Below are 72,089 nucleotides of genomic sequence, written 5' to 3' on the forward strand. Positions count from 1 at the left end.
CGGTGTCAGCTAAACAGTGCGTGCATGCGTGGTATCCCTTGTTTGTCTATCCTGAAAGGTTACTGAGAGCGGGCCAATCGTTGATGGTTACAAACAACAACACGTGCAGGTTAAATTCCCCCTATTTGTGCTCATCCCACACACGTACATTGTTTCCATTCCACAGTTGTAAAAGTTTTTCAACTAATGGCCTTAGGTACACATCAATGTTGTTGCCGGGTTGCTTAGGCCCTTGGACGAGAATTGGCATCATAATGAACTTCTGCTTCATGCACATCCAAGGAGGAAGGTTATACGTACATAGAGTCACGGGCAGGTGTTGTGATTGCTGCTCTGCTTCTCGAAAGGATTAATGCCATCCGCACTTAAACCAAGCCATACGTTCATTGGGTCACCTACAAACTAATCCCAATACTTTCTCTCGATTTTTCTCGGAGTTGGAATACATGCTTTGATAAGTTGATCAAAGCATATAGTTTTATACAGACTTGCGGTGAAGCCTGTATTTACAAGAAAGTGAGTGGGAGCACTACAACATTTCTGATAAGTATATGTGAATGACATATTGTTGATCGGAAATAATGTAGAATTATCCTGCAAAGCATAAAGGAGTGTTTGAAAGGAGTTTTTCAAAGAAAGACCTCGATGAAGCTGCTTACATATTGAGTATCAAGATCGATAGAGATAGATCAAGACGCTTGATAAGTTTTTTTAATGAGTACATACCTTGACAAGATTTTGAAGTAGTTCAAAATGGAACAGTCAAAGAAAAAGTTTCTTGCCTGTGTTACAAGGTGTGAAGTTGAGTAAGACTCAAAGCCCGACCACGGCAGAAGATAGAAAGAGAATGAAAGTCATTCCCTATGCCTCAGTCATAGGTTCTATAAAGTATGCCATGCTGTGTACCAGATCTATTGTATACCATACACTGTGTTAAGAAAGGGAGTACAATAGTGATCTAGGAGTAGATCACTGGACAGCGGTCAAAATTATCCTTAGTGGAATAAGGATATGTTTCTCGATTATGGAGGTGACAAAAGGTTCGTCGTAAAGGGTTACGTCGATGCAAGTTTTGACACTAATCTAGATGACTCTAAGTCTCGGTCTAGATACATATTGAAAGTGGGAGCAATTAGCTAGAGTAGCTCCATGTAGAGTATTGTTGACACAGAAATTTGCAAAATACTTACGGATCTGAATATGACAGACCAGTTGACTAAAATTATCTCACAAGCAAACATGATCACACCTTAGTACTCTTTGGGTGTTAATCACATAGCGATGTGAACTAGATTACTGACTCTAGTAAACCCTTTTGCTGTTGGTCACATATCGATGTGAACTATGGGTGTTAATCACATGGTGATGTGAACTATTGCTGTTAAATCACATGGCGATGTGAACTAGATTATTGACTCTAGTGCAAGTGGGAGACTGAAGGAAATATGCCCTAGAGGCAATAATAAAGTTATTATTTATTTCCTTATTTCATGATAAATGTTTATTATTCATGCTAGAATTGTATTAACCGGAAACATAATACATGTGTGAATACATAGACAAACAGAGTGTCACTAGTATGCATCTACTTGACTAGCTCGTTAATCAAAGATGGTTATGTTTCCTAACCATGGACAAAGAGTTTTTATTTGATTAACGGGATCACATCATTAGTTGAATGATCTGATTGACATGACCCATTCCATTAGCTTAGCACCCGATCGTTTAGTATGTTGCTATTGCTTTCTTCATGACTTATACATGTTCCTATGACTATGAGATTATGCAACTCCCGTTTGCCGGAGGAACACTTTGTGTGCTACCAAATGTCACAACGTAACTGGGTGATTATAAAGGAGCTCTACAGGTGTCTCCAAAGGTACATGTTGGGTTGGCGTATTTCGAGATTAGGATTTCTCACTCCGAATGTCGGAGAGGTATCTCTGGGCCCTCTCGGTAATGCACATCACATAAGCATTGCAAGCATTGCAACTAATGTGTTAGTTGTGAGATGATGTATTACGGAACGAGTAAAGAGACTTGCCGGTAACGAGATTGAACTAGGTATTGGATACCGACGATCGAATCTCGGGCAAGTAACATACCGATGACAAAGGGAACAACGTATGTAGTTATGCGGTCTGACCGATAAAGATCTTCGTAGAATATGTAGGAGCCAATATGGGCATCCAGGTCCCGCTATTGGTTATTGACCGGAGACGTGTATCGGTCATGTCTACATTGTTCTCGAACCGTAGGGTCCGCACGCTTAAAGTTACGATGACAGTTTCATTATGAGTTTATGTATTTTGATGTACCGAAGGTTGTTCGGAGTCCCGGATGTGATCACGGACATGACGAGGAGTCTCGAAATGGTCGATACATAAAGATCGATATATTTGACGACTATATTCGGACATCGGAAAGGTTCCCAGTGATTCAGGTATTTTTCGGAGTACCGGGGAGTTACGGGAATACGGGGGGAGAAGTATTGGGCCTTATTGGGCCATACGGGGAAGAGAGAGGGGCTGCCTAGGGCAGGCCGCGCGCCCCCCCAAGGCCTAGTCCGAATTGGACTAGGGGGAGGGGTTGCGCCCCCTCCTTCCTTCCCTTCTCCCTTCCCCTTCCTTGTCTCCTACTCCTACTACATGGAAGGACTCCTAGTTGGACTAGGAAAGGGGGAATCCTACTCCCGGTGGGAGTAGGACTCCCCTAGGGCACGCCATAGAGAGGGCCGGCCCTCCCCTCCTCCACTCCTTTATATACGGGGGCAGGGGGCACCCCATAGACACACAAGTTGATCATCGTGATCGTTCTTTAGCCGTGTGCGGTGCCCTCCTCCACCATATTCCACCTCGGTCATATTGTAGCAGGGCTTAGGCGAAGCCCTGCGACGGTAGAACATTAAGATCGTCACCACGCCGTCGTGTTGACAGAACTCATCCCCGAAGCTTTGCTGGATCGGAGCCCGGGGAGCGTCATCGAGCTGAACGTGTGCCAAGAACTCGGAGGTGCCGGAGTAACGGTGCTTGGATCGGTTGGACCGGGAAGACGTACGACTACTTCCTCTATGTTGCGTCAACGCTTCCGCTTCGGTCTACGAGGGTACGTAGACAACACTCTCCCCTCTCGTTGCTATGCATCACCATGATCTTGCGTGTGCGTAGGAATTTTTTTTTGAAATTACTATGTTCCCCAACACTTTGGAAGCTTCTTCTTCAATATTTTCAGTAGCTTCTCAAATCCTTTATCAGGCACAGCATTCTCTGCCTTCCACTGCAGCAATTCTAGTACGGTGCCGAGCTTTGTGTTGCCATCTTTGCAATTGGAGTACAACCCTTTTTTGTGATCCTCTAACATGCGATCGAACTTCAGCTTCTCCTTTTGACTTTCGCACTTTGTCCTTGCATCGACAATGACCCAGCGGAGATCATCATCATCTGGCACATTGTCTGGTTCCTCTTGATTTTCAGCAGCTTCCCCCGTTGCAGCATCACGATATTCAGGGGGCACATAGTTTTCATCGTCCTCTTCTTCTTTGTTGTCTTCCATCATAACCCCTATTTCTCCATGCTTCGTCCAAACATTATAGTGTGGCATGAAACCCTTATAAAGCAGGTGGGTGTGAAGGATTTTCCTATCAGAGTAAGACTTCGAATGCCCACATATAGGGCATGGACAACACATAAAACCATTCTGCTTGTTTGCCTCAGCCACTTCGAGAAAATTATGCAGGCCCTTAATGTACTCGGAGGTGTGTCTGTCACCGTACATCCATTGCATATAATTATGTGTGTCAAAAGTAAGAAAATTAGAAAAGTATCTATCTAAAGTAAGAATTGTTTTTGTTTCAGAAAGAAGATAAGAAAAAGAGGCTCACCACGGCGGTGTCGGTGACGAGATCAGCGCGGGCGATCGACGGCGGTGAAGACGGGAACGGGATGTGACGGACCGCTAAATCTATGCAAATCTTGGGGAAAATGGAGCTTGGAGGTTGAGCCTCGAGAGGAGAAAACTTAACTAGCGTTGCTCGGGCATTTCATCGAATACCTCATGTGCATAGGAGGTGAGCTAGAGCACCCAAATGCCCTTCCCTCGTCGGCCAAAAAAAACAGAGCAGTGTGGACTGCTCTGCTCGCCGGCGAGGCGGTATATATAGGCAACTCATTTGTCTCGGTTCGTGGCTGGAACCAGGACTAAAGGCCGCCCTTCTGTCCCAGTTCTAGGCACGAACCGGGACCAATGGCTGTGAGCCAGGAGTGAGGCCCATTGTTCCCGGTTCGTGCCTAGAACTGGGACAAATGGGTCCACATAAACCGGGACAAATGCCTCCCGAGGCACGTCCGGGCCCCTAGGCGCACGAATCGGGACGTATGCCCCCATGGTGAAGGAAATATGCCCTAGAGGCAATAATAAAGTTATTATTTATTTCCTTATATCATGATAAATGTTTATTATTCATGCTAGAATTGTATTAACCGGAAACATAATACATGTGTGAATACATAGACAAACTTAGTGTCACTAGTATGCCTCTACTTGACTAGCTCGTTAATCAAAGATGGTTATGTTTCCTGACCATGAACAAAGTGTTGTTATTTGATTAACGAGGTCACATCATTAGTTGAATGATCTGATTGACATGACTCATTCCATTAGCTTAGCACCCGATCGTTTAGTATGTTGCTATTGCTTTCTTCATGACTTATACATGTTCCTATAACTATGAGATTATGCAACCCCCGTTTACCGGAGGAACACTTTGGGTACTACCAAACGTCACAACGTAACTGGGTGATTATAAAGGAGTACTACAGGTGTCTCCAAAGGTACATGTTGGGTTGGCGTATTTCGAGATTAGGATTTGTCACTCCGATTGTCGGAGAGGTATCTCTAGGCCCTCTCGGTAATGCACATCACATAAGCCTTGCAAGCATTACAAATAATATGTTAGTTGTGAGATGATGTATTACGGAACGAGTAAAGAGACTTCCCGGTAACGAGATTGAACTAGGTATTGGATACCGACGATCGAATCTCGGGCAAGTAACATACCGATGACAAAGGGAACAACGTATGTTGTTATGCGGTCTCACCGATAAAGATCTTCGTAGAATATGTAGGAGCCAATATGGGCATCCAGGTCCCGCTATAGGTTATTGACCGGAGACGTGTCTCGGTCATGTCTACATTGTTCTCGAACCCGTAGGGTCCGCACGCTTAATGTTACGATGACAGTTATATTATGAGTTTATGCATTTTGATGTACCGAAGGTTGTTCGGAGTCCCGGATGTGATCACGGACATGATGAGGAGTCTCGAAATGGTCGAGACGTAAATATATATATATTGGAAGCCTATGTTTGGATATCGGAAGTGTTCCGGGTGAAATCGGGATTTTACTGGAGTACTGGGAGGTTACCGGAACCCCCCGGGAGCTATATGGGCCTTAGTGGGCTTTAGTGGAAAGGAGAAAGGGGCAGCCCAAGGTGGCTGTGTGCCTCCCCCCCCCTTCGCCTAGTCCTATTAGGACTAGGAGAGGTGGCCGGCCCCCTCTCTCTCTTTCCCCCCTCAAGGAATCCTATTCCAACTAGGATTGAGGGGGGAATCCTACTCCCAGAGGGAGTAGGACTCTCCTGGCGCGCCCTCCCTTGGCCGGCCAGCCTCCCCCCCTCTAGTCCTTTATATACAGAGGCAGGGCACCCCAAAGGACACACAAGTTGATCCACGTGATCTATTCCTTAGCCGTGTGCGGCGCCCCCAGCCACCATAGTCCTCGATAATACTGTAGCGGGGTTTAGGCGAAGCCCTGCTGCTGTAGTACATCAAGATTGTCACCACGCCGTCGTGCTGGCGGAACTCTTCCCCGACACTTTGCTGGATCGGAGTCCGTGGATCGTCATCGAGCTGAACGTGTGCTCGAACTCGGAGGTGCCGTAGTTTCGGTGCTTGATCGGTTGGATCGTGAAGACGTACGACTACTTCCTCTACGTTGTGTCAACGCTTCCGCAGTCGGTCTGCGTGGGTACGTAGACAACACTCTCCCCTCTCGTTGCTATGCATCACCATGATCTTGCGTGTGCGTAGGAATTTTTTTGAAATTACTACGAAACCCAACAGTGGCATCCGAGCCTAGGTTATTTATGTTGATGTTATATGCACGAGTAGAACACAAGTGAGTTGTGGGCGATATAAGTCATACTGCCTACCAGCATGTCATACTTTGGTTCGGCGGCATTGTTGGACGAGACGACCCGGACCAACATTACGCGTACGCTTACGCGAGACCGGTTCCCCCGACGTGCTTTGCACATAGGTGGCTTGCGGGCGACTGTCTCTCCAACTTTAGTTGAACCAAGTGTGGCTACGCCCGGTCCTTGCGAAGGTTAAAACAGAGTCTATTTGACAAACTATCGTTGTGGTTTTGATGCGTAGGTGAGATTGGTTCTTGCTTAAGCCCGTAGCAGCCACGTAAAACTTGCAACAACAAAGTAGAGGACGTCTAACTTGTTTTTGCAGGGCATGTTGTGATGTGATATGGTCAAGGCATGATGCTGAATTTTATTGTATGAGATGATCATGTTTTGTAACCGAGTTATCGGCAACTGGCAGGAGCCATATGGTTGTCGCTTTATTGTATGCAATGCAATCGCGATGTAATGCTTTACTTTATTACTAAACGGTAGTGATAGTCGTGGAAGCATAAGATTGGCGAGACGACAACGATGCTATGATGGAGATCAAGGTGTCGCGCCGGTGACGATGGTGATCATGACGGTGCTTCGGAGATGGAGATCACAAGCACAAGATGATGATGGCCATATCATATCACTTATATTGATTGCATGTGATGTTTATCTTTTTATGCATCTTATCTTGCTTTGATTGACGGTAGCATTATAAGATGATCTCTCACTAAATTATCAAGAAGTGTTCTCCCTGAGTATGCACCGTTGCCAAAGTTCGTCGTGCCCAGACACCACGTGATGATCGGGTGTGATAAGCTCTACGTCCATCTACAACGGGTGCAAGACAGTTTTGCACACGCAGAATACTCAGGTTAAACTTGACGAGCCTAGCATATGCAGATATGGCCTCGGAACACGGAGACCGAAAGGTCGAGCGTGAATCATATAGTAGATATGATCAACATAACGATGTTCACCATTGAAAACTACTCCATCTCACGTGATGATCGGTTATGGTTTAGTTGATTTGGATCACGTGATCACTTAGAGGATTAGAGGGATGTCTATCTAAGTGGGAGTTCTTAAGTAATTTGATTAATTGAACTTAAACTTATCATGAACTTAGTACCTGATAGTATCTTGCTTGTATATGTTGATTGTAGATAGATGGCTCGTGTTGTTGTTCCGTTGGATTTTAATGCGTTCCTTGAGAAAGCAAAGTTGAAAGATGATGGTAGCAATTATACGGACTGGGTCCGTAACTTGAGGATTATCCTCATTGCTGCTCAGAAGAATTACGTCCTGGAAGCACCGCTAGGTGCCAGGCCTGCTGCTGGAGCAACATCAGATGTTATGAACGTCTGGCAGAGCAAAGCTGATGACTACTCGATAGTTCAGTGTGCCATGCTTTACGGCTTAGAATCGGGACTTCAACGATGTTTTGAACATCATGGAGCATATGAGATGTTTCAGGAGTTGAAGTTAATATTTCAAGCAAATGCCCGGATTGAGAGATATGAAGTCTCCAATAAGTTCTATAGCTGCAAGATGGAGGAGAACAGTTCTATCAGTGAGCATATACTCAAAATGTCTGGGTATAATAATCACTTGATTCAATTGGGAGTTAATCTTCCGGATGATTGCGTCATTGATAGAATTCTCCAATCACTGCCACCAAGCTACAAGAGCTTTGTGATGAACTATAATATGCAAGGGATGAACAAGACTATTCCCGAGCTCTTCGCAATGCTGAAAACTGCGGAGGTAGAAATCAAGAAGGAGCATCAAGTGTTGATGGTTAACAAGACCACTAGTTTCAAGAAAAAGGGCAAACGGAAGAAGAAGGGGAACTTCAAGAAGAACAGCAAGAAAGTTGCTGCTCAGGAGAAGAAACCCAAGTCTGGACCTAAGCCTGAAACTGAGTGCTTCTACTGCAAGCAGACTGGTCACTGGAAACGGAACTGCCCCAAGTATTTGGCGGATAAGAAGGATGGCAAGGTGAACAAAGGTATATGTGATATACATGTTATTGATGTGTACCTTACTAGAGCTCGCAGTAGCACCTGGGTATTTGATACTGGTTCTGTTGCTAATATTTGCAACTCGAAACAGGGACTACGGATTAAGCGAACACTGGCAAAGGACGAGGTGACGATGCGCGTGGGAAACGGTTCCAAAGTCGATGTGATCGCGGTCGGCACGCTACCTCTACATCTACCTTCAGGATTAGTATTAGACCTAAATAATTGTTATTTGGTGCCAGCGTTGAGCATGAACATTATATCTGGATCTTGTTTAATGCGAGACGGTTATTCATTTAAATCGGAGAATAATGGTTGTTCTATTTATATGAGTAATATCTTTTATGGTCATGCACCCTTGAAGAGTGGTCTATTCTTATTGAATCTCGATAGTAGTAATACACATATTCATAATGTTGAAGCCAAAAGATGCAGAGTTGATAATGAAAGTGCAACTTAATTGTGGCACTGTCGTTTAGGTCATATCGGTGTAAAGCGCATGAAGAAACTCCATACTGATGGACTTTTGGAACCACTTGATTATGAATCACTTGGTACTTGCGAACCGTGCCTCATGGGCAAGATGACTAAAACACCGTTCTCCGGTACTATGGAGAGAGCAACAGATTTGTTGGAAATCATACACACCGATGTATGTGGTCCGATGAATATTGAGGCTCGTGGCGGATATCATTATTTTCTCACCTTCACAGATGATTTAAGCAGATATGGGTATATCTACTTAATGAAACATAAGTCTGAAACATTTGAAAAGTTCAAAGAATTTCAGAGTGAAGTTGAAAATCATCGTAACAAGAAAATAAAGTTTCTACGATCTGATCGTGGAGGAGAATATTTGAGTTACGAGTTTTGTGTACATTTGAAAAACTATGGAATAGTTTCGCAACTCACGCCACCCGGAACACCACAGCGTAATGGTGTGTCCGAACGTCATAATTGTACTTTACTAGATATGGTGCGATCTATGATGTCTCTTACAGATTTATCGCTATCGTTTTGGGGTTATGCTTTAGAGACGGCCGCATTCACGTTAAATAGGGCACCATCAAAATCCGTTGAGACGACACCTTATGAACTATGGTTTGGCAAGAAACCAAAGTTGTCGTTTCTTAAAGTTTGGGGATGCGATGCTTATGTGAAAAAGCTTCAACCTGATAAGCTCGAACCCAAATCGGAGAAATGTGTCTTCATAGGATACCCAAAGGAGACTGTTGGGTACACCTTCTATCACAGATCCGAAGGCAAGACATTCGTTGCTAAGAATGGATCCTTTCTAGAGAAGGAGTTTCTCTCGAAATAAGTGAGCGGGAGGAAAGTAGAACTTGACGAGGTAACTGTACCTGCTCCCTTACTGGAAAGTAGTACATCACAGAAAACTGTTTCAGTGACACCTACACCAGTTAGTGAGGAAGCTAATGATAATGATCATGAAACTTCAGATCAAGACACTACTAAACCTCGTAGATCAACCAGAGTAAGATCCGCACCAGAGTGGTACGGTAATCCTGTTCTGGAAGTCATGCTACTAGATCATGATGAACCTACGAACTATGAAGAAGCGATGGTGAGCCCAGATTCCGCAAAGTGGCTTGAAGCCATGAAATCTGAGATGGGATCCATGTATGAGAACAAAGTATGGACTTTGGTTGACTTGCCCGATGATCGGCAAGCAATTGAGAATAAATGGATCTTCAAGAAGAAGACTGACGCTGATGGTAATGTTACTGTCTACAAAGCTCGACTTGTCGCGAAAGGTTTTCGACAAGTTCAAGGGGTTGACTACGATGAGACTTTCTCACCTGTAGCGATGCTTAAGTCTGTCCGAATCATGTTAGCGATTGCCGCATTTTATGATTATGAAATTTGGCAGATGGATGTCAAAACTGCATTCCTGAATGGATTTCTGGAAGAAGAGTTGTATATGATGCAACCGGAAGGTTTTGTCGATCCAAAGGGAGCTAACAAAGTGTGCAAGCTCCAGCGATCCATTTATGGACTGGTGCAAGCCTCTCGGAGTTGGAATAAACGCTTTGATAGTGTGATCAAAGCATTTGGTTTTATACAGACTTTCGGAGAAGCCTGTATTTACAAGAAAGTGAGTGGGAGCTCTGTAGCATTTCTGATATTATATGTGGATGACATATTACTAATTGGAAATGATATAGAATTTCTGGATAGCATAAAGGGATACTTGAATAAGAGTTTTTCAATGAAAGACCTCGGTGAAGCTGCTTACATATTAGGCATTAAGATCTATAGAGATAGATCAAGACGCTTAATTGGACTTTCACAAAGCACATACCTTGACAAAGTTTTTGAAGAAGTTCAAAATGGATCAAGCAAAGAAAGGGTTCTTGCCTGTGTTACAAGGTGTGAAGTTGAGTAAGACTCAATGCCCGACCAGTGCAGAAGATAGAGAGAAAATGAAAGATGTTCCCTATGCTTCATTCATAGGCTCTATCATGTATGCAATGCTGCGTACCAGACCTGATGTGTGCCTTGCTATAAGTTTAGCAGGGAGGTACCAAAGTAATCCAGGAGTGGATCACTGGACAGCGGTCAAGAACATCCTAAAATACCTGAAAAGGACTAAGGATATGTTTCTCGTATATGGAGGTGACAAAGAGCTCACCATAAAAGGTTACGTTGATGCAAGCTTTGACACTGATCCGGACGATTCTAAATCGCAAACCGGATACGTGTTTACATTAAACGGTGGAGCTGTCAGTTGGTGCAATTCTAAACAAAGCGTCGTAGCGGGATCTACATGTGAAGCGGAGTACATAGCTGCTTCGGAAGCAGCGAACGAAGGAGTCTGGATGAAGGAGTTCATATCCGATCTAGGTGTCATACCTAGTGCATCGGGTCCAATGAAAATCTTTTGTGACAATACTGGTGCAATTGCCTTGGCAAAGGAATCCAGATTTCACAAAAGGACCAAGCACATCAAGAGATGCTTCAACTCCATCCGGGATCTAGTCCAGGTGGGAGACATAGAGATTTGCAAGATACATATGGATCTGAATGTTGCAGACCCGTTGACTAAGCCTTTTCCACGAGCAAAACATGATCAGCACCAAGGCTCCATGGGTTTTAGAATCATTACAGTGTAATCTAGATTATTGACTCTAGTGCAAGTGGGAGACTAAAGGAAATATGCCCTAGATGCAATAATAAAGTTATTATTTATTTCCTTATATCATGATAAATGTTTATTATTCATGCTAGAATTGTATTAACCGGAAACATAATACATGTGTGAATACATAGACAAACTTAGTGTCACTAGTATGCCTCTACTTGACTAGCTCGTTAATCAAAGATGGTTATGTTTCCTGACCATGAACAAAGTGTTGTTATTTGATTAACAAGGTCACATCATTAGTTGAATGATCTGATTGACATGACCCATTCCATTAGCTTAGCACCCGATCGTTTAGTATGTTGCTATTGCTTTCTTCATGACTTATACATGTTCCTATAACTATGAGATTATGCAACTCCCGTTTACCGGAGGAACACTTTGGGTACTACCAAACGTCACAACGTAACTGGGTGATTATAAAGGAGTACTACAGGTGTCTCCAAAGGTACATGTTGGGTTGGCGTATTTCGAGATTAGGATTTGTCACTCCGATTGTCGGAGAGGTATCTCTGGGCCCTCTCGGTAATGCACATCACATAAGCCTTGCAAGCATTACAACTAATATGTTAGTTGTGAGATGATGTATTACGGAACGAGTAAAGAGACTTGCCGGTAACGAGATTGAACTAGGTATTGGATACCGACGATCGAATCTCGGGCAAGTAACATACCGATGACAAAGGGAACAACGTATGTTGTTATGCGGTCTGACCGATAAAGATCTTCTTAGAATATGTAGGAGCCAATATGGGCATCCAGGTCCCGCTATTGGTTATTGACCGGAGACGTGTCTCGGTCATGTCTACATTGTTCTCGAACCCGTAGGGTCCGCACGCTTAAGGTTACGATGATAGTTATATTATGAGTTTATGCATTTTGATGTACCGAAGGTTGTTCGGAGTCCCGGATGTGATCACGGACATGACGAGGAGTCTTGAAATGGTCGAGACGTAAAGATTGATATATTGGAAGCCTATATTTGGATATCGGAAGTGTTCCGGGTGAAATCGGGATTTTACCGGAGTACCGGGAGGTTACCGGAACCCCCCCCCCCCGGGAGCTATATGGGCCTTAGTGGGCTTTAGTGGAAAGGAGAAAGGGGCAGCCCAAGGTGGCTGTGCGCCTCCCCCCCCTTCCCCTAGTCCTATTAGGACTAGGAGAGGTGGCCGGCCCCCTCTCTCTCTTTCCCCCCTCAAGGAATCCTATTCCAACTAGGATTGAGGGGGGAATCCTACTCCCAGAGGGAGTAGGACTCTCCTGGCGCGCCCTCCCTTGGCCGGCCAGCCTCCCCCCTCTAGTCCTTTATATACAGAGGCAGGGCACCCCAAAGGACACACAAGTTGATCCACGTGATCTATTCCTTAGCCGTGTGCGGCGCCCCCAGCCACCATAGTCCTCGATAATACTGTAGCAGAGTTTAGGCGAAGCCCTGCTGCTGTAGTACATCAAGATCGTCACCACGCCGTCGTGCTGACGGAACTCTTCCCCGACACTTTGCTGGATCGGAGTCCGGGGATCGTCATCGAGCTGAACGTGTGCTCGAACTCGGAGGTGCCGTAGTTTCGGTGCTTGATCGGTTGGATCGTGAAGACGTACGACTACTTCCTCTACGTTGTGTCAACGCTTCCGCAGTCGGTCTGCGTGGGCACGTAGACAACACTCTCCCCTCTCGTTGCTATGCATCACCATGATCTTGCGTGTGCGTAGGAAATTTTTTGAAATTACTACGAAACCCAACACATGGGTCCCGGTTCTTGACAGAACCGGGACTAATGGGCTTGGCAGGCTCCAACCAAAGCCCTGTTTTCTACTAGTGCGTGTGTGCGTACTTATAGATAGAATTCGAAATCTGGCGTAGCATTGTGGTGTAGCCCTAGATGACCATATGGCGTGTAACCCTCATCAAACAAGCATAAACATGGAGGTCAAATGCTGGCTCTAAGATCCAACGCTTATTGCAGGAGACGACACGAGATGCTAGGAGGGAAGGAAAACAACTATCTTGGTAGACTCCCTGAGCGCATCATTTCTAAGCCCTTTTGATCTGAAGTGATTAGTGTGAAGAAATCAAATCACCTTCCTCCAATTAGCGTCAAGACAAGATCATTATACACATGGATTGGTTTATAATGAAACTACGACTTATGAATCATTTGATAGCAACCAATAATAAGGTTGCAAATGTGTAAGTAAGGGTTCTCTTTGCTGGACTTACTCAAACGCTCATTATCGTTTTGTGTCGCACAGCCGGACCACCTTGAAGGGGAGAAGCGGAAAAAAAGACATGAAAAGGTGTTGTCCTCGGCAAAGAAAGTGTGGTGTTTTCTTTCTGCAAATTTAAGATTTGAATGTAAATTATCATATAATCTGCAAGATCTTATTGAGTTGCGCTTTTGATAAATTCAATACTAGTATTTTGTATTTTTGTTACTTTTTATGCTAAATGGACCACCCTGACTTAAAATCCTTGTTCCACTGCACCTCACCCTTCTCGGAGGAGGATATCACAACCACTGGAGTAGAGGAGGCAGACGCGTCGCGCGAGTTGGATCCGCCCAACAAGATGGACGTCGAACTCTGGGCTGCTTGACCCATAGCCTTAGACGAGCTCAACCTGCCACCGTTGTTCCACTTGCACGCGGCAGCTAGAGGAGCTTGAAATGTGCCTAAACAGAGATGGCGGGAAATGTGTGAGCAGCCAATGTCGGGCTCTTACCCGTGATGTGGGGCGGAGGGGGTGTTGGGGATATAACTCCTAGGTATGACCCGCCCAGGAGGGGCCAGGTCATGCCTCCGACGGTTCATTATGAAGAAGCCCGTGAAAGCCCAGGGTGTGAAGGTGGCGACTCATGGAGGGGGGCCTCGATAAGGCCCAGGCCAGGGGCTCGTAAACCGTCATGTGGTAACTTGTATCGTAAGATAATTATTATTAGTTGTAAACCGAGCCGGTCATGATGTATGAACCGGCCAGGACTCTGTAAGCCGCCGCCTCAACCTGTGTATATAAAGGTGAGACCCTGCGGCAGGAAAGATTAAGAAGCAACTCATCCATAACTAGGTCAAACGTATTTGCTCCCTAGCAATCGAAACCCAAGCAATACAATCCAAAGCAGGAGTAGGCTTTTACCTTGTTGAAAGGGGCCGAACCTGGATAAACTCTCTGTGTCCTTTGTCTTGTTTAACCCCTTCAAGCTAACCTAGTTGCGATGGCTCCACATCTAAGTCCTTTCGCTAGGACATATGCCGTGTTAAGTCCACGGCACTTAGGGCTCGTTCTGGATGGAGGAAAAGTACAGTAAAATCATCGTAAAGCTATCCCTAAGGAACGATTTTGTTTTCTGCCATTCAGAACGAAGAAATCTCCCGTAGCCGATCCTCTGGAAAGTTTTCTATGCCTTCGTTTTCACAGGAAACCAAACATCTGGTCATAGCCCATTTTTTCACGGAGGAAAGAGGCAGGCAGGGGAAAAGGCAGGACCATGGCACATTAGGACCCACATCCACTGTGAAAAAGGTTGATCTATACGCATGGTGGCCCACTTACATAGTATTAGTATCATTTAAACCTCAATTCATGGGACCCACATGTGTTGATTTCATGGGTTACCTTATTCTGCATTCCGAACAGGCCTCTGTAGCTTCCTACAAAGTTTTTTGTTCTTACGTTTTGCATCTACCTTCCTTTTCATTTCCCCTCTTTCATTCCAAACCTGTGTTTTCAATCCCTTTGACCCGAACAGGCCCTCAGCTGCTCTAGCCATTGTAGGTGGTGGGGATGGTGGGTGACATGGATCTACATCTATGTTTATGAAAAAATACATGAATAACATGGGAATAAATGATTGTGGTGCATGTGAATATAATCATAATAACTGGGGAAATTCCATGATAGATATATATGTATGGTAGATTTTTTAGGAGATATTTTTGCTTATGTGCAAGAAATTTTTAGGAAATTCTCCCAAGGGATTTTATGTAGTCGTGAAGTATGCTCCACGTCTCAATGTGAAAGTGAGCAACGCCGAGCACTTAAGAGACCAACAATTATAAGATGAAATGGAAGTGTTGACTTTGAGCTTGCATTAATCATAAATAACTCACCTACTACACTTAAAATATATGGGTGAAGGGGTAAGTAGGAGAGAGAGGTACAAGGACCGGAGATCGGAGATCCTAAATTTGTGTGCAGGCAAAGCCTTGGAATCTGTAAGTGTTTTAGCCTGGAGACTCTGGTTTGTTGGTTCAGGCTCTTGTTAGTGTGGCACCGGCGGTCGTCGTCGGGGTTGCCGCTCCTACTTCCAGGCTCGAAGTGTTTGACTAGATTGGGTTGGAGGATCCGCTATTACGAGGGACTAAGTGGAAGTGCACGGCTCGAAGACTATATCTATTCCTTATAGTTCTTTAGCTTGGGGTCAGTTTTCTGCGGGTTTCCTTGGTTCGGACCCGAAGGTTCCAGGCAATCTGGGTGGAGGCTTAGGAGACCTTGCATATGCACTTCCTTACCCTCTTCATATCGTCACTCTGTGTTCGTGACTTGGTCTAGTTTCCTCACTTTCCATAGTTCATGCCTTCGCACCTAAGTTTACATAAATGAAAGTGCATCTCTTAGATCCCCCTATTGGGTTTTGGTGCAAATGTGCTTTGTATTATTTTGGTGAACCCAAGATTCACATTGAGTATAGGAAAACTGTATTATGAAGAAGGGCACAAACAATGTAATTTGGTTTGAACTACAAGAATAGATCCTAAAGCAAGGTTTTCCACAAACCACTGAAGCCGCCAAAATTTTGAGTATTTATAAGCTTCAGTACCTTCAAAGATTATTCTTTCAATATTACCGAGCCACTTAGACTTATTCCTCCACTTTAAAGAAACCCAGTTTTCCACTTGATGGAATCGCTGCCATTTTTTCTTCTAGAACCATCGAGCCTAATCTCATTAAAGCATTCTTTGTTAGCTCCGACACTTTTGTTTTGATTGAGGTATAAGGACTAGAGGTGGTGAATAGTCATATGAGAGATTACAATTCCAATTTAATGGTTTACAAATTTTAGACAAACATGGCAAGGACAAACTTCCTAAACCACTTACCAAGCAAGCTATCAAGAGTATTGAGAGGCGGAAAGTAACAACCTGCAAGTAAGTAGAAGGTAGGGTAAACATGCGAATACCCATGACAAGAGGATGTTTTTTTCATTGTTTCTAATAGAGCCGGCGCTATATTTCATCCACATTCATGGATGCTTCGAACCAACGATTCTAGGATCATAATGATCTTGTTTGCGACACCGAACAAGTGATCATGGTTTGCACCCAGAAGCCTCGCTGAGGGGTAGATCTTCACCAAGTAGTGATCCCTAATCCCATAGAGACTCTTGAGCCCTTCACATACATAAGATTATAGGCTCCCAAATGCCTCCTAACCGTCCTAGAGTAGCAAGCAAAGCAAAGTCACTTGACAAGAACTTATATGATCTTCAATCAAGCTCCTTCTTAAATCCAAGAGAACATTCTCTCACAAGAATAGAATTGTGGTGAAATAGATGAAGTTAGGAGTAGGAATAATCCAATAAAGGGAAGTTATTTGCCTTCAAGGAATAAAAAAGTGATGATGGAATCTACCGACTCTTCTTTTCCTCACTTGTGGTGGTAGATGATTGGAGTGGAATGGAAGGAGTGCATGGAGTGGATTGCAAGGTGGAATCAGCGAGTGAGGTTGTTACGAAGATTTTAGTCATGAAAGGGAATGTGTGCGTACTTATAGATAGAATTCGAAATCTGGCGTAGCATTGTGGTGTAGCCCTAGATGACCATATGGCGTGTTAACTTTTCTAGCAACCCTCATCAAACATGCATAAACATGGATGTCAAATACTGGCTCCAAGATCCAACGCTTATTGTAGGAGAAGGCATGAGATGCTAGGAAGGAAGGAAAACAACTATCTTGGTGTTGGAAATATGAACAATTTACCAAATGATTTTATGAACAGAAATACTAGATAAAGCATGAATAATATTGTAGAGATAAAACAAGTCATGCGTTCTGACAGAGAGAAGGTAAATAGCTTCTGCATATATGAACCGAAGCCTATCATATCTATAGCAGACAGTAGAACTAGTTGCATATATGAGGTAGAACCTAACATATTTAGGGCAAGTACTAGTACGAGAAACTATGGCAGGATATCTAACAGAAAGAAGAACACATACGAGACAACAGCAGCAGTAGCACTGGACTTGGGGTCGGTGTCCTCGCCAGCCATGTCGTCAAGGAGGTTGTCGACGTCGGGGAAGAAGTCGTCGTCGGGGAAGTAGTCGTCGGAGTCCGGGGCGTCCGTGACGAAGGAGTCAGTCAGTAGTCGCGCAGAGCACTCCCCAAAAACCTTATCACCCTTCTCCCGTACAGGACTCAAAGAGGTGCGGTTTCGGAGGCCTACTGTCCCGACCTGCGGTGCACGCCGCAAGCCGGGATGAGGAAGACAGCAGCAACTCAGAGATTGGAACCGGTGGCGAGAGGAAGGAGAAGTTCTGGTGCGTCTCTCTGAGAGGAGCGACCTCCCTTTTATAGGCGCAAGAGAAGGAGGCGAGAGGCTGCGCCGGGAGCTGAAGGGAACGCGGGAGATGAAACGAACAGACAACAGCCGAAGGGTGCATCGTTTGTATTCAATATCCACTACAGCAAAAACTTTGCAGCTCCCAAGTGACTTTTCATATACCCGTAGTGCGTGGCAAAAATTTAGAGCGTCGTGGGGAGGCGTGGCGGGCGGCGGAGGAGGAGCGCGCATGGATGTCCCTCTTGTTTTCATGCTCATACAAGTGGGGAAAGAACCTCCCTTATAAGGAGGTCCAACTCCCATTAAACTAGCAATGTGGGACTAAACTTTAGTAGTATCCCTTGCTTTGCACAAATGGGCTAAGTGGGCCTCTAGAATTTATTAGAAATTTCTGAAATAGTTATTGGGCTGTCCCCAATATAGATTAAATTCCAGCACTTGGTAGACTCCCAGAGCGCATCATTTCTAAGCTCTTTTGATATGAAGTGATTAGTGTGAAGAAATCAAATCACCTTCCTCAAATTAGCGTCAAGACAGGATCATTATACACATGGATTGGTTTATGATGAAACTACGACTTATGAATCATTTGATAGCAACCAATAATAAGTTCGCAAATGTGTAAGTAAGGGTTTTCTTTGCTGGACTTACTCAAACGCTTATTATCATTTTGCGTCGCACAGCCGGACCACCTTGAAGGGGAGAAGCGGAAAAAGGACATGTTACTCCATACTTATGTCCATGAAAGTTGGTTGTTTTATTTTTTTTCTTCTTCTAATCTATAGGGAAAAGACCTGGCTGTGCGTATTTTTCAGATTGAAATAATAGAAAAAGACTTGTGATGCAAGAGCTACGGAAGAAAAATAAGCAATCCTAACGGATTTGTTTTCCCCAAAACTAGAGGCTCCCAATCAACGTAACACTTAGTAGGGAGGGGTGGAGAGAAGCAATTCAAGCGGACGCGCTTCTTTTTGATCGAAATCATTGAAAGAAATCTTGTTGATGCAGGAGTTACCGGAAAAATAAATCCTAGTTGGACGGATTCATTCTCCTGAAATTCAAATCATAGAAAAAAATAGCTCTCCGGATGGAGGGGTCGAGAGCACCAACACAATTGGATGTGCATTTTCTTTTCAAGATAAAAATCATTGAAAAAAATTCCGTTGCGTTTTACAGAAATTCAAATCATAGAAAAAACGTAATTCATCAAATAAAAAAGGACTTACGTCACTTTGTACGTCTGCCCCCCCTACACACTCGAAGTCACATTTGTGAGGCCAGCGAGCTAGGGTGACGGGCCGGCACGACCCGGCCCAGCCAGTATCAAATGGCCCCCTGCACACACGAAACCACATATGTGAAGCCAGCGAGCTAGGGTAACGGGCCGACACGAACCGGCCCGGACAGAAGTACATCGTGACTGCCTTTTTGCCTCGGCACGCCAGGCGTGCTTCCTCGGCGAACGATCGGTCAGGAGCACGCTACTTAAGCTGGAGTACGTAGAGCTGAGCTCTCCAGGTGGTATAAATCTTGGTCGGCTCACCAACTCAATTCGCCTACGTTGCAACTCGTGTTCTTTTGCTGTTGAGGCATTGCGACTTTTCTGTTCCGAGTCGTTCGTGTTGGCATCCGTGGTTTTGCTTTTTTTTTTTGCTTTTTCTTAGATAGCTTACCACATTTTTTTTGCGGGGTCTTTTCTCTATAAATTACAAAAAATGTGGTATTCGTGCTTTAGTAAAGCTTTTTTTAGATAGCTTACCACACATGACATGTGGTATTGGTGTTTTTGCTTCTCACAAGAAGATGTGCAATCCATAAATCAAAAAGAAAATGTACACATATTTCAAAAGGTGCGGTTACATCTCAGTCGACAGAGATTCAACCAAATCTCAGCAAGTGATTCAACATATGAAAAAGAAGATTTCTTTTCACGCATCGACTAAGACTTTATTAAGTCTCAATCCACTGAATTCTAAAACCAATGTCCCACGGGCGTCTTCTCAGAAACAAGAACACACCATATGCATGAGCAGAGTCCAAATGAACACTTGAAATAATGCCAATTTCCATCTCAAAATAATAAAAATAAAATGTCAGTTTTCATGGCCGCATGTCCTTTTTAAGGGAATTAGTTGCATTTTATTAAAAAATACTCAGACACACTCCAAAGCTACTACCGCGCTAACCCCCGCTGGCGATTACTAGAACCAAGTCCTCCATGCCTTATACAAGCAACCTTTCCTAGCTAACAAATGTGCGACTCGCAGTTCGTCGCGCTCAAGAGATCTTGATCTCCTTGAAAGACCGACGAATTTCCTTCACCTCTTCCACTCTGTGCTTATAAAAGCATCTACAGCCAGGTGCCCAAAACCCGCCTCAAATGTCTGGCCATCTCTCGATGCCAAATCCAGCTCGCCGCCCGATGCCAAATCCAGCTATTTAAGCCGGCCGACATCCTCCAACCGTAGCCACATCCATCTCCTCCCTCTCCGCGTCGCCAACCCGAGCCCATCCACCTCTGTCCCGCTCTGTCGCCCTTCCCACATCCGCTAGTAGCTATGACCCCTCGCAGCCAGGCAACTTATGTAACGCCAGAACGCTGGCTACAACTCCTTGAGCAGGTCCTGGCAGGGCGCGAAGTCCGGATGGCCGTGGGGCTTCCTCCTCCGCCCACGGTAGATCCAAAGGAGGAGGAGGAGGAACACGAGGACGGGGAGGAGGAGGAGCCGGAGGCGGAGGCGAATGGTCTGGAGGAGGAGGACGATGGGCCGCGTATCTGCAGGCGATGCAACATGCGATTCTCGAGTCTCTCGGGTTGGAATCGGTGGCGGAGCCCAAGCGGCACCGTTTGTAGGAGGCGAAGCACGCCGCGGATGGTCTGCAAGAGGCGGAGGCCGAGCACCCCATGAACATTTCCAACGACGAAACTCTGATTTTCATGGGTATGGGCCTAACAAATTATCTTGGCCCCCCGATTTTCATGGGTGTGGGCCTCTCCCACCCCCTTTGATCCAATCTTAAATCTCCACATTTGCTGTTAAGTAAAAATCTTACGTTACTTTACCAAGGTCTAGCATTACTCGTACTACTATAGCACATCCGATCAATGGCAATTGGCAAATGAGCAGTGCTAGGTGTACGATGAATATTTGTACGACTTTCTACGACACTGCTCAGTCACCCTGCGATCAAATCTCTGCATCAGCGGCAATCGTGGGATCACTGGGTCGGACTGAATCGTACATTTAAAGTCGTACGCAGAGCTATTTCGTTTGCCGTGCATGCAGCCGCCAATCGCATGGCCTGCCCAAGATACCGCGAAGCGCGCGTGTGATCTCGTCTCTTGGGGTTTCGAGGACGAAGCGGCTGCTGCTTGCTGGGCTTCCGCTCTCCTTTGATGCCACGTGAAGATACTTTGGCCAATTGCCATTTTTTTTGCGGGATTTGCCAACGAAATTGCTCTGCGTACGACTTTAAATGTACGGCAAACCATGCATGATCAATCAATACTAGTGTTGCAATGTGAATGTAGTCTTGGCTCTGCCATGCTCTAGAGTCGTTCTGATTTTTCATATGAAGTTAGCGGATTGTGCTCCACATTCGATCACCTCATTCCCGTACGACAGCTCACCGTCCGCCGGGTGTTGTTGGGTGACGACCAGACGACAATATTTAAGGCGCTTCCCCTTGCTTGGTTAGATGAAGATGTAAGCTGAAGACCTCTTCCGTGTTGGTTGTGCTAATGAGGTTTGTGACCGCGGTTGTTGGTAGTGGTGCGACCTACTTGGGGCCAACGGTGGTATGTATTTTCATTTATGGCGACCTTTGGAAATTTGACCAGAAAACAAGTACTAATATATAGTACGTATAAGGAAACAATAGCAGTTGATTATTGGCAGCTCCCTCATGCAGGATGACCGTAAAATTTGGGGGAAGTTGCATGTGGTCTATTTTTGTCGGGTTCCATAAACTTCTTTCCCTAAATTCATTTTTATTTATTTTTAGTTAAACAAAAATACATAATAACCTAGGATCTGACAATCAGTGACACGCGTGACAGCTGAGCACCGCGGGGCATTGCGTGGGGGTACGGGATGGTCACCGGCGAGGGGCATTGCGGCACGTTGGAAGGGCGGGTGTGGCAACGGGCGGCCTACACCACATACGGCCGTGTTTATTAAGGGCGCGGACGTTCCAAAAAAAAACATATGGCCGTGTGAAGCAGGGGATATATAGGGCAGTACTACACAATATGTACATGTGAATTTCACTAATTAAAACTTGTGTGTGTATGAATTTCCCTCTATGTGTTGAAATACACTTTGCATACGTGCGTGCTTCATAATTATAATCAATTAACATACGCACAGTTGCCATTCTTGATCGTGTACGTGCATGCTTAAGACAAAATTTATATGCAATTTGGCTAAAGTATTGTGGATGACTGGATGTACATGTGAAACGGAGGGATTAGTACTTAACTGGTAGAGTTGGTGGCTGATCATCGGGTGTGCTACTCCTACCACTACAGCACATCAGATCAATGGCAGTTGGCTAAAGTATCTTCACGTGGCATCAAACAAGAGCGGAAGCCCAGCAGCCTCTTGGTCCTCGAAACCCCAAGAGACGAGATCACACGCGTGCTGCGCAGTATCTTGGGCAGGCCATGCGATTGGTGGCTGCATGCACGGCAAACCATGCATGATCAATCAATATACTAGTTGGCGTACCGAGAACCAGCTCATATTCATTCAGATTCACAGTGAAGAAAATGATTACACCTCACTCGGCAGATCTGGGTCGCCAAGAAAAGATGGAGAAGAAAGGTGGGGAGAGGCAGGGGCAGGAGCAGGACGATGAGGACCTCGCCAACCTCATCCTCTCTTGGTCCATCCAGGACGTCGTCAACCAGGACCTCTTCAGGGACAAGGTAATTCCAAGTCGAATCCTTCTTCCCAGAGAGCAAGCAGCAGAGTATGTACTTGACCAGCATGCGTTGCATGGTGATGGTGCGTGATTTCTTCCACAGGTGAGCCGGATACCAGACAGGTTCTTGGGCCTGAGGAGCTACCTGGATTCATTCAAGGCCCCGCTGCTGGAAGAAATCCGAGCAGAGATGAGGTCCAACCTGCTGGACGCACAGACCAACCGCCCCAAGCCCGTGCAGGAGATACAGCCGTTGTACTTCCGCATGCCAATGGGCGTGCCAAGGCCCCCACTGTATCGCGTGACCATCCGTGGAGCTTGCCCTCCATTCATGAGCGACATCGTCGTGCTCTCGGCGCTGCTTCGACCGTCCGACCTTGCCAGCAGCAAGGATGGCGCCTCCTACTGCCTTGCACAGGTCCTCAAAGTCCACGACGAGAGCAGCAGCTTCGTGGTCAGAGCTTCCCATATAGTAGACGGTTACGTCAACAGCTACGCGTTCGTTGTTAGCTTGCTCAGCTTCATACCCTACCAACGCATCTGGCGGTGCCTCCGCTACCGAGCCAACTCTTCCGTCAAGAGAGACGACTCCGTTCTCAAGGCTATCGCGGGGGAAGCGGAAGACTCCTCCATGCAGCTGGTAAGCTTCTTTGGTTCTCATATCCTTTCGTTCAATCGTTTCTACTTTCTAGTAGTAAGTAACAAAGTTCCGCGGGCTAGACCTTAAGTACTTATTTATATTTTTTAAATGTTTTATATATCAAAAAATAATAAGTGTAGTTGTCAATCATTGTAAACTTTGTGACAACTCAATCACATAATATCGTCAATAAATTTAATTTCATATTGAGCCTTTATTTTGTTGTCGAAATATGGGACATGTATTTTTTTAGTGCAACCGAATGATTTAATAAGTAGCAATACAATGCATTCACTTACTTAAAGGTGTTCATTCAGTATACCAGGTTTGGCTTGAAGACAGTTTGATTTAGAAGGAATTACAAACTTGTATGACTATACCACAAAAGTTTTCTAGCTTATCGAATACTTGATGCATGTTTGTCTGAAGTGAAAAATAAAGCTATGACCAAAAGTTGTACCTACTTGTACTTAAAGCCTACATGCCTCACATGCTTATAACTCAAGTACCACAACACATCAAATTATACGATCTTATATACTATATAGCTCAGTATCTGCAACATCTTCTCAGGAGATAATACATAACTGAAAGTTTAGAGAAACCCCGAAGTATCAAATCAGTATAAATACTTTTTCTAAAGGGACCGTAAAATTGAATTGCTGAAAGAAGGTACAGACAGTAATATGAACTGAATATTGTACTTATAGAAATATAAGTCGAGCTACTATCCTTTTCTTGTTCCATATTGGTTCCAATACATTTCTACTAAGTAAAGTGATTTCACATATCTTATTTACACTACTAGAGATATGAGTTTTAGCCACCAAGGTGATCGGTTGCTAAAAGTACAAAATTGGTCGCTGGTGGTCTACTGGTACCAACACTACTTGGTTGCTTCGCGGTGGCTATAGTCTAGTCGCTATAGATATTGAGCGACCAACATTGAGAACCCTGGTCACTAAATGTCATACCAATAGCTACCAACCAAATCTGATGACTAATGGCATCTAGCGACCAAGGGAGACTTGGTGACTAATGATATCTAGAGACCATGGACGACTTGGTTGCTAAAAATGTACAGCCACCATGTACATGGTTAGTGGCTAGAGATATCAAGTGACCAGCCAAGGCTTGGTGACTAAAAGAATGTAGAGACCAGCTACATGTTGGAGACTAGACATCTTTTGTAACCAAAAGATTGTAAACCTTGGTAACTACAGGCATGAGAAAGCAACTATATCATAGGTACAATATATTGTCACACGCTGACATTAACAGTATGCAAGAAATCTCAGAATTTTAGACATTTGACAATAAGAAGTTCATAATCAACATTTGTACACTTAAGATCCAAACATTACATGCTAATCTGAATTTTGTTTCGCAAGTAGGAAATACCACTCTAGCATTTGCAAAGTACAGTACCATCTTTAGTACTGATCTGAACATATGATCCAATCAGTAAACCCCAATATGATCCAAACATTACATTTAGCATTTGTACACTGAATTTTCTTTAGATCCAACATAGTCTACTAGATGTGCAAGAAATGCAGAGGCAATAGTTTTCTCTTCTCAGTCTTTAGCTCGAGTATTGCTTTCCGCTCCTCCTCCAAGGTCATCTCCTATATAATGGTGGCCAGAGCACATGTTATCTCATTAACAACATCAGACATGAGAAACATCAGAAAGACTGCAAGCATGCCAACAAACTAAGCTGGAGAAACCAAATTGCCAGTCACTTGATCAGCTTTGCCATAGCTCAGAAGCTCAACAACATCGACAGGAAGAAAAACTACACACATACACAGGAAAGTGCGCCACCTACCTACTTTTAATTTCTACTACCAGTCTCAGTTATGAAAGCTCATTTGTGGATGATAACAGGCATAGAAATATGTAGCTATTTTCTTCATGTTACAACGCCACCATTTCTGCAGCCAAAGTTTCATCTAGTGGCACAACCCTAAAAATATCAGCCAAATCGTCAGAGATGGCACCACTGAAGATCATTCGTTAGATATTTTCTGTTATCTACTCGTATTTGTTTCACTTTCCTACTGGACTCAAGTCTTAATCCAGTCAATCTAAAGGTTAACACATACACTGATTACTTGGGTAGAATCTGTTTGTTTCTACCCGCAAAAAGAAAGTATCCATTTTAACGCTAGACATAATGGCGTGGTGTCTCTAAACCACAATACCATCATGTCAGCAGCCAAAGTTTCACCACAAAAATCTACAATCAGCCACGACCGAGAACACAAGAAATCTATAAAGGATCCTTGAAAATCATCAACTTGCCGTTAGCTACTGGTTTTCCACCAAATCTATAATTTCTTTGTGTATGTCAGTAGAAAAATGAAAAGGATGGTAGACAAACGCAACTAACCAACATAACATGAAGGTAGCACTGATCATGAATACCTAGACCCTCCATCCGACACCAGAGAGCCTGTGATTCACAAATTTGGACCATCAAGATTAAGATCATGAAGAAATTTGCCAAATCACATAGTATTTTGATTGTTTGAAGCAGAGGCAAACTGATCATACCATTTCCATCAGAAGAAGAAGTTGGAGTAGGTCTATATCCTGGCCTCAAATGACTGTTGAAAATGTATACATGTATTACTAGCTATACATTGGAATTTGTAAGTCCATATATTCATGATGAGTATCTTCATTTTCCGTTACAGAATTATTAGCAAGAACTATCGTGATTAGAAGATCTTGATACCAAGTACACTGTTATATCTAAGCAAGCTGCAGGTGTAGGAGGCATCATCTAAAGTACCAGAGCATGGGAAAAATAACATTACCTTGCAAATGATCTTGGAAAACTTGACATCCTTTGTACAGTGTTAGACATCAGCGAACCTGTGTCAGAAATTGGAATGCTTTAACAAAAGCAATATGCTACATATATTTTCAGTGAATAAAAATGACAAAAATAGTTGAGATTGATGTGTTGCATACCTATTCCGTCAGATGGCATTGGCCGCTCAGTTGTGAAACCTAGCCCTGTTGCAGTAGTGCCGTCCATAGGAGGTGAAATGCCAACCAAGTTAGACACGACACTTTGTAGCCAATCGATCTTCTTCTGTTGAGCTTCAAGTTGAGATTGTTGAGCCTCAATTTGAGTTTGTTGTGTAGCAACAATCTCCTTTGTAGAGGCCAATTCTTCCACTACATGCTGAGTTGAGCTTGATGCGCTTGAGTAAGCCCTTCTATTTGGTTTTGGTCCATGACCCCGACCTCTGATGTAACCATATGCCTTACCAAGCACATGCTCGCAAATCTGTTGCTCTGTTAAAGGTACTTCACCCTCCTCTATGGGTTCCTTTTGCTTCTGCAACATTTCTTCCTGCATTAATAATACAAGAAATGAAAGGCATTTACATTCTTAATTGCAGCAACATAATGATGTATTTAAAAGTACCCAAATTCACTATTAGTATAATGCAACACTAACAACTTTGAACCTATAATACCTAAATCAGAGCACCTTGATCATGTTCCTTCTCTGCCAGGCAATTGAAATCATATATTCCCGGTCCGGCCATCAAGCCCAACAGCCTGTGGAGGAGAATCGGGCACCGGTTTTGGATGGGCAACATGTTTTTAGATGAGTTACCTCTTGAGTTGCACGATAAGTGCCTCTTTTTCTCTCTGGTGATTTACAATCCATCCTAGTATTATCATAATACCAGTAGATTCTATTGTTGTAATATGCTGTCACCTATCTGGCATCCTGATCTCTTTCTTTCTGACACAAAATATTGCAGTCCAGGGGATGTGAAAGATGTTATATCTATTTATTTTTTACGGGAAGATGTTATATCTGTTGGCGCAGCTTTGATCTTGACGACGCAGCACGCCCGGGAACAACGAGGATGAAGCGACCGAAATACGTCCGGAAGCTAATTTGTTTAGAAGCAAAACACACGACGGCCTACAGCTAAAACTAGCTCGAAATTTGCGACATTCACACACGCCAGATTGATCTTTTTTTCCCCTCCGCCACGGCTTCCCTGTAGCTTTTCTCCTTTATATAGCTGATTACAAAGACTCCACGACTCATACGCACTGGTCCGAGATGCTTGCACCAGCCCATAAATCGAGCGTTGGAGCTTGCACACCTTGTCAGCATTCTTAGGATCGACAAAACCTTCCGGCTGCATCATATACATTTCTTCCTTAAGGAAACCATTAAGGAATGCTGTTTTGACGTCCATTTGCCATATTTCATAATCGTAGAATGCGGCAATTGCTAACATGATTCGGACGGACTTTAGCTTCGCTACCGGTGAGAAAGTCTCATCGTAGTCAACCCCTTGAACTTGTCGATAACCCTTAGCGACAAGTCGAGCTTTATAGATGGTCACATTACCATCCGCATCTGTCTTCTTCTTAAAGATCCATTTATTTTCTATGGCTCGCCGTTCAACAGGCAAGTCAGTCAAAGTCCATACTTCATTTTCATACATGGATCCTATCTCGGATTTCATGGCTTCTAGCCATTTGTCGGAATTCGGGCCCGCCATCGCTTCTTCATAGTTCGAAGGTTCACCGTTGTCTAACAACATGATTTCCAAGACATGATTGCCATACCACTCTGGTGCGGAACGTGTCCTTGTGGACCTTCGAATTTCAGTAGGAGCTTGATCAGAAGTATCTGATCATTATCATTAACTTCCTCTCTAGTCGGTGCAGGCACCTCAGGAACATTTTCTTGAGTTGCGCTATTTTCCGGTTCAAGAGGTAATACTTCATCAAGCTCTACTTTCCTCCCACTTACTTCTTTCGAGAGAAACTCTTTCTCTAGAAAGGACCCATTCTTGGCAACAAAGATCTTGCCTTCGGATCTGAGGTAGAAGGTGTACCCAATAGTTTCTTTTGGGTATCCTATGAAGACGCATTTTTCCGACTTGGGTTCGAGCTTTTCAGGTTGAAGTTTCTTGACATAAGCATCGCATCCCCAAACTTTTAGAAACGACAGCTTAGGTTTCTTCCTAAACCATAATTCATACGGTGTCGTCTCAACGGATTTCGACGGAGCCCTATTTAAAGTGAATGCGGAAGTCTCTAAAGCATAGCCCCAAAAAGATAGCGGTAAATCGGTAAGAGACATCATAGATCGCACCATATCTAATAGAGTGCGATTATGACGTTCGTACACACCGTTACGCTGAGGTGTTCCAGGCGGCGTGAGTTGTGAAACTATTCCACTTTTTCTTAAGTGTGTGCCAAACTCGTGACTCAAGTATTCTCCTCCACAATCTGATCGTAGAAACTTGATTTTCCTGTCACGTTGATTTTCAACCTCACTCTGAAATTCCTTGAACTTTTCAAAGGTTTCGGACTTGTGTTTCATTAAGTAGATATACCCATATCTACTTAAATCATCAGTGAGCGTGAGAACATAACGATAGCCACCGCGAGCCTCAACACTCATTGGACCGCACACATCAGTATGTATGATTTCCAATAAGTTGGTTGCTCGCTCCATTGTTCCTGAGAACGGAGTCTTGGTCATCTTACCTATGAGGCATGGTTCGCACGTGTCAAATGATTCATAATCAAGAGACTCTAAAAGTCCATCGTCATGGAGCTTCTTCATGCGTTTGACACCTATGTGACCAAGGCGGCAGTGCCACAAGTATGTGGGACTATCATTATCAACCTTACATCTTTTGGTACTCACACTATGAACATGTGTAGTATTACGTTCGAGATTCATAAAGAATAAACCATTCACCATAGGAGCATGACCATAAAACATATCTCTCATATAAATAGAACAACCATTATTATCGGATTTAAATGAGTAGCCATCTCGAATTAAACGAGATCCCGATACAATGTTGATGCTCAAAGCTGGCACTAAATAACAATTATTAAGGTTTAAAACTAATCCCGAAGGTAGATATAGAGGTAGCGTGCCGACGGCGATCACATTGACCTTGGAACCATTTCCGACGCGCATCGTCACCTCGTCCTTTGCCAGTTTCCTCTTATTCCGTAGCCCCTGCTTTGAGTTACAAATGTGAGCAACTGCACCGGTATCAAATACCCAGGAGCTACTACGGACACTAGTAAGGTACATATCAATTACATGTATATCACATATACCTTTTGTTTTGCCGGCCTTCTTGTCTGCTAAGTATTTAGGGCAGTTCCGCTTCCAGTGACCGCTTCCCTTGCAATAAAAGCACTCAGTCTCGGGCTTGGGTCCATTCTTTGGCTTCTTCCCGGCAGCTTGCTTGCCGGGCGCGGCAACCTCCTTGCCGTCCTTCTTGAAGTTCTTTTTACCCTTGCCTTTCTTGAACTTAGTGGTTTTATTGACCATCAACACTTGATGTTCCTTCTTGACTTCTACCTCCGCTGATTTAAGCATTGAGAACAACTCAGGAATGGTCTTTTGCATCCCCTGCATGTTGAAGTTCATCACAAAGCTCTTGTAGCTTGGTGGAAGCGACTGGAGGATTCTGTCAATGACCGCATCATCCGGGAGATTAACCCCTAGTTGAGACAAGCGGTTATGTAACCCAGACATAGTGAGTATGTGCTCACTGACAGAACTATTTTCCTCCATCTTACAGCTGAAGAACTTATCGGAGACTTCATATCTCTCGATCCGGGCATGAGCTTGAAAAACCATTTTCAGCTCTTCGAACATCTCATATGCTCCATGTCTCTCAAAACGCTTTTGGAGCCCCGGCTCTAAGCTGTAAAGCATGCCGCACTGAACGAGGGAGTAGTCGTCAACACGTGTCTGCCAAGCGTTCATAACGTCTTGGTTCTGTGGGACGGGAGCTTCACCTAGCGGTGCTTGTAGGACATAATCTTTCTTGGCAGCTATGAGGATGATCCTCAGGTTCCGGACCCAGTCCGTATAGTTGCTGCCATCGTCTTTCAGCTTGGTTTTCTCTAGGAATGCGTTGAAGTTGAGGACTACGTGGGCCATTTGATCTACAAGACATATTGTAAAATATTTTAGACTAAGTTCATGATAATTAAGTTCATCTAATCAAATTATTAATGAACTCCCACTTAGATTAGACATCCCTCTAGTCATCTAAGTATTACATGATCCGAGTTAACTAGGCCGTGTCCGATCATCACGTGAGACGGACTAGTCAACATCGGTGAACATCTTCATGTTGATCGTATCTTCTATACGACTCATGCTCGACCTTTCGGTCTTCTGTGTTCCGAGGCCATGTCTGTACATGCTAGGCTTGTCAAGTCAACCTAAGTGTTTGCATGTGTAAATCTGTCTTACACCCGTTGTATGTGAACGTCTGAATAAAACACCCGATCATCACGTGGTGTTTTGAAACAGCGAACTGTCGCAACGGTGCACAGTTAGGGGGAACACTTCTTGAAATTATTATGAGGGATCATCTTATTTACTACCGTCGTTCTAAGTAAACAAGATGCAAAACATGATAAACATCACATGCAATCAAATAATAAACGTGACATGATATGGCCAATATCACATAGCTCCTTTGATCTCCATCTTGGGGCTCCATGATCATCTTGTCACCGGCTTGACACCATGATCTCCATCATCATGATCTCCATCATCGTGTCTCCATGAAGTTGCTCGCCAACTATTACTTCTACTACTATGGCTAACGCGTTTAGCAATAAAGTAAAGTAACTTACATGGCGTTTCTCAATGACACGCAGGTCATATAAAAGAATAAAGACAACTCCTATGGCTCCTGCCGGTTGTCATACTCATCGACATGCAAGTCGTGATTTCTATTACAATAGCATGAACATCTCATACATCACATATAGATCATTCATCATTCATCACAACTTTGGCCATATCATATCACAAACCACTTGCTGCAAAAACAAGTTAGACATCCTCTAATTGTTGTTGCAAGTTTTACGTGGCTGAATTAGGGTTCTAGCAAGAACGTCTTCTTACCTACGTTAAAGCCACAACGTGATTTGTCAACTTCTATTTACCCTTCATAAGGACCCTGTTCATCGAATCCGCTCCAACTAAAGTGGGAGAGACAGACACCCGCCAGCCACCTTATGCAACTAGTGCATGTTAGTCGGTGGAAACGGTCTCATGTAAGCGTACGTGTAAGGTTGGTCCGGGCCGCTTCATCCCACAATGCCGCTGAAGCAAGAAATGACTAGTAGCGGCAAGAAAGTTGACAAATCTACGCCCACAACAAATTGTGTTCTACTCGCGCAAGAAGAACTACGCATAGACCTAGCTCATGATGCCACTGTTGGGGAACGTTGCAGAAAACAAAAATTTTCCTACTCGTTTCACCAAGATCCATCTAGGAGTTCATCTAGCAACGAGTCATCGGATGCATCTACATACCTTTGTAGATCGCGTGCGGAAGCGTTCAAAGAACGGTGATGATGTAGTCGAACACGACGTGATCCAAATCACCGATGACCAAGCGCCGAACGGACGGCACCTCCGCGTTCAACACACGTACGGGACGGGAGACGTCTCCTCCTTCTTGATCCAGCAAGGGGGAAGGAGAGGTTGATGAAGATCCAGCGTCACAGTAGCAGGGCTTCGCCTATACTACGAGAGAGAGACGTAACGGGGAGAGAGGGAGGTGCCAGGGGCTGGTGTGTCAAGTCCCTCCTCTCCCCCACTATATATAGGGGTGCTAGGGGGGCGCCGGCCCTAGTAGATGGAATCTACTAGGGGGGGCCGCGGCCAAGGGTGGGGGGCTTGCCCCCCAAGCAAGGGGGCGCCCCCTTTAGGGTTTCCCCTCAACCCTAGCCGCATGGGCCCTAGGGGAGTGGCGCCCCAGCCCACTTTGGGCTGGGTTCCCTCCCACTTCAGCCCATGGGGCCCCCCGGGATGGGTGGCCCCATCCGGTGGACCCCCGGGGCCCTTCCGGTGGTCTCGGTACAATACCGGTGACCCCGAAACTTGTCCCGATGGCCGAAACAGCACTTCCTATATATAATTCTTTACCTCCGGACCATTCCGGAACTTCTCGTGACGTCCGGGATCTCATCCGGGACTCCGAAAAACATTCGGGTTACTGCATATACATATCTTCATAACCCTAGCGTCACCGAACCTTAAGTGTGTAGACCCTACGGGTTCGGGAGACAAGCAGACATGACCGAGACGACTCTCCGGTCAATAACCAACAGCGGGATCTGGATACCCATGTTGGCTCCCACATGCTCCACGATGATCTCATCGGATGAACCACGATGTCGAGGATTCAATCAACCCCGTATGCAATTCCCTTTGTCAATCGATATGTTACTTACCCGAGATTCGATCGTCGGTATCCCAATACCTCGTTCAATCTCGTTACCAGCAAGTCACTTTACTCGTACCGTAATGCATGATCCCGTGACCAGACACTTGGTCACTTTGAGCTCATTATGATGATGCATTACCGAGTGGGCCCAGTGATACCTCTCCGTCATACGGAGTGACAAATCCCAGTCTTGATCCATGTCAACCCAACAGACACTTTCGGAGATACCCGTAGTCTACCTTTATAGTCACCCAGTTACGTTGTGACGTTTGGTATACCCAAAGCACTCCTACGGTATCCGGGAGTTACACGATCTCATGGTCTAAGGAAAAGATACTTGACATTGGAAAAACTCTAGCAAACGAACTATACGATCTTGTGCTATGTTTAGGATTGGGTCTTGTCCATCACATCATTCTCCTAATGATGTGATCTCGTTATCAATGACATCCAATGTCCATAGTCAGGAAACCATGACTATCTGTTGATCAACGAGCTAGTCAACTAGAGGCTTACTAGGGACATATTGGTGTCTATTATCCACACATGTATTACGATTTCCGGATAACACAATTATAGCATGAATAAAGACAATTATCATGAATAAGGAAATATAATAATAATGCTTTTATTATTGCCTCTAGGGCATATTTCCAACAATAATGTTGTACTAGAATTGTATACAAGGACAGTCTTCAAACATTCTACTACAACATTATACAAAGACAGCCTTCATAGAACAGTATATCCTTGGAAAACATTATACTACAAGTCCTAATGCTATAAACATTATATTCAAATCACAAAACCGAACTCTACATCATAGGCCAAGCCAGTTTTCAAATTACAAAGTAAATGCTACATGTATATTTTACTTCCACATTTCCACAAACACTTGAAGTGCATGATTTAGCCATCAAGTACTCCAAGCAAATTAATGGAGAGACACTGGGAAGGAGGCAAGGACAAAGGGGAGATCATTCTTACGGGTTGAAGCCTGTGAGAGCGAGATCTCGCGAGCTTGGGCGTCTCCTTCAGAGCTGGTTGGGGAAGAAGGAACCCTAGGCGCCTGTTGCAGCAGCCTAGGTACGTTGACCACGCGGCGGGCGCCTGTCTGCTATCGCGGCCACTCCTGCGTCCCCTCCCCCCACGCAGCCGCGCTGCCACCACCGCTGCAAGGGACACGGCCGCCGCTGCCGCAAGGAACGCGCCCTCCGCCTTCCGCCGCCCCCTCCGCCTTCTGCCGCCCCCTCCGCAAGGACCCGCCGTGGCCGTCGGCTGCCGCCAGGGACGATTTGATTTGGGGATTTGGGGCGAGTCGCCTTGCCGTCGGCCGCCGCCAGGAAAGAGCTCTGCCTCGCCTCTGTTTTCTTCGAGCGTGGGGATGGATGGATGCCCTGGAGCGGAGCCGATTGGCTTTTTTTCAATTTCCTCCCTGGTTGCTATAAGTACTCACATGATCGAATAGTACCCATTCGTGACAGCTGACTATAGTAACCGAGTTTGTACTAAACTGGTTGCAATTAGTATATCTATAGGCACCAAAATGCTTGGTAACAATAGGTGTGGTCGCTAATACTACATTTTCTTGTAGTGTTACCACAAATTCATTAACCAGATCCTATGCTTTGAAGGTAAATGAAGTGCCGAATGGTAGAAGTTCTTCAGTTGAAACTATGAAATTATGTATGTAAATAGATTTGAACTGAAGTTTTTTCTTAAAAACCAATATACATGCCGGTGATTCCATACATTTTTTTTGGAATTAAATTTATCTATATTCTTAAACCAATAGCACACTACGGTCTATAAAAGACATACCAATTTGTAGTTTTCTTCAATGGTCTATCAAAATTTCCAGATAGTAAATCATTTTGATGAGTTACTATACGGCATTAATACACATATATTGGTGTTCTCTGCCTGAAGAGGCATCTATGGTCTTGAAACAATGATGATGAAATGTTTTGTGAGAAAGAGAAATGCTTAATTTTAAGACGTTTGAAAGAAAATCTTGTGGTTCTTCCTAACTGAAGGTATCTCCTAAGAACAATGGATAATCTACTAATGTGCCTTACTCTGAAGGAATCTCCTAAGATCATGTGGTGCAGTCTATTTTTCGGAAAAAGTTAGTATAGTTGAGTCTTACAAAATTTACAAGCCAAGTTTATAACTGGTCAATCAGTGGAAAAGTCATTAACTCAAGTAATGTACACATAAGTTTGAACCACTTATGGGTAAGCATGCATATTTCTGATGGACATCTCCATTGCATCATGTACTTGTGAACCTTGTCCTTTTTCCTAACTCCAAACCTGAAGTCACCAAAACAATGAATCAGCTAGTGCATGAACCATTACATCACTTATAATTGGATATACTATACGAAAAATATTTTTATCACTAATCTTCTTATCATATTGTCAGAGAATTTTACTACCCGAAGATAAAAAAGTTACAATATTACTTAGAAAAGTACAGATAAAGAGAGAAGCAAAAATACTGTGTAGAAGTGAACTTTTCTCATTCACAGGTAAAACATAACTTTAAACATGTGCAAGTAAAAATACTATGTGGAGCAGCTGGTAAGATTTGGTTTGCTGATCGCTTCGTTGAATCATTTCTAGGAGTATGATTTTGAGATTTTCTCATCGGACGACTGATTTTCCATCTTGAGACAGAGCACTTCCCTGACCGGCGGCACCGACGTGCCGCTATCCGTATCGGGCAGCAGGCTGTCTGCTTCGGGCTCAACGAGTCCCAGACTGACGCCATACTTAGCTGTGTGTCTGTGGTGCAGCGTGGCGGTACCGGTGGTGGCGTGAGCAGCAAGGTTAGCGTCATCTGGGGGCCGCCTGGCACGGGCAAAACCAAGACCACCACCGTGCTGCTGCTGTCGGCGATGAAGATGAAATGGCGGGTCCTGACGTGCGCGCCGACCAACACTGCCGTCTGCCAGGTGGCGTCGCGCCTCCTGGCGCTGAGAAGGCAACACCCCGACCCCGATGCCTGCGCTGGAACGGGCCACGGCGATCTGCTGCTGTTCGGCAACAGGCAACGTATGCACATCGGCGACGATCTCGACCACATCTTCCTGGACACTCGTGTGAAGCTGCTAACAGAGTGCTTCTCGCCGGGGACAGGTTGGAGGCGGTGTCTTCTTTCACTGGAAGCGTTTCTGTGCGACGAAATAGCCATGATCAAGCCGGAGGATGGCACAGAACCAGTAGAACTCAAGTACCACTCCTTCCCCACGTCACAGTTCCACCGGATCTTCGATGAGCTTAGCAAGTGTTTGAAGACAATCATGTCTCATGTGTCAACTCTGGAGAAGAACTACAACAACATTGCTTTGCTCAGCAAGATGCTCTGCGACTTCAGCAAGCTGCCGGGCGTTCAGAAACAAGTCTCCACGTCATCGAGACAGCTGAAACGGCAATGTCATGGTTTAATAATGGGTTACTACTCGCAACAAACAGTTGGAACCATGAGGGAGACAATGCCAGCAATTCTAGACGTTACGAGAGAGCTGTTGCGGGAGCTGAACCTTCCTGTGACGATAGAGTTATGGAAGATCAAGAACTTTTGCATCCAAAGCGCATCAATCATTTTCTGCACCGTGTCTGGCTCGGTCAAGCTGGAGGGGGAGAAGATGGATCTGCTTCTGATCGACGAGGCTGCACAGCTCAAGGAATGTGAATCCCTCGTCCCATTGCAAGTCTCCGGACTGAAACATGTGGTTCTTATCGGTGACGAGCGCCAACTGCCAGCTATGGTCCAAAGCAAGGTCCATATATACCTTTCATATACTACTCCCTCTGATCCAAAATAAATGTTGCGGTTTTGTACTAAGAGGTTGAACTAACCTTTAGTACTTTCTTTTGAATTGCATCTACATTTGTGGCATTTCTTGCAGGTTTCAGATAAGGCGTTGCTGGGTAGGAGTCTGTTTGAGAGAATGGGTTTACTTGGACACAAGAAGCACCTCCTCAACATGCAGTACAGGATGCACCCTTCCATAAGCATCTTCCCCAACTTGAGCTTCTACGACAGGCAAATCTTGAATGGCCCCAATGTGTCGGAGACGAAGCACCAACGTAGTTACCTTCCTGGTGCAATGTTCGGGCCATACTCGTTTATCAACATCAACGGTGTGGAAGACCGCGGCCGCAGCAAGACGAACATGTCCGAGGTGGCCGCCATCATGCAAATACTGCACAGTCTCAAGAAAGGTGCGTATGTGTGGCCTGGAGGCCCCCTGAACGACATTTCGTTTTTTTCTGAAAGAAGGATGACCCCGGCCTCTCCATTGAACAACCATCTTTATTATATTATTCAACATTTCATCGAATGTATGATTTGATGTTAGTGCTGAACTATATATGCACCTCGAACTCATGTCATGGTGTTTGCCGTGCAGCTTGTATCAGAACCGGGCAGGTGGTTAGCGTGGGCGTCATATGCCCATACAGCGCTCAGGTGGAGGCGATTAAGGGGGAGATAGGGGATGTGAAGGAGATGCGCCCCCTGGTTCTTCGCGTCAACACCGTGGATGGGTTCCAGGGCAGCGAAGAAGACGTGATCATCCTCTCCACTGTGAGGTCCAATCGCACCGGCTCCGGCGGCTTCCTGTCGAACCGGCGACGTGCCAACGTTGCCTTGACGAGGGCAAGGTACGCACGCACGGGCTATAGCTGAACGTCTAATCATTGCATTAAATAGAGGGCTAAGCCAAATAGCGGAAGACTGCTAGTAACGAGGCTATAGCCGTCTATTTCTGAACTTTTTCGCACAATTGTACATGAATCCTATAGTGCTGCTATACACACGATAAAACTGCGCCCTACTTGTTGTGCCTGATCCTACATGGCAGTGCTACAGCGAGCGTGCATGCACGAGATTTGAACGCGAAGACACTGTCGTTCGCAGATCGGGCAGCAAGTATTGTCTGTCAAGCTATTGCGATTCTATAGTCTATCATTTACTGGCACCCTACTCAAACCGCTATTTGAAACTAGTATGTTGTAATGCATTTTAACTGGAACGACCAGCTGATATATGTCCCCTCGATTGCCGTGGTTGCAGGCACTGCCTCTGGATCCTAGGCAACGCGGCGACACTAAGCAGCGGCGGCTCCATCTGGGGGGAATTAGTCCGGGATGCTGTGGAACGTCGTTGCATCTTCGACTGGGACAATGGCGAGGTCCTGTCTCGGCCAGTTTCTCGCCGTGCTCGTTTGATCGGGCCTGTACGTGGAGCCTCTTTAGCTTTAGCTTTTGGAATGCGCCGGGACGGGGCCAGGTGTGAAGCCGTGCGACGAGCTAGGTTCTCTGCGATTCGCTGAATGCACCACCGGTGGACCAGAGGTGTTTTGTTCTGTTTTTGTCTTTTGCGTGCTAGACTTGGGGCGTGCGCAGCCTTTCTCACTGGACAGATCTGGTGATCGAACCCTAGTTTCAATTTCAAGTATGATTGTGTGGTTTCAGCTCAGTCCGTGGTTGCTCCATCGGCCCAGTCGGGAGACGACAAGATGGGAAAGCTAGCTAGGACGGAAGAAAAATGAAGCATTTTTTAAAACTAAACAAACGTATTTCTTAATGGTACAAACATGTTACTAAACCATGCGATTTTTTTACATTTCATAAACATTTTTCGGAATGGTACACGACATTTCTTTCTAAAGTATTTAAACATTTGTTTTACATTGTATTAACAATTTAAAAATGTCAGAACATAATTTTGAAATACACGGACATCTTTTCAGTGTCATGAGCATTTTTACATTGTATTAACATTTTTATAAATTTCACAACATATTATTCAAATACACGGACACCTTTTAAATATCATGAATATTTGTTTTGAATTCTATTAACATTTTAAAACTTGCACGGACATTTTTTAAACTGCATGAATATTTTTTAATGAGGATTAACGTTTTGTGAAATTTTGAATAAACTATGTTTCTACTTGAAAAATCTAAATAAAAGTAATTAAATAATGTTTCTGAATAAACTAGGGCGTGCTTGAGGCGAGATCTGCCGCTCCCAAGAAAAACGACCAGCTTGGCAACCTCTGAGCCTTTTAGAGGTTGAAGTGATTAGTGTCAACAAGTCTTACCGCCCTCCTCAAATTGGTTATGGTCATCGAGTACCCGAAGTTGCGAGAACAGACGGAAAAATACGATTATGTTCTTGTTTAAGTAATGTTTTTTTTTGGCGATCTGAAGGTAAAGAATGATAAACTAGAAGGATCCTGCGGCCCAACTAGGCCCATGACATCAGTAATTGATCAGGCCTCCTTAGAGCATCTATAGCCGGGCCCCAAACCCGCCTCAAATGACCTGGTGGACGGCCTGATCACTGACTAGTCACGAAAATGCGATCCAACGGGCATCTCAAACGGATCTCAAATGTCCGAGCTGACCGACATCCCCATATCTAGCCCAAATATGGGCAGAATGTGGGGGCGCCCACACCCGCCACTTCAGTTTAACAGTGGGGTCCCATGCGGTATCGTCCGATGGGCGGTGTGAATGTCGCGTGATGCCGCTCCGCTCACTGCTTGATGCCAAATTCAGCTATTTTTAAGACAGCATGCGTCCCCAACTCTAACCCATCCACCTCCTCTCTCTCGTTCCAATGCTCTTCCCACGCCGTCCGACACCATTATGGTTCGCCAAGAGAAGACCACCTATGCTATGCTCACTCTAGAGCGTCGGGACTTGATTAAGTAGGAGATCCGGGCGAGGCGTGCTGCCCGCATCTCTATCGGGCTGCCTCCGTACTCACCAGAGCAGCATGAGGAGGTGGAGAAGCAGGCGAAGGAGGAGGAGGGAGAGGAGTAGCAGCTGGCTTCGATGGAGGGGGGCGGAGGTGGCGACGGAGGAGGAGAAGCAGGCGAATGAGGAGGAGCCACCTCTGGGCTTCAACATGGAGGCTGCGGAGGCGGCGTTTGCGGTCGCCCAAGCGGCGGAGCAACAGTCCATCCTGGAGTCCATGCAGGATGAGGTGGAGGTCAATCGGCGCTTCATCCGACAGGAACGGGCGGCGACCAACGCACTCTTCGACGAGGTCGAAGCGGAGATGGATGCGGAGGCGGATGCAGAGGAGCCGCAGGAGCCAGCGCTGCGGCTGCCGCCCATGTACCCGGAGCCTGGCTTGGAGATAGTGGACATTTTTTACAAGGACTAGGATAGTTGATCTATGTAGTACATATATTTTTTTCTTTGCATGCTTTTGTATAGATTTAAGATTTCTATTATGAGGTACCTAGATGTAGATAAGCAAATTTAAGGACTGATCGGTCACTGCCTGCGGACATGCCCGGGTGTTTCCACAAGCGTTTGAGAGTCGGGATTTGCCTAGTCCGGCTGTAGATCCTCTTAGCTAACTTAAAGAAAAGCTCCTCTATTCCTTCGAATAAAGAAAAGAAAAACAAGTGGGTGTTCCCTGTAATTAGTTTATATATACAGACATGAAACATTGACAACTTGCTCGCACAAATCAATATCTGAAATTTATTGCTTCTCGAATTAGCTACTCCGGCACTTTAAAATATTAAAAATATACTCCTTCTGTGAACTAATATAAGGCTGGCCATAGCGGGGAGTAATCATGCATATAATAGTAGTGTATGATACTAAATCTGTAATGTATATTATCATAGATTAGTATTATAGATGATCTCATTTATTGTCATGCATGACACATAGTAGCATAATATTTATTATGATACGGTATCTACCTATGTTATTATAATCATCCATCTCTTCTTTAATTATTTGCGAGTCCCAAGTACATGATACCGCTTATGTTACCCTCATTATGGCCAGCCTAAGACCTTTTAGCCACTCAACCTAAATTTGCTTAAATTTTCTTAAATATAATACTTCCGTAAACTACTCCCTCCGTCACGGTTTAGAAGGCGCGCTTGGAAATTCTCTAGGATCTAGATGGTTATCTATTGGTTGTGGGATGGGTTTAAAAATAGCATTCACACTACGCATGCATATAGAAATAGTATATCGAAGTACTAATTAGCTACTAGAAATAAATGCAATGCGCCTTAAACCTTGTCTATTATGGAAACGCATGTAAATTTAACTGTGCCTTCTAAACCGTGACGAAGGAAGTACAACGAACAAGCTAGTTGCCAGTGTTCATATCAACATATCTTCTCATTAAATCTTCAGACAATGCTCGGGCCACAAAGGATTTCGTTACAAACATAACCCGCGAGATACAAACCGCATGCATTACTCTGGACTAGAGGTGCACCGGCCGGCCAATCAGGTTTAGAGGGATCGAGTTTCTATAAATGGAAATCGAGGCCACACGCAATGGATTGTACTGCCTTGTGGTGCATCGATACATGCACAGTTTTGCTGGAAATAAGTTACCTGAATTTCGAATGTGCTTCGGTCGATTTCGTCTGGGAACCAAGATTGAGGCGCGGCGGAGCACCTAGCTGCCAATGGCGGCATTAGGTCGAGCAAAGCGAGGCCCCGGGACGCCAGCGGCCTCGTCCAGCCGCAACCGGCTAAGGCAAGTAAGGAAGTTCATGGGTGCGGGTGTGGGGACTACCGTCGTCAGAACTAGAGGTGGCAGAGCTTAGAGGGAATGCCTTGGGTGAGAGGGAAAGCTCTAGGGGAGGTCAGGGCGGCGAGGCCGCCATCGGCCGTGGACTTTTGAGACAGACAGTTCCGCTCGGGTTGGATCGGCGGCGGTAAGACTAGTCACAATGGGAGTAACTTCAGCAGTAACATCGAGTCCAACTCAGCAAATTTACTTATGTGGCAATGAGTTAATGAGGAAAGAGGTAGTTGTACTAACTTAGCTAGTTACTGTAACATCACATGTCTCAATGCAATATGAGTCTATAACCTAATAAATGAATCTTTGCATGTTACCATACTTAAGTTACTATCCATTATGAAAGTAGTAACATAGTCTAGGGATATATGTATGTTACTAGTGTATGTTAGGCTAGTCATAGTGGGAGTAACTTAGCAAGTAACATAGCGCACTTCGAGAAAATTTTGCTTATGTGGCATGTAGTTAATGAAAAGTGGTAACATAATATGTTACTGTAACATAGCGCTTTCCAAGACAAGATGAGTCTACAAACTAATTAATGAAGTCTTTTATGACACTACTACTATGTTACTTTGCATTATGAAAGTAGTAACTTAGACTAGTGTCATATGTATGACACTAGTATAAGTTACTCCCCACTATGACCAGCCTTAGGCTGGTCATAGTGGGGAGTAACTTAGACTAGTGTCATTCATGCATATGACACTAGTCTTTGTTACTACCTTCATAGTGCAAAATAACATACAAGTAGTATCATAGATGATAGCATTTATTACATCATAGACTCATTTTGCTTTGGGTTGCGTTATGTTACAGTAACATATTATGTTACTCCAAACACCTCTCTCCTCATTAACCCCATGCCACATAAGCAAACCTGTTTTGAAATGCGCTATGTTACTTGTTAAGTTACTCCCACTATGACCAGCCTTACTCTCCACTGTGGCTAGTCTAAGAGGAAGAAGGGAAACGGTGTGTCGGATGTTCGAGCTGGAAGATGATTGCGGATCGGTGGGATCTTGATTCAATGGTTCAGATAGAATCGTTTTGGCGCAAAAAGATTTCAGGCGACCGCTCCCATACATACACAGGTAAATACATGCGCGTGATATGTGGCCCTGTTTGGATCATGGGGTTAGAGCTAGTTTGGGTTAGTTGATAGCTTAAATAACCCAAAAGTATCCAAACATGAAGGGTTAGAGTGGGTTAGTTTCATCTAACCCAACTATTCTGGTGGAGAGGTGCTTATTTAAGTTAGAATGGATTAGAAAATAACTCTAACTCTAAGTGTGTTAAAGTATCATAGCAGCAGGCAATGCGATGTGTGTGAAGAAGTGGTCCATGCATGGACTCTCCCAGCTAGCTCTCCATGCATTCATGCATCCGTGTACCGCTACACAAAAGAACATGCACACGCTAGTGGCTCGCCGCCTTGCTTGCTTGCTTGATTGATTTTGGTTCGTGACTTCAAAATTGAGTTGAAACTTTGCAGAGAATTGGTTCAGAGGTCCCGGTAGTACAAAAAAAGAAAAGAAAAAGACCACACATCAGATCGCTGGTGGCGTGGTGTATGCATGTTTTCTCTTTGGGAGTTTCTTTGGTATGGCTGGTAGGAGTCCGACCGGCCAGAAGACATCACAGATTAACAACTTTCCATGTGTTGGTACGTGGCTGCATGCCTGCATGTAAGTAAGTGGTGTCCACCCATGGCATGCACGCGACAGATACTAGCTATAGTATCCATTATTTCTGCGCATGTGTATATCACATTTTCAATAAAATTATTTTGTTTACTCAACCATATATAGCATGGATCAAGATAATCCAACCGTATATATAGAGATAGCTCATTTCCGGCCTCTACAAAACGAGGCGAAATGCACATACCACATATGTTGGCGCGTACATGACATTATGGCCCTGTTTGGTTCGGCTGTGGATTTCTAAAAGCAGCTGTGAAAAATCTGCTGTGAAAAAATAGCTGTGGAAAATCTGATGTGAAAAAGATGCAGGTCATTTGACAAACCAGCTGATACAACTTTTTCAGATTTTGGCTCACAGCGGAATCAGATTTTGGAAAGCACGTCCTGGGCTGCTTCCGCTTTTGGTTCAGATTTTAGCAACGGATTTCTGGAATCAGATTCTGCTGGGTTTGCCCTTTGATTCAGATTCTGCTGCGCGGCAGCGGAATCCGTCGATAAAATCTGAACCAAACAGGACCATATACGACGCCAAAGCACGCACAATATGGTGCCAACCTTTCCCTAGCGGAAAAAAACTGGCTACTTGTACTCCGCCCTATAATCTTGCGATGTGACTAAAATATCAATGCGACCAAGCTAGCTGCCACGCATCATTGCATATTTGCATTCAAATTGACTGCGTGCAGCACGTATGGAACACGAAATTTGCATCAAGTGGTCGCTGTGTCATGGTCCCTTTTGTTTGACAACTATGCTTCCACTTTGTTCAGTGGTGAGCAAGCTTACATCTTTAATAGCAATGGAAGAACCTCAGAAGGAGCATTATCTACCAAATCATTACACAACGAAACTCTAGCAATACTAGCTAATTCATGAGCAGCCGCATTCGACTCTCTGAAACAAAATTCAAAAACTATAGAGCTAAGCTCACAAGCCAGATGATAGCACTCATCAACAATGGCCGCCCCATCTCCAGCGTATTGGCCATCTTTATTCATTATCTCCAAGAGTTCCTGGTTATCCCAATTGATGTACAATCTGTTGCACCTACAAAGGAAGCAACACAAACTAGATACACGCCTAGAGAAAAATGACACACACACGAAAAGAGAAGAAAACTAAACAAAGGGGGTGACTATTTGACAGGCGTTCAATATATATTTGGCATTCGGTCAAACCGCTCCCTAGCTCCATCCGATCTAGATCCCAATGCCCAATTGGGCTCTTCTTCCCCTATACTAAACTAAAACTAAAATAAAAAAATAAAAAAAATAATTTTCTAAGAAAGAATAAAGTATTGCCATTGGTAATGAGAAATTTTAGCATGCTCTCTCTTATGTCTTCTTTTTTACATGTCAAGTAAGAAGGTACTCCCTCCGTTTTTATTTACTCCGTATATTAGCTTTGGTCAAAGTCAAACTTTATAACTTTGACAAAGTGTACAGGAAAAAAATATTAACATATTGTTATGACCGGCATATTAGGAGCTTAGCTCAGTTAGTTTTGGCCCGTCTATCTTATCGTTATTAGGGCTTAGCCCAATTATCTTAGTAGGAGGATTATATAAACTCATGTAAGGATCCGTTTTGGAATTAAGCAAGAAGCAATTATATTTGCTCGACTTCCTTAGGGAGCCGGGAGACTTAACCCTAGCCGCCTCCTTCCCTGCGTCATCTCCCTCTCAGCTGTCGCCTCCTCGCGCACGACAGCGCCCAGCCGCCAGCGTCCGCGTGTTCGTCCATGACCAGCTCTCTCCTTCCCGTACAACCTCTGGCCTAGACCCGGTAGAACCCTAGCTCCTACCAGTTTGGTATCAGGTAGCTCAGGTCCGATCATGTCTTCACCGCCGCCAACCCCTTCGCTTTCGTTGCCGACCGCCACCACCGTGCCGCTGGCCATCTCCACCGCCCAGATGCTGGCGCCCTCCACCGCGCTGCCAGCAGTCGTCTACACCCCGGAGGAGGTCAGCGGGATCCTCCACGACCTCGTCACAGCCGTCCAGGGGATCCGGCTGTACCTGGCCAGCTCCTACGGGCTGCGCCGGCCACCGTCGCCGCCGCGCCGCCGTGGCAGCCGCTGCACCAGGCGGCCTTCACCGCGCTCACCAGGCCGCTGCAGCTGCCATCCACCGCCACCACCGCCCCGCCCTGGCTGTCGTGGCAGCCGCCGCTCCTAGCGGCCTCTGCCGCTCCCGGTGCTCCACGCAGCAGCCGCTGCCGCTCCCTGGCACGACACCGCAGCAGCCACCGCCGGTCAGCTCCAGCCCCGCATCGACCGCGCCGACGAAAGTTCCGCTCCACCAAGTCCGGTTCCCGCCCTCGCCGTCCGTGCTATCGGCCTGGTTGACCGAGTCATCGTCTCAGCCGGTCTACACAATGGCCTCGGACCGCCGCACGTGCCGTCACAGTAGGCATAGTACGGCGGGTCCTCCAGCTCCACGGGCCCCTACGCTGGCCTCGACGCGCCGCCGTTCCACGCCCCCCACCCCCTGTGATCACCGACCCGATGCCGCTGCTCCGCACCGCCAAGCCGTACCCCCACGGCGATCATACCCAGATGGGCCCACGCTTCGTCAAGCTCGCCTTCACCACCTACGACGGCACCGAGGACCCCCTCAACTGGCTTAATCAGTGTGACCAGTTCTTCTGGGGGCAACACACGCTCGCGTCGGACCGCACCTGGCTCGCTTCATATCACTTCCGAGGTTCCGTGCAGACTTGGTATTACGCTCTCGAGTAGGACGAGGGCGGTATACCTCCATGCGAGCATTTTCGCGAGCTCTTCCTCCTTCGTTTTGGGCCGCCGATACGCGGGAGCCGGCTGGCGGAGTTGGGCCGTCTCCCCTTCACCTCTACGGTGTAGGACTTTACCGACCGCTTTCAGGCCCTGGCGTGCCACGCACCCGGCGTGACGGCTCGCCAGCGGGCCGAGCTCTTCGTCGGCGGTCTGCCGGCTGTAGGGACCCCAGGACCTCCAGACGGCCATGTATTACGCCCGTGCGTTCAAGCGCCGCGCGGTGGCCATCCAGCAGGCGTTACCGTCCCGGGCCGCTGGGCCACCACCCTGGCCGGACGTTCCCGCGCAGGGTCGGCCTGCTCAGGCTTCCACGGCACCCCTCGCCGCAATCGCGGCGCGCCCGTTCCGCTTGCTCACCACGGCTAAGCTACTCGAGCGTCGTCGCCAAGGGTTGTTCTTTAACTGCGATGAGCCCTACGTGCCCGGCCACGTCTGCCCGCGACTCTTCTACCTGGAGAAATGTTATGACCGGCGCCGCCGCCGGGCTTGGCGACCTGCCCGCCCCAGCTGCCGCGGAGGTGTTTGGCGACGGTTGATCACCCCGAGGAGTTCCGCAAGTGCTTCCCCGCCTTCCAGCTCGAGGACGAGCTGTTTGTGCACGCGTGGAGAAATGTTATGACCGGCATATTAGGGGCTTAACCCAGTTAGTTGTGGCGTTATTAGGGGCTTAGCCCAATTATCTTAGTAGGAGGATTATATAAACTCGTGTAAGGATCCGTTTTGGAATTAAGCAAGAAGCAATCATATTTGATCGGCTTTCTTAGGGAGCCGGGAGACCTAACCCTAGCCGCCTCCTTCCCTGCATCATCTCCCTCTCAGCCGCCACCTCCTCGCGCACGACGGTGCCCAGCCGCCGGCGTCCGCGTGTTCGTCCACGACCAGCTCCCTCCTTCCCCTACAACCTCCGGCCTAGACCCGGTAGAACCCTAGCTCCTACCACATATGCAATCAACACCAAGTTTAAACTAAATTTCAGGGCCATTGCCTCAGCAGTCAGAACATCATAGCAGGAGTCAACATCTCAATGAGCTTGTTCCCAGCTACAACCTCATGTGTCCTCTATCATCTCGGATGATTGCCCCCATAGCCCCTTGAAGCAAATTGCAGTTAAAGGCCGCATCAACATTTAACTTAACATGCCCGTTTGGGGGTTTGTACCACCCTCCTCTTTTAAGTGAGGCCTTTGGGTCACATGCAATAAAGAATTACTATGCCATGGTCTTAATTAATCAAAAATAGACAAGGAATGACTTGGCGATTAATTTAAAACTCCACACCTTGCCCTAGCTTGCTTGGGTGCTACTGTCACCCTGGAGACCAAGAGAGCACAGCCAGTCGGTCAGTTTTCTCATCCTTCTTTAGAAAATTTCAGTTTTTTATTTTGTATGTGCAACTATACATGGAAGTACTATGCAATATGCGTGTAAATTATATGCTTATTCTTCGCAGTTACAAAAAAGGCAAATTTTGTGTAAGTTTTTTCCTTCGCCCTTTTTCATTTTCTTTCTCCTTTAAGTCTATTAGCAGTGAGCAGTACATAATAGATCTGAGCCGTTAAACTCAATAATTAGTGGTCTGATTAACTCTTACTCCCTTCGTTTTTATTTACTCCGCGTATTAGAGTTGATTGAAGTCAAACTTCCTGAAGTTTGACCAAGTTTATCAAAAAGAATATAAATATTTACCATAACAAATCTATATGATATGGAAGTACATTTGATAATGAATCTAATGGTGTTGATTGTATATGTTAATATTTATTTCTATAAACTTTGTCAAAATTTATAAAGTTTAACTTTGACCAAAGCTAATATGCGGAGTAAATAAACACGGAGGGAGTACCTTCTTACCTCACATGTATAAAAGAAGAGGTAAGAGAGAGCATGCTAAAATTTCTCATTACCAATGCCAATACTTCATTCTTTCTTAGAAAATTCATTTTTTTTAGTTTTAGTTTAGTATAGGGGAAGAAGAGCCCAATTGGGCATTGGGATCTAGATCGGATGGTACGGAGCGGTTCAACCGAATGCCAAATATATATTAGACGCCTGTCAAATAGTCACCCCCTTTGTTTAGTTTTCTTCTCTTTTCGTGTGTGTCATTTTTCTCTAGCCGTGTATCTAGTTTGTGTTGCTTCCTTCATAGGTGCATTTTCAATGTGTTTGTATCAGAGAGAGAGACACACAGAGAGAGAGAGACGACACCATTGACATGATGTGCTATGTCAAGAGGTATTAACCGTCGACGTTGATGTTTTTATTTATTTTGATACTAAGAATACTACAAACATATACAATTCATATGAAAATTATTCTTGCACATTACCCAGTCAAAGTCACTACGGGAACAGGGCTCTAAGCCGGCAGCCAAATGTATGCCGACGGCCGCCGTCGGCCTAATCCGAGCTATGCCGACAGCTAGGTACCTGACCGAATCGGAAGGATATTTCAGGTACCTGACGCATAAGTCCTCCCTATAAAACAACCATACAAACCACAGTTGATCAACCACGGACAGAGCTGAAACCACACAATCATACATAAAGCTAGGTTCGACCACCATTAGATTTTTCACTGAGCTGAAAAGAGAGGCAACTACACTGAGACACACCCCAAGTGTAACAACACCCAAAAGGCCAAAACAGAACAAATCGCCACTACTTGTGAGTTGTGACCACCAGTAGTACATTCGTTAAGCGAGCCGCAGAGAACCGAGCGTGTCACAAATATCCCCGGCCAGGTGCATGCCTAAATCTGAAGCGGCTTCACCATGTCCTGGCCCGATCACGCAAGCGTGGCGAGAAACTACCGGAGACACGCCCTCGCCTTCGTCCCAGTCGAAGAAGCACCGACGTTCCGCGGCATCCCGGATCAGCTCCCCCCAGATGGAGCCGCTGCCGCTTAGCGTCGCCGCGTTGCCCACGATCCAGAGGCAGTGCCTGCAACCAAAACGATCGATCGAGGCAGTTATGCATGACAAGTTCCAACTAGTTTTGTATTTAGAATTTCATCCAGATCTCGCCGTGCGTGCGTACCTCGCCCTTGTCAAGGCAACATTGGCGCGTCGCCGGTTCGACAGGAAGCCAACGGAGCACGTGTCGTTGGACCTGACGGTGGATAGGATGATCACGTCTTCTTCACTGCCCTGGACCCATCCATGGAGTTGACGCGAAGAACCAGGGGGCGCATCGCCTTCACGTCCCCTATCTTTCCCTGAATTGCGACCACCTGAGCGGTGTACGGGGATATGACACCCACGCTAACCACCTGCCCGGCGCTGATACAAACTGCACGCCAAACACCATAGCATGAGTTCGAGGTGCATATATAGTACAGCAGTAACACAAAATAATACATTCAACGCACATTTCTTGAGACTGTGCAGTATTTGCAGGATGGCAGCCACCTCGGGCATGTTTGTCTTGCTGCGGCCGCGGTCTTCCACACCGTCGATGTTGATGAACGAGTATGGCCCGAACATTGCACCTGGAAGGTAACTACGTTCATGCTTGGTCTGCGTCACATTGGGGCCATCCAAGATTTGCTTGTCGTAGAAACTCAAGTTGGGAAAGATGCTTATGGAAGGGTGCATCCTGTACTGCATGTTGAGGAGGTGCTTCTTGTGTCCATGTAAACCCATTCTCTCAAACAGACTCCTACCCAGCAACGCCTTATCTGAAACCTGCAAGAAATGCCACAAATGTAGATGCAATTCAAAAGAAAGTACTAAAGGTTAGTTCAACCTCTTAGTACAAAACCGCAACATTTATTTTGGATCAGAGGGAGTAGTATATGAAAGGTATATATGGACCTTGCTTTGGACCATAGCTGGCAGTTGGCGCTCGTCACCGATAAGAACCACATGTTTCAGTCCGGAGACTTGCAATGGGACGAGGGATTCACATTCCTTGAGCTGTGCAGCCTCGTCGATCAGAAGCAGATCCATCTTCTCCCCCTCCAGCTTGACCGAGCCAGACACGGTGCAGAAAATGAGGGACGCGTTTTCGACGCAGAACTCCTTGATCTCGGAAAACTCTTCGGTCAGAGGAAGTTGCAGGTCTCGCAGGAGCGTCCTCGTGACGTCTAGAATTGCTGGCATTTTCTCCCTCATGGTGCGAACTATTTGTTCCGAGTAATCCATTAAACCATGAACTTGCTGGTTCAGCTGTCTCTTACCCAGCAGCTTGCTGAAGTCGTCGAGCAGCTTCCTGAGCAAATTAATGTTGTTGTAGTTCTTCTCCAGTGTACGATCCAAAGAGACATGGGACATGATTGTGTTTAAGCACTTGCTAAGCCCCTCAAAGATACTGTGGAACTCTGACGTGCGGAAGGAGTAGCACTTGAGTGCTAGCTTTGTGCCATCCCTCCGCTTGATCATGGCTATTTGGTTGCCCAGAAACGTTTCCAGTGAAAGAAGGCACCGCCTCCAACCCGTCTCCAGCGAGAAGCAGTCTGTGAGAAGCTTCAGACGAGTGTCCAGGAAAATGTGGTTGAGATCGTCGTCGATGGGCATGCGTTGCCTGTTGCCGAACAGCAGCAGATCACCGTGGCCAGAGCAGGCATCGGGATCCGGGTGCTGCCTCCTCAGCGCCAGGAGGCTGGACGCCACCTGACAGACGGCGGTGTTGGTCGGCGCGCACGCCAGCACCCGCCATTTTAGCTTCATCGCAGACAGCATCACACTACCAGAATAACTGGCGATGCCGACGGTCGAATCTATGCCGACGGGCCCCATCGGCATAGATTGGCCTATCCCGAAGGCCCAGCCCAGGCCGTCGGCATAGAAAAGCCGTCAGCGTATATCAATCTATGCCGACGACCCCCGTCGGCAAAGCTCACCCGTCGGCGTCGATAGAAATATGCCTATGGCGGCCGTCGGCATAGAGAAGGCCGTCGGCATAGCTCGTGGGCCCGGCTACCCGGACGGAGACGGCGTCAATCTACGCCGACGGGATAACGACGGCCGTCGATATAGACGCCACGTCATCGATCCGCGTCGCTCGCCTGTCCGTGGGGTGGCAAATCTATGCCGACGGCCTGGCCGTCGGCATAGGTCTGGCCCATGGATGTTGCCACATCACCGATCCGCGCCCTTAGGCACGTCATCGATCCGTGGCCATGTGCGCAGGTATGCCGACGGCCTTGCCGTCGGCATATCTCTATTTATTTATTTATTTTTATTTTTTTACTTATTTTTATTTACTTTTCCCTGTTTTTTTCACAACATAAATGTGCCTTGTCTAACATAAAAAAAACATACCCAGATGGTATATCGATTGCCCCCCTCACGGACGTTGCTGCCGCCGCGCCGTGCCCCACAGCGACGCCGGAGATGGGGGGCACACCCCGGAGCTGCGTGCCGGGTGCCTGCGCTAGCCACCACGCTTTCACAACCGTAGGAGGGCCCAAAGCAACACCTGGCGGCATTGCTACCCCCAGGTACACCCTCCCGTCTAACCGGGCCCTCATACATGTGGGGCGGTGTGATGCCATGTCTGAAGAGGCAGGACGGGGGCCCTGGGGGATAGCAATACCACCGGAGCGTCGCACCGGGCCCTCATACATGCGGGGTGGTGTGGTGCCATGTCCAAATTAGAGGCGGCACACGTCTCCGGGTTGTGCCCCCGCTCACGGACGGCGCCGCCGCCGGCACCTGGAGGGGGGAAACGGACGCGTCGGGTCTACACGGAGGGGATCTTACTGTGGGTTTGGCCCGGATGTTGCTCTAAAGTGTTCGTATGGGCTGACCTAACACGACCGGGTGGATAGTTCCACTGGTCAAAACGCGTCCGTGCAAAGTCAAAGGGCTAGATCCCGTGGTCAAACGCTACAGGGTTAGGCGGGACGGGGGCCGTGGGGGGGTAGCAATGCCACCCGAGCGTCGCACCAGGCCCTCATACATGCGGGGTGGTGTGCTGGCATGTCCGAAGAGGCGGCACACGTCTCCGGATTGTGCCCCCTCACACGGACGACGCCGATGCCGGCACCTGGAGGGGGGAAACGGAAGCGTCGGGTCTACAGGGAGGGGATCTTACTGTGGGTTTGGCCCGGATGTTGCTCTAAAGTGTTCGTATGGGCTGACCTAACACGACCGGGTGGATAGTTCCACTGGTCAAAACGCGTCCGTGCAAAGTTAAAGGGCTAGATCCCGTGGTCAAATGCTACAGGGTTAGGCGGGATGGGGGCCGTGGGGGGGTAGCAATGCCACCCGAGCGTCGCACCGGGCCCTCATACATGCGGGGTGGTGTGCTGGCATGTCCGAAGAGGCGGCACGCGTCTCCGGGGTGTGCCCCCTCACACGGACGGCGCCGCCGCCGGCACCTGAAGGGGGGAAACGAACGCGTCGGGTCTACAAGGAGGGGGATCTTACTGTGGGTTTGGCCCGCATAGGCGCCCACGTGTCAGCTACTGGGAGCTCTGTATGAAGGACTATGCCGACGGCCTGGCCGTCGGCTTAGTTTCAAATTGTGCCGACAGCCCGGCCGTCGGCATAGACCTGGTCCTAGAGCAGCGGCTGGTCACCACGTGGCACCCCTATGCCGACGGTCTAGCCGTCGGCATAGGTTTTGACTAAGCCGACGGCTAGGCTGTCGGCATAGGGGTGCCACGTGGCTATCAATCATTGGGCAGACTTGACGGCGGCCGCCGTTAGGCGTGATAGTTGCCGACGGCCGGTGCCGTCGGCATAGATGTACGGCCCCCGTCGGCGTATCATATATGCCGACGGCTTTTCTAAGCCGACGGCCTCTCTGGCTGTGCCGACGCATATGTTGCCGACGGCCCTCGTCGGCATAGGGGGCGATTCCGGTAGTGAAAAGCACGCTGATGGTCCTGGTTTTGCCCGTGCCAGGCGGCCCCCAGATGAGGCTAACCTTGCTGCTCGCGCCGCCGCCATCGACACTGGCACGCTGCACCGCAGACATGCAGCTCAGTATGGCGCCAGTCTGGGACTCGTTGAGCCCGAACGCAGACAGCCTGCCTGATACGGATAGCGGCACGTCGACGTCGGTGCCGCCGGTCAGGGAAGTGCTCTGTCTCACGATGGAAAATCAGCCGTCGGATGAGAAAATCATAGTCATAGTCATACTACTAGAAAGGAACGATTGGACGAAGCGATCTGCGAACCAGAGCTTACCAGCGGCATGGAGGAGTCTTCCGCTTCCCCCGCGATAGCCTTGAGAACGGAGTCGTCTCTCTTGACGGAAGAGTTGGCTCGGTAGCGGAGGCACCGCCAGATGCGTTGGTAGGGTATGGAACTGAGCAACCTAACAACGAACGCGTAGCCTTCGACGTAATCGTCTACTCTCCGGCTAGCTCTGACCAGAAAGTTGGTACCGTCCCTGCTGACACTTTGGACGTGGGCGAGGCAGTGGGATGCGCCATCGCGGCTCGCAAGGTCGGACGGCCGTAGCGGCATCGCCGCTGAGAGCAGGACGATGTCGCTGGTGCACGGAGGAGAAGCTCCATGGATGGACACGCGATACAGTGGGGGCCTTGGCCTTGTGTCGCCCTTGCGCATGGGAAACAAGGGCCGTATCTGCACGGGCCTGTAGCAGTTGGTCTGTGCCTCCAGGTTGGACCTCATATCTGCTCGGATTTCTTCCAGCAGCGGAGCCCTGAATGAATCCAGGTAGCTCCTCAGGCCAAAGAACCTGTCAGGTATCCGGCTCACCTGTGAAAGTACCATGCTGATCATCACGTACGTATCGTGTGCACAGCACTTCCGCGTACGTATACTACTCTGCATGCTTGCTTGCTGGGAGGAAAGAAAGGATCCGACTTTGAAAAATCGATGGAATTAGGGACCTACGTACCTTGCCCCTGAAGAAGTCCTGGTTGACGACGTCTTGGAGGGACCAAGACAAGATGAGGTCGGCGAGGACGATGTTCTCGTCGTCCTGCCCGTTCATCTTCCCCGCCTCGCCTTTCTTCTCCATCTTCGCTCGCGACCTTCACCGTGACTCCTAACTTCCTGTCAACTGCTATGCTCCCCGTGGGTATATGTAATCATCTTCTTCAGTCTGAATGTGAATGAATATGAACTGGTTCTTGGCACCATAACTAGTAGTAGTATTGATTAAAATCATGCATGGTGCATAGTTTCCTGTGCAAGCCGCCGCCAATCGAATGGCCTGCCCAAGATACCGCAGGCCGCATGCAGCACGCGTGTGATCTCCTCTCGTCTCTTGCGCTTTCGGGGACGACGCGACCGTTTGGCTTCCGCTGTTGGTTGATGCGAAGTGCACAGAATAGGAGAGAGTATGGATTCATTCAACCCAAAAACTATACTATCGGTTTAGAGCACGGTTAATAATATAGTCAGCCGCTGGCTATATGATATTGCCACGTCATATATAGCCAAATTTATAGCCGGCAAGTACAATAGCCGAATATAAATATGTACTATACTTTGTTGATACATGGCTCACCTCGCTCTGTCACAAAGTGCCTAGGAATACGTGCTACATCCGCTGTTAACTAGTAGCCCGCTTTTCTTTTTCTTTTCTCTCTTCCAACTAAGCATAAATATAATATTTAATATCTTACAACCCGCCTACATCACTTTATTATACTTGCTCTTACAGGACGTGTTCTGAAGAGCGCCCCGTGTGGGTCATGGTAGAACTTGACATCCACTTTGTATGGTAACGGATAGGTGTGGGGCATGGTAGAACTTGACTGTTTTGCGTTGTCGACTCGTCGACAGGTTGCGCATCGAGTTTCGGTGCCGCCGACATGACACGATTGTGGGGGCGGTCTAGCCGTCCAGGTGTGGCGGGTGCTTTTTTCAACGTAGTACAGATGCGGAGACTTATATGGAAGTATGGTCTAGGTCTGCCATCCATCGGTTGAAAGATCGGGCCCAAATCTGCCTCAAATGCCCGGGCGTATGACCCGGTTAGTGACCGTTCAAAAAATAAACCGACCCAGACGGGCGTCTCAAAGAGTCTCAAATTGCCCGGGCTGACTGTCACCCCTCATATCCAACCCAAATCCAGAGTGAATATGGGGAGGCCCGGGCGCGACCGAACGCATCCGCCATGTTGTAATGATGATGGGGTCCCACAAGGAAATAATCTGAAACTCGGCAGTCCGAAACTCGTCATCTCCGACGGGCCATGTAGTGTCCTAGCATGGCTATTTAAGCCGACCGCCGGCATTGAAACCCTACCCGTCCACATTTCCCACCTCCGTCTGCCACCGCCACTTCTCAATCGCCGTCTGCCACCACTCGTAGCCCTGCCCCCATGCCGTCGGGCAAGGAGCTACCCATATCTAACGTCGGAGTGCTGGTTGCAGCTCCTTGAATAGATCCGGGCAAGGCGCAAAGCCCGGATTGCCACGGGGCTACCTCCGGACACGGTTGATCCGGAGGGGGACATGGAGGTGGAGGAGGAGGTCGAGGGGAAGGAGGAGGATGTGGGGAACAATAGGGACACGGATCTGCAGGGGCGAGAAGCAGGCGATCCTCGATTCCCTTCGGTTGGAATCAGAGGCGGAGGCCAAACGCCATCGTCGGCAGGAGGCGGAGGCAGAGCACGGCGCGGAAGTCGAAGAGATGATCGCGTATATGGATGAGGAAGAGGAGCTGGAGCCCTCCTTTGTGCCCATCTACCCGTTGCTCGGCAACGACATCGTGGACATCTCCGACGACGAATCGCAGTTAGCTAGCATGAGGGTAGCATGTAGGATTTGTTGTGCATAGTTCAGAATATGAGAGACTTGGATGCATAAAATCAAGCATGAGCCGTGACTGGTGACTGTCTGCGGACGTGTCCGGTCATGTCCGCAGACGTTTGAGAAGACGGATTTGCCAAGTCCATCTATAGATGCTCTTTTTGGCACATGAAAACAAATTGGAAGTCAAGAATTTCTTTCGCACTTAATGCTAGAACCAACAAACGGCCATGTAGACCGAGGAAGCGGAAGCAAACCGCCTCCATGGGCGGGGCTAGACGAGGACATGGGTGTAATGTACACCCATTATCTATTTTCAAAACCGAGTATATAGGTACATCGTTAAACCATATAGTTCAAAAAATATTTTATTAAAATTTTCATTGTGTATCCCTCACATCTCTATCTTTATCTAATAATATGCATAATAATGGTAATAGAATAAAAGATAGAGGCTTTCATAGTTCTTCATACATTTAATTTTTCGTGTGTTCCTATACCGCTATACGAGCGTCAGCGGGGCGGTCCAGTTGTCTCTCCGGCCCATCTCACGCCCCCGCAGGGTATCGATCTCCCGACCTACAATTCCAGATAATAAGCAGTAACCACCGCGCTACCTCGTCGGACTTGATGACTACAATACTTTTACATTTTTTCTTATTTCATATTTCCATTTACCTTCATTTTTCATTTCTGTTTTTTTCGTTTTCAATTCTTTTTTGTGTTTTCTTTTCTTCTTCTTGGCTCGATGGTTTTATTTTAATTCGTCAACTTTTTCTTCAAATCGATGAACTTTTTTTCAAATTCAGTGAACTTGTTTCAAATTCGCTGAACTTTTTTTTTCAATTGCGATGAACTTTCTTCATATTCGATGAACTTTTCTTTAAATCTGATGAACTTTTATCCCAAATTCAATGAACTTTTTTAAATTTTGATGAACTTTTCTCGGATTGATGAACTTTTTTCAAACTTGTGAACTTGTTTTCAATTTCTATGACCTTTTTTTGAAAATTGATGAACTTTTTCAATTTTGATGAACACTTTTTGAAACCGATGAACTTTTTTCAAGTTTTGTGAACTTTTCTTCAAAAATGATGATTTTTTTTTTCAAAATCCATGAACCTTTTCTAATCATGATATTTTCCCCAAAAATTGACGTGATACAGCACGTGGTAATGTGCAACAGAATAGCGACGCGACAATGTTATTTTGTGTTTCACACTGTTTCTAATCACTCAAGGGCGGTAGATCTAGTGGTAAGCGAGCTTGGAAGTTATAAACAAATTGTGTGAGTTCGAATCCCGTGGTAGCTAATATTTTCGGGGTTTTTCCATGCTAGTTTTCTGTTTGACGCGTTTCACGGGCCGGCCCAACTTGCAGGGCGTGTCGGTGCCGGTTCTCCTAGCAGGGAGCAACTAGTTAACGAGCGCTCCTTCGGGAGCCTCGCAACGATCAGCGCCACTAGGCGTGCTCTCAGCCATTCGCCACGTGTCGCGCTCTGGACGCTTCCTTCAGATTTTGTATTTTTATTTTTCCGCACGCATTTTTGGCTTTTTAAACGGTTTTTTTCCGGGTCTTTTCGACGTTTTGGTTTTCCCCCGGTCTTTCTTAGCTTTTCGATCAAAAAAAATTTCATATTTTTTTTCATGAAAAAACACATTTTCTTTTTTTTCCTTTCGTGAAAGTCACGGTTTTTCTTCCCCGGGAGGCACGGTTGTGCTTTAGCGAGAGGCGCTTAACAGCTATATTTGAATGGGCCACTACGAGTCCCAAGTGGGCCAGCTGTTTCGTTCGGGAAATCCCACTCCTTCGTACGGGAGTTTGATTGTTTCTTCTCAGCCTTTTGTTTCAAGTTTTTGGTTATGTTAAAGTTGTTTCCTTTGGTATGTTGTTTCTTGTATAAGCCTGTGTTGGTTCGCTCGATAGGTTGCCTAGTAGTGGGAAAGTTTGACTGCTTATTTTCTGATGACAAATTGCTCTAGTTATATATTGAAAAATAGAAAAAGGAAGTCAATAACATATTTCATAGTTGAACAAGTCTCTACTCAAGCTGGAAAATCCCTACTACTTAAAAAGAACACAATGTTCCCATTTCACCTCTCTTTCGTACAACATTTTTCATATATGTTCCCCTCTTTCCTTCTTCTCTTTGATTTTTCCCATTTGTAGTATTTCTTTTATCAATTTTCCCTAAAATGGAACCAATTGTCTCATGTTTTATTAACTTACCAAAGTAAAAACATATTTTATTTGGTAAGTCATTAAATTCTTATCAAATAAGTGCTTAACATAAGATGGTATGTAAATCGTGGTGATTTTGCATACAAATACTTGCTTAGATTTTAGTGCATTAATATAATAATAGACTTGCAGCCACGGGCTAATCTATTAGAATGATTATACTCCTATTGCAACGCACGGGCAATTACCTAGTAGATGAAAAAACAATCTCTATTACTTAAAAAGAACACAATGTTCCCATTTCACCTCTCTTTCGTACAACCTTCTTTGTATACGTCGCCCTCTTTCCTTCTTTTCTTTGATTTTTCCCATTTGTAGTATTTCTTTTATCAATTTTCACTAAAATGGAATCAATTGTCTCATGTTTTATTAACTTACCAAAGTAAAAACATATTTTATTTGGTAAGTCATTAAATTTTTATCAAATAAGTGCTTAACATAAGATGGTATGTAAATCATGGTGATTTTGCTTAGAAACACTTGCTAAGATTTTAGTGCATTAATATAATAATAGACTTGCAGTCATGGGCTAATCTATTAGAATGTTTATACTCCCGTTGCAACGCACTGTCAATTATCTAGTAGATGAAAAAACAACTAGAATTTAAAATAGTTAATAAGTACATGCAACGGTACGTGCGATTTGACTTTTGTTTGGGAATTTTTTCATTAGACTTTTCGGGAAGAAATAACTTTCAAAATTTGAAAAGTTTATGAACTTAAATAAAGGTGAACTATATATCTATTTCTGAACTTTTTTTGCGAATAATATATATTTGTGAACTAAATTTAAAAATGGGTAAACAAATTTGCATTGGTTGAACTAATTTTGATTATTAAAGTGTCTCAATGACTAATTTTTAAGAGGGTAAAATTTTCTTTAAATTCATGACTAATTTCAAAAATAGTGAAGTAATTTTGTGTTTAGTGAACTAAATTTGAAAGCGGAAGAACTGAATTTCAAATGAGAGACCTAATTTTCAAAATGTGTGAACTATATTTGAATCGTGTGAACTATATTTGTATTTAATGAAATAATTCTAAAACCGTGTGAACAAATTTCTTGAAAAACGGTGAATTGAATTTGCATTTCGTGAACTATATTTGAAAATGGATGAACAAAATTTGTATTGGGTGAACTAAATTTGAAACAAGTGAACTGATTTTACAATGTCTAATTTCGAAATCTGTGAAATAGATTTGAATTTGTTGTGAACTAAATTTGTAAAATGAGTGAACTAAACTTGTATTTATCAACTAATTTTGTGAAAAGGCGAATAAAAGTAGTATTACAAAACTTATTTTGAAAATGGGTGAACAAGGGTTGTACTGGGTAGAACTATATTTGTATTTGTGAACTAATTTTGAAAATCTGAGCAAAAATAGTATTAGGCGAACTAATTTTTAAATGGGTGAAAAAACTTATATTCGGTGAACCAAATTTCAAAATTTTGGAAGTAAATTGAAAATCGATGAACTAACTTTGAACGAGTGACCTAATTTGCAAAATGGGTAAACTATATTTGAACTAGGCGAACTATATTTGTATTGAGTGAACTAATTTTGAAATTGGTGAACATTTTATTTTGAAAAAAGGTTCACAAAATTTAATTGGGAACTAATTTTGAAAATGCATGAACAAAATTTGTATTGGATGAACTAAATTTGAAAATTAGTGAACTAATTTTAAATTTCGTGAACTAAATTTAAAAATCAGTGAACTAGATTTTAAATGAAAGACATAATTTAAAAAATGGGTAAGCTAAATTTGAATTTGCTGAACTATATGTGTATTTGTGACATATTTTTAGATGTGCTGATCCAGATTAGTATTAGGTGAACTAATTGTGGAAAATGGGTGGTATTGGGTAGACTACATTTGAAAATAGGTGAATTAATTTTGAATTGGGTGAACTAATTAGAAAATGGGTGAATTCAATTTGAGTGAGTGACCTAATTTTTAAAATGGGCGAACTATATTTGTATTTAGTGAAGTGATTTTTAAATGGGTGCAATTTTTTTTGAAGAAAGGGTGATTAAAATTTGTATTTGCTAAACTAATTTTGAAAATAGGTGAACACAACTTCTATTGGGTGAACTAAATTTCAAAATGGGTGAACTAATTTTGAATTGGGTGAACTAAATTTTAAAATGGATTAACTAAATTTGAAAATTGGTGAACTGAATTTGAAATAAAGCAAAAAAAACTATATTTGAAATGAACGACTTAAGTTTAAAAATGGGTGAACTAAATTTAAATTTTTTGAACTATATATGTATTTGTGAACTATTTTTTTTAAAAGAATAAACAAAAGTTCTATTGGGTGAACTAATTATGAAAATAGATGAACTAAAATTGAAATCTATGACCTAATTTTTCTAATGGGTGAACTATATTTGTATTTAGCGAAATAATTTTAAAAATGGGTGAGCACATTTTTAAAGGGTGAACAAAATTTGTCTTCGGTGAAATAATACTAAAAATGGGTAAAAATATATTTGGTGAACTAAGTTTGAAATGAGGAAACTAAATTTATAATGACTAGATTTGAAGCATGTGAACTAAATTTGAATTTCTTGTGTACTAACTGTGAAAAAATGGTGAAATAAATTTGAATTTCGTGAACTAGATTTGTATTTGTAAACTGATTGTGAAAAGGGGTGAACAAAATATGTATATGGTGAACTAATTTGGAAAAATAGGTGAAGAAAATTTGTATTGGGTGAACACAATTTGTATTGAGTAAACTAATTATGAAAAGAAGGCTATGGTGAAGTTCTACCCGATCTGGGCTTCATGCCCCTCCACCCCTAGATAGATACGGGTCGCCAAGGCTTGCAGCGAGCAGCAGCGAGGATCAGGTGGAACTGAGCTGGGTGAGGGAGACAGCGGCGACTCCTTCCCCCGGTTCCTCCACTCTCCTGCCACCGTGCTCGGCTGCTCCCGTTGGCTGCCTGACCTGGTTCCCGGCCGTCACTGCTGGCCTGACCAGCCAAATAGGAAGAAGTGCCCATGGTGCTGGCCATCCTTCCCTGATCTCCTCGACCTCGAGTCCCCTCTCTCCTGACAGCACCGTGACCCCGCCCTCATCTCCTCAAATCAAGTTCCACCCAACCGAAAAAATCATCCTCCACGCTCATGGATGGATTGCTGTAGTACTACTGCAAGCACATGCAACACACGACTCCTGTTAGAGGCTAAGAGCATCTCCAGCCGTTGGCCCCCTTAGGGCGCATAAAAATCGCCCCTGGGGGCGAGCTAGTGATACAACAGGCGCTGGGGGCGGTTTTGCGCCCAGTCGTCGCCCCCAGGCGCCGACATTGGCCCACTTTTCAGCCCCCTTTCAGCGAATAAAGGGCCCATATGGGCGAGAATAGGCCCATATTCGGCGTGGTTCGCCGTGGCTCGTCGTTCAATTATGAACATAAATATTTTTATCACATATTTCATCACAGAAAAATCAAATTGTTCAACAAAATAGTACAACAACAAATAGTTCAATCAATACTATCTAAAAAGAACATAAGGTTCCTTTTCCTGTCAGACGGACCGCGTTCTACCCACCTTCGTCCATCCTACTCTCATATTTTTCTGGATTGGCAAGTGACGATTCGATTCAATCATCATAATTACATGATCCAATTGGGGTCACACCTTACCTTAAAAAATTGCAATCACCATAATTACATGCCCCAATGGCGTCACACCTTCCCTTCAAATTGTTGTTGGCCTGTAAAGACACATGGCACTCATTTATTGGCCATGCACAATAATCGCTACTAGGAATCCCGCGGGTGAGCCGAACCCATTCTGGCCCGCAAGAATACATGGCGCTCATTTATTGGCCCTGCACAATAATCGCTGACGGAATTGGGCCACATTTAATTGAAGAGGGAAGTTAAACTTTATGATTCATTTGCATCGGGGGATATGTCCATCGGATCAGTATCTAAAAACACAGTTAATGCAAATCACATCAGTATAGTGGATGTACAGTGCTCGCGACACGAATTTTAGCAATTTGCGTATCTGTTGACGTTGGAGTGTGCTATTTTTTTTACAATCCATTTTGCATAATCAGTATGCATCTCATTAGAATGAGAATATGTACTAGGTCATTATTTATTCCCTTTCATTGATGTAGCATTCCACGTTTTTACCAACTGAAGAATTTGATAGTATTTTTCCGGAAACAACGAGCCTCCTCATCGATTTTCATTATGGAAACCATTTTCCAGAACAACATAATTTGTCCCCCTATATGTTGTTATTGCATTACAAGATTTGGCTCCCGTGGCAACGCACCGGCACATACCTAGTACAAATTATATAGTTCAACAAATAAAAACTCATATTTCATCACACGTTGCGCCCAGCGTTGCCCTTGAGCCTCCATAGGTGCTCCACCAGATCATGCTGCAGCTCATGATGCACCTGTGGGTCTTGGATCTCCTGACGCATACTGAGGTAGGCAGTCCAGGTTGCTGGTAGCTGGTGATCAACTTCGGCTAAAGGACCCTGCCTGTAGTATAGTTCAGTGTCAAACACTGGGTCTTCTTGCTCGCTCTCGATGATCATGTTATGCAAGATGACACAACAAGTCATGATCTCCCACATTTGATCTTTCGACCAGGTCTGAGCGGGGTACCGGACAACAGCAAATCGAGATTGGAGCACACCAAATGCCCGCTCGACATCCTTCCTGCAAGCCTTCTGAATCTTCGCAAACCAGGCGGTCTTGCCTCCTGGCACAGGGTTTGAGATGGTCTTCACAAATGTCGACCATCTCGGATAGATGCCATCAGCTAGATAGTATCCCTTGTTGTAGTGTCGCCCATTGATCTCGAAGTTCACCGGAGGAGAATGACCTTCAACAAGCTTGGCAAAGACAGGAGAGCACTGCAGCACGTTGATGTCTTTGTGAGTTCCTGGCATACCAAAGAAGGAGTGCCAAATCTAGAGGTCCTGTGTGGCCACCGCCTCAAGTACCACACTGCAACCGCCTTTGGCGCCTTTATACATCCCCTGCCAAGCAAATGGGCAATTCTTCCATTTCCAATGCATGTAGTCGATGCCTCCAAGAATCCCAGGAAATCCTCTTGCTGCATTCTGTGCTAGGATCCGAGCAGTGTCTTCCGCATTGGGTGTTCTCAAGTATTGCGGTCCAAACACTTCCACCATTGCCTGACAGAACTTGTAGAAACACTCTATGCTGGTGGACTCGGCCATGTGCCCATAGCCGTCGAGTGAATCACTGGGAGCTCCATATGCAAGCATCCTCATCGCTGTCATGCACTTCTGGATCGAGGTGAATCCAAGTTTGCCGGTGCAATCCATCTTGCACTTGAAGTAGTTGTCGAACTCCCGGATGGAATTCACAATCCTGAGGAAGAGCTTTCTGCTCATCCGATAACGGTGCCAAAATGTTTTGTCGCAGTGAAGTGGAGCATCGGCGAAGTAGTCGGAGTAGAGCATGCAGTACCCTTCGAGACGATGTCGGTTCTTTGCTTTCACCCGCCCCGACGCCGAGCCACCTCGCCGCGGCTTTTCATTGCTCGCCAGCAGCTGGGCGAGGGCGGCGAGCACCATGAGATGCTCTTCTTCCTAGACGTCGGCCTCGGCTTCCTCCTCCAGCAGTGCGGCGAGCGCTTCCTCGTCATCCGAGTCCATCGCCGAGGCAAGCAAATCACCGAACACCTTGCGCCCGGTGGGCGTGCACCCACCGCTAAACTGCCCCTCCGCGGGCGGAAACGCCCAGCTGCTGTTGGAGGGGCTGCCGCGGCGAACTTGTGCTATTTTTCCGGCGGGGAATGGCTATCTAGCGGTGAAGGGCGCCGGGCGGCGCCGGGATATAGCTAGTGGCAGCCGAGGGCGCGGGGGGTGGGAGGCGATTCAGGGAAGAAAATCTTGACTTTTCACCTGACGGTGTGGGCCAGCCGCGCTTTTCCCTTGCGCCGGAGCCCCCGATTGCCCCCTAGTGCACCGGGTTCGGCCTGTGACCGCCGGGCGGAAAAAGGGCCGAACCGGCGCTTTTCCTCGTCCTAGGGTCGCGAGGGCATTTTTTGGCGCTGGCGCCGAAAAAGTGGTCTGGGGGGGGGGGCTGTTGGGGGCGCGGCTGGAGATGCTCTAAGACGCCATGGCCTCCCTCTCTTGCTCCAGTCAGCAGCCTCCCTCGCTTTTTCTGGTTTTGGTGGATTCAACACACCGGCAAGAACTGAGAAAAACAGGGCAACAAGACTAATGTGTTTTCCACTTTTCATGCATCAATGCCCTTGTTTTTTCCCACTAACCCAGAGTCAGGGTGGATGTGGACAAAGATGGATTGGCGAGGGGAAACCGGTTGAGAGTTCGGGTGAAAATCCTAGTTCATGAACCGCTCGTCAGGGGTTTCTATCTTAGGACCTCACTGGAGGACAAGGATAGAACCTGGTTTGATTTTCACTATGAAAAAGTACCACACTTCTGCTTTGAATGTGGGAGGTTAGTGCATGTGGGAGGGCGTTGCGATCCTCCTGTTGATTCCACATCACAATGGGGCGAATGGCTGAGAACATCTTCTGGAAGGAACAACAATGTAAAGTAAAACTCTCAGGGACCGGCGGGAAGTAGTAATAGCAGCAGGAATAACGCTCCCAATAGCGAGGTTGACGTAGGGCGCTCGGGTCACAGGAAGAAAGAAGCTCCTGCCAAACGAAATTTAAATGATGAATTTGCTCGTTCGGTGGACCAGCGCACTGGCGTGGATCTGTCGAAGAATAGGCGGGAGGAAGGAAAAAATAATATCCATAAAAATAGCACAAATGGGGAGCCACCAAGGGAGAATGACCTTCGCTATGAGCTGGAGCAGAGGAGGGAGAGAGAGAGCTTAGAAACAAGCTATTCGAGCAGCAACAAGGGCGTGGAGGTAAACAAGATAGTGAATGGCAGAGGAAAGGAAAGGAGGATGTGTGTTATGAGTATGAGTGTGAGCAACGGGATACCTACAATAAGGACAGAGAGAGGGAGTTTTACAGGGAGAAGGAAGGGAACTATGGGTACAGACCTAAATTCCCTATGGAGAGGAGGAGAGGGTACTATGTGAGAAAGCCCCGAGAGGATCATGAAGCAAAACGCGGGAGTAGGGGAAATTATCAACCATCTCTTACGTCTAGGAAGGGGCAGCCGAGGCAGATGTGGGTGGCGAAAGAGGGATATGATAGGCATGATGGAAATGATACTTTTATCTGTGACACTAGGAGGAAGACGACTACAATGTTTGACCGAATCTCAGAAAATGATGATAGGGCGGCGGACCCTGCCAGGGAGCAGGGCGGCCGACACCAATGATTCTTCTAGCCTAGAACTGTCGAGCATTGGGGTTGGACTCGACAGTGGGCGAACTTCGGGACCTGGTTAGGTCATACAACCCAGCGGTGGTATTTCTTTTAGAGACAAAAAAGATAGCTAGAGCGATGGAGAGGCTCAAATGGAGCGTGGGGTTTACGCATGGTGTAGCAGTGGACTGTAATGGAAAAAGTGGTGGACTAGCGCTGAGGTGGAGAGACCACGTGGAGGTTACAGTGAGGCCATGGTGCCAATACTACATTGATGCAAAAATAGTGAGCGAGGGACACACCTTTAGATTCATTGGAATCTATGGGGAACCATGTGTTGAAAAGAGGAAGAAAACATGGGACGTGATTCGCTATCTTAGAGCACAAGATAATCTTCCTTGGCTGTGTGCTGCCGATTTGAATGAAGCGCTAACGCAGGATGAGCAGCAAGGAGGTAATCTGAGGAATTTGAGACAGATGGCGGACTTTGATGAATGCCTGTCTGATTGTGGTCTAGCTGATCTGGGCTACACTAGATATCCTTTTACCTGGGATAATAAGAGAGAAGCAGAGGAAAATATTCAAGTAAGGTTGGACAGAGCTACGAGGAATGATACTTTCATGCAGATGTTTCCTGAGGTGGAGGTGGATCACATTATGACGGAAGAATCTGATCATCAGGCATTGGTGATTAAGGTCCGGGAGGCACTGGCCACTGGGACCAAACGGGGGCCAAGGCCTTTTGTTTATGAGGCAGCATGGGCTAGACAAGCAGATTACGATGAGATGGTGGCCAATGCATCGCGTGAGGCACATGCAACGAATCAGGGGGCTGGGGGAGTAGGTGCTGCATGCAATAAGCTACATGATACGTCTCCGTAGTATCTATAATTTTTGATTGTTCCATGCCAATATTCTACAACTTTCATATACTTTTCGTAACTTTTTATACTACTATTTTTGGACTAACATATTGATCCGGTGCCCAGTGCCAGTTCCTGTCTGTTGCATGTTTTTGGTTTCGCAGAATATCCATATCAAACGGAGTCCAAACGGGATAAAAATGGACGGAGATACTTTTTGTAATATTTGGAAAATTCCGGAAGAAAAATCCACGCGAGACGGTGCCCGAGGTGGCCACGAGGCAGGGGGCGCGCCCCTACCCTCGTGAGCCACCCGTAAGGCGGTTGACGCTCTTTTTTTTGCCGTAAGAAAGCTAATTTTCAGGAAAAAATCACGGCGAAGGTTTCAGGCCAATCGGAGTTACGGATCTTCATATATACACGAAACGGTGAAAGGGAGCCAGCAGGGAACGCAGAAACAGAGAGAGACGGAGAGACAGATCCAATCTCGGAGGGGCTCTCGCCCCTCCCACGCCATGGAGGCCAAGGACCAGAGGGGAAACCCTTCTCCCATCTAGGGAGGAGGTCAAGGAAGAAGAAGAAGAAGGGGGGCCCTCTCCCCCTTGCTTCCGGTGGCGCCGGAGTGCCACCGGGGGCCATCATCATCACTGTCATCTTCACCAACACTTCACCGCCTTCACCACCAACTCTTCCCCCCTCTATGCAGCAGTGTAACCTCTCTCTTACCCCCTGTACTCTCTACTTAAACATGGTGCTCAACGCTATATATTATTTCCCTATGATGTATGGCTATCTTATGATGTTTGAGTAGATCCGTTTTGTCCTAATGGTTATTTGATGATCAAGATTGGTTTGAGTTGCATGTTTTATTATTGGTGCTGTCCTATGGCGCTCTCCGTGTCGCGCAAGCATGAGGGATTCCCGCCGTAGGGTGTTGCAATATGTTTATGATTTGTTTATGGTGGGTGGCGTGAGTGAACAGAAGCACATACCCGAGTAAGTAGGTTGTTTGCGTATGGGATAAAGAGGACTTGATGCTTTAATGCTATGGTTGGGTTTTACCTTAATGATCTTTAGTAGTTGCGGATGCTTGCTAGAGTTCCAATCATAAGTGCATATGATCCAAGTAGAGAAAGTATGCTAGCTTATGCCTCTCCCTCAAATAAAATTGCAATAATGACTACCGGTCTAGTTATCGATTGCCTAGGGACAAATAACTTTCTCGTAACAACAAGCTCTCTACTAAACCTAACTTAGTTGTGTCTTTATCTAAACAGCCCCTACTTTTTATTTACTTGCTCTTTATTATCTTGCAAACCTATCCAACAACACCTACAAAGTACTTCTAGTTTCATACTTGTTCTAGGTAAAACGAACATCAAGCGTGCGTAGAGTTGTATCGGTGGTCAATATAACTTGAGGGAATATTTGTTCTGCCTTTAGCTCCTCGTTGGGTTCGACACTCTTACTTATCGAAAGAGGCTACAATTGATCCCCTATACTTGTGGGTTATCAAGACCTTTTTCTGGCGCCGTTGCCGGGGAGCAATAGCGTGGGGTGAATATTCTCGTGTGTGGTTGTTTGCTTTATCACTAAGTAATTTTTATTTGCTGTTCTTAGTTGTTCTCTATCTTTAGTTATGGATATGGAACACGAAATACAAAAAAAGGTGTACTTTCTGCTCATGGAGATGGGGAACCTCCTAAAACCATCGATGCTGGTTATGTGAAAGATATTATGTACTACTTTAATAATCCCGAGAAAACCCCATTTAATTATGTAATGGGAGTAACGTTGGATCAACGTGAATACTTTAGGGATTATCGCTTGACACAAAAGGGAAACTATTATGGGATCAAATTCATATATTGAAGTGGTATGCTTGGCAATTATGCGTGAGTTATGATTATACTTGTTGCTCTAGGATGAAGGCTCCACACCTTCCCTTTTCATGCAAATTCAATGATAATAAAACCTTAGCTTCTTATGCTAATGGTATATATGATTACTATGATGTGAAAAAAATAGAAGAATTTGTTGCTTTTATGAGTGCTTATGAAATTGAATCTATGTGTAAAGAGTTTGAATATTTTGATGATGCTATTTATAGATCTGAAAATTTAGCTATCCTCAAATATTTCTATGATAATTATGAATACAATTCCGAAATTAATGCACTTATTGAGAAAGTTTCCGCTGTCCAAGAAGAGACTAATATTTTGCAGGAGTCTATGGAAGAAGAAATTGATGAAACTGTGAGCTCATTGGATGAAAAAGATGAGGAAGAGAGCGAAGAACAAAAGGAGGAAGAGCGGATTGATCACCCGTGCCCACCTTCTAATGAGAGTAACTCTTCAACTCATACATTGTTTAATTCCCCTTCGTGCTTACCGAAGGATGATTGCTATGATGACTGTTATGATCCCTTGGATTCTTTTGAAATATCCCTTTTTGATGATGCTTGTGGCCAAGATGCCAATATCAATTATGCTTATGGAGATGAACTTGCTATAGTTCCTTATATTAAACATGAAATTGTTGCTATTACACCCACGCATGATAGTCCTATTATCTTTTTGAATTCTTCCGACTACACTATATCGGAGAAATTTGCACTTATTAAGGATTATATTTGATAAGGGCACGACCTCGGACGCGCCGCAAATTTGGCCCGATCTTTCACGATGCAACAACCGCGACTAAATTTCACTGATAAAAGTTTCCAATTATGCGAGCGATACACGCAACCTGAAACTGTGGTAACAACAACTGACTAGCAATACCTCAGCAAACAAGGCACCTCTCGTCGGCGTAGGCGTCACCAGCACGCAATCCGTCGTCGCCGACGGACCTCAAGCCAATAGCTAGCAAACTCTCGATCACGAGAATCCTCTTGCTAAAGTGTAATTTTCTTGATAGAAAATCTCCCAATAATAAACAAGATGAACGCCCAGAGGGCCACTTCATAGTCTGTCTAACTCTAAAGAAAAATAACCTAATTCTTAAAGTCTCGATATATAACAAATAATATATATAGCCTAGGTACAAATCAACTCAGATGAGTTCGGCCAAACAAGGCACGCAGGCCATATTACATATACGTACCTGATTTATTTTCCCCTGCGTGACTTGTAGTGCAACCGAAATCCCGGCCGTTCTGATCTGCTACCTTTGTTTTAATTTTCCAAACGTACATAGCTGGCCGATTTGGAAACATATCTCCATGTACGTGCAGGCTCCTTCTCTTCCTATTTTCTAGCACATGCAGTTCGGGAGTTTGTATGTTCCGTGAAACACAACTAATAAATCCGTTGCATGTTGGCCTTTTCCTTTTTATTCTCCATGGCTTCCACGTCCGATTATTTCTCCAAATGCGTGCATGATATCCTGTTGTACGTTGGTTAGGAAACAAACAACTATTTCCTAGTTTTGTGCATGCAGGAACTTGCATGAACTCCTTTAATCTAGCATTGCTCTCACATTTAACACACACTCTTTCTTTAGGTGTAATTGGCGTAAATCCAGGACCACATAGAATACGCAAGGTTCCATCTTTACCTTTGCTAAAATGTGTCATCTCCTCCATAATATTCTGATCCTCATCTTGGTTAACTTTCTTTTCAACGTCTGCCTCATCCACATGCATTGCCGTCCCCTCATCCATAATATCCTTCATTTGTACCCCTTTGTTGACGACTGCCGAAGTTGCCTGCAACCCCTTGTCATTGACCGACGTACTCATCATGACCTGTGTACTGGTCATGTTTGTAGTAGGGCATGCCACATCAATATTGATGGGTTGCCTTTTACTATTACACATGATGATTTTGATAGATATAATATGCATGTGCTTGCTGCTCCTAATTGCAATTATTATGAGAGAGGAACCATATCTCCACCTCTCTATGTTTCCAATATGATAAAATTGCAAGAAACTATTTAGACTATGCATTGGCCTTTACTATGTGTGCATGAATTGTTCTTTTATGACATGCCGATGCATAGGAAGAGAGTTAGACTTCGTTGTTACATTATATATGTTACTTTGTGCTCACTACTAAATGCTAAATCATTGTTAATTAAAATTAGCTTTGATATACCTTGGGGTCCGGGTGGATCCATTACTTGAGCACTATATGCCTAGCTTAATGTCTTTAAAGAAAGCGCTACCAGGGAGACAACCCGGAAGTTTTAGAGAGTCATTTATTTCTGTTGAGTGCTTTCATATAGTTTAAAAACAACAAAAATAAAGAGGGGAACCCAAAATTTTTTCTAAAAGAAAAGTGAAAGTGAGAGAGACGAGCATTGTGAAAGTGGGGGACGTCCTTGAACTTTGTTCATGCCCATGGGAACTTTGTGAATCTTAATTACAGAAACTTTTCAACAAAAATAATTATCCCCTTGTACAATTCCATTGTAATATAAAAATAATGTGCCAAGGTTTGCCTTTAGGATGTTTACATTTGCTTGATGGTTTGTATGGTGCAGGACAAAAACTTTGGCTGTAGTGCGCGATTTTACATTTTTAGCTGGAACGTCAAATGGTTCTGATTATTTTTGCACTGTCTTCCTATACAAATTTTTTATTTTTCCTAATTTTGGTAGAATTTTTAAAGTATCATAAGTATGGTGAATGTTCAGATTATTACAGACTGTTCTGTTTTAGACAGATTCTGTTTTTGATGCATAGTTTGCTTGTTTTGGTGAAACTATCAATTTATATCAGTGGATTAAGATATGAAAAAGTTATGTTACAGTAGACAAAATGCAAAAACAAAATATGAATTAGTTTGCAACAGTACTTAGAGTAGTGATTTGCTTTATTATACTAACGGATCTTACCGAGTTTTCTGTTGAAGTTTTGTGTGGATGAAGTGTTCGATGATCGAGAAGGTCTCGATGTGGGAAGAAGGAAGAGAGGCAAAAGCTCAAGCTTGGGGATGCCCGAGGCACCCCAAGTTAATATTCAAGGAGACTCAAGCGCCTAAGCTTGGGGATGCTGGGAAGGCATCCCCTCTTTCTTCAACAAGTATCGGTATGTGTTCGGATTCGTTTCGTTCATGCGATTTGTGCAATCTTGGAGTGTCTTTTGCATTTAGTTTTCATTTTTCTTTTATGCAGCATGCTGGTTTGATATAGTCCTTGGTTGATTTATAGAATGCTCTTTGCACTTCACTTATATTCTTTGAGTATGGCTTTATAGAATGCTTCATGTGTTTCACTTATATCATTTGAAGTTTGGATTGCATGTTTCTCTTTACATAGACAACCGCCATTTGTAGAATGATCTTTTGCTTCACTTAGATTTGTTAGAGCGTGGGCATATCTTTTGTAGAAAGAATTAAACTCTCTTGCTTCACTTATATCTATTTAGAGAGATGTCAGGAATTGGTCATTCACATGGTTAGTCATAAAATCCTACATAAAACTTGTAGATCACTGAATATGATATGTTTGATTCCTTGCAATATTTTTGCGATATAAAGATGGTGAGAATAGAGTCATGCTAGTGAGTAGTTGTGGATTAGTAGAAATACTTGTGTTGAGGTTTGTGATTCCCGTAGCATGCACGTATGGTGAACCGTTATGTAACGAAGTCGGAGCATGATTTATTTATTGATTGTCTTCCTTATGAGTGGCGGTCGGGGACGAGCGATGGTCTTTTCCTACCAATCTATCCCCCTAGGAGCATGCGCATAGTACTTTGTTTTGATAGCTATAGACTTTTGCAATAAGTATGTGAGTTCTTTATGACTAATGTTGAGTCCATGGATTATACACACTCTCACCCTTCCACCACTGCTAACCTCTCTAGTACCGCGCAACTTTCGCGGGTACCATAAACCCATCATATACCTTCCTCAAAACAGCCACCATACCTACCTATCATGGCATTTCCATAGCCATTCCGAGATATATTGCCATGCAACTTCCATCATCATCATAAACATGACTTGAGCATTCATTGTCATATTGCTTTGCATGATCCTAAGATAGCTAGCATGATGTTTTCATGGCTTGTCCGTTTTTTGATGTCATTGCTACGCTAGATCATTGCACATCCCGGTGCACCGCCGGAGGCATCCATATAGAGTCATACTTTGTTCTAGACATTGAGT

At 45.3% G+C, this 72,089-nt stretch overlaps 2 protein-coding genes and 2 pseudogenes across 2 annotated transcripts; 2 read left to right on the forward strand and 2 right to left on the reverse strand.

The window, feature by feature from the left end:
- Nucleotides 1-22,742: 22,742 nt before the first annotated feature.
- LOC125519576 (putative ATP-dependent helicase C29A10.10c) lies at nt 22,743-39,095 on the forward strand (annotated as a pseudogene).
- Nucleotides 25,034-26,544, reverse strand: LOC147962621 (uncharacterized). Its single transcript, XM_087537240.1, has 4 exons — nt 26,478-26,544; nt 26,321-26,378; nt 25,891-26,107; nt 25,034-25,123 (listed from the first exon to the last, which is right to left on the reverse strand). Exons 1-4 carry the CDS (start codon nt 26,542-26,544, stop codon nt 25,034-25,036), a joined length of 432 nt encoding a protein of 143 aa, XP_087393366.1.
- Nucleotides 39,096-43,861: 4,766 nt separating the features above from the next.
- LOC125526833 (putative ATP-dependent helicase C29A10.10c) lies at nt 43,862-53,291 on the reverse strand (annotated as a pseudogene).
- An 11,954-nt stretch (nt 53,292-65,245) lies between these two features.
- On the forward strand, nt 65,246-65,989 carry LOC147962622 (uncharacterized). The gene has a single exon (XM_087534249.1). It carries the CDS (start codon nt 65,246-65,248, stop codon nt 65,987-65,989), a length of 744 nt encoding a protein of 247 aa, XP_087390375.1.
- The last annotated feature ends 6,100 nt before the right edge of the window (nt 65,990-72,089 follow it).

This window comes from Triticum urartu, chromosome 7A (assembly GCF_056163025.1).
Source record: "Triticum urartu cultivar PI428250 chromosome 7A, HENAU_Tu73, whole genome shotgun sequence".
In the NCBI taxonomy this organism is placed as follows: Eukaryota; Viridiplantae; Streptophyta; class Magnoliopsida; order Poales; family Poaceae; genus Triticum; species Triticum urartu.

Coding starts and splice junctions, on each gene's coding strand:
- LOC147962621 (XM_087537240.1), bottom strand. CDS start 26,544: ATGGACGGCACTACTGCAACAGGGCTAGGTTTCACAACTGAGCGGCCA. Junction 26,108..26,320: donor TTTCCAAGATCATTTGCAAG/GTAATGTTATTT, acceptor CATTTTCAACAG/TCATTTGAGGCCAGGATATA. Junction 25,124..25,890: donor GCTACCTTCATGTTATGTTG/GTTAGTTGCGTT, acceptor ACCATTATATAG/GAGATGACCTTGGAGGAGGA.
- LOC147962622 (XM_087534249.1), top strand. CDS start 65,246: ATGGAGAGGCTCAAATGGAGCGTGGGGTTTACGCATGGTGTAGCAGTG.